We start from the raw sequence: 72,089 nt of genomic DNA, 5'->3' as shown, positions 1-72,089 counted from the left end.
TGATTGCTAAAATTAAGGCGCTGTTCAAATGTTCAGTGTTTGATAAAGTGCAGAGAAGATACAGTCCAGCCACAAGCCACTGGCAATATAAAATACAAACGTGGTAAGTAGTCAGCTGAAGGGCAAGTGGTAAGCCCAGGGCTGGGTATTGAGTGTTAACCTACACTTCCTCTCTGTGCCTGTGTAATAGGGGACTTCAAAACACTTGGCTGACTTGGAAGTTTTGATGCCTTGCCAATTGCCTTCAGGCTGCAAATCTTAGAAGATGAGTTTTTCCTGTGGCATTTGACTTTTCTGGCTGAAACCCAGAGAGCTCAGAGGAGCAGACAGAATGGAGGTGAGAGTAACCCATTAAAAATGATAATAAACTCACTGCACGTTCTGAGTAAAACTTGCATAGAATGAAAAAGAAAGGGAATTTTCTTATTCGTATTTCCTCCATAACCGTGTGACCATCACTGTCCTTTGCTCCTACATGTACTGCTCTCAAGTCTGAAAGACCAATAAATGCAAACCCTTCTTCAGGCTGCAATTACTTTCTCAATCTTGATGACTGAAAAGAAAGTCCTTCTCCTCATCCCTCTGCTTTAATAAAATTAAAGACTAATATTAATGCTAGTTCCTCCCTCCTGCCCTCAGCCAAATGCCACGGGTACCTTGAACTCCTGTCCACTATACCTTTAACAGCCAAGTCATAGTCTGGGGATAGGGAGAGCTAACATAACATGATGGCCAGGTTAGCAGAAGGTCTAATAAAGCTGTAGGAATTTGAGATGTTTTCAGTGTTGTGGCATGGTGCCTCTCCTAAGGGAACACTGCTACAAGTGTTCAGTGGATGGCAAGGATATTCAGCATTCGGGACAGGACCTCAGAGATCGGCAAGGATATCGTAGGTCAGGACAGAGACGCACCAGCAGAGTTTAGTGGGCAAGGTTTGCACAATGTACCATTTCTCCCTCCAGCCAGAGATACCAGCTGTCCATTACCATATGTGCAAGAGAACAACATATATGCACCAAAAGACTTAAATGAGAAATTCGTGTCTATGACCTCATACAAATACACAGACTTTGATTTTTTAGCAAAGGGGGTTAAACATGGTGGACACAGTAGAGCCTTACATAGATAAAAGCATGACAAGCACATTCTTTATACACTTTCAAATCAAATTGGGCTGAGATCAGAAATATCAGAAAAGTTGACCAGGGGTCTGACAGTGCTCCTTCTCAGGAAAAAAAGGAGCTCCCCAAACTCCTCCAAATTCTATCTGCTGTTTGTTATCCTTCTTTCACAAGTAGCTACCCCTTCTGTTCCCAGACCTACAGGGCTTGGAGACACACATTTCTCAAAGCAGGCAGGAAGACAATAACAATTAACAGAATTATTCAGTTCTGTTGAAGCCAGATAAAAACCACAATCAGCACAAGAATTCAAAATTATATCCCTAATGAAATGTAGTTTCTGGTCCCAGCTATTTTTTCCTAAAAAAAACCCCCAAAACCCCAAACAAACAAAAAAACCAACCCCCAAACCAAAACATCCCTGAACAAACCAAAACAAAAAACCAGCCCAAAGCAACTCTTAAGGATAAGCATGCAAGAGCTTCCCTTTCCTTTGCAGAGACCACACTGCAACCTACGTTAGTGCAAGCCAGCTGCACAAAGCCAGCCCCTCTTTTGTTACCAAACCAGTGAAAAAACATGAATCAAAGTGCAAATACTTCAGAGATTTCCCATTAAAGCTGCAAACTTGACAGAGAATCACATATGGTCAGTCGTACCACAAATGCGAAGCCACAGTCCTAAATCCAGCTGGTCTCCTTTATCACAACAGGATGTGTCTGTCTAGCAGTAGTCACCAAAAGAATGAAGTAATCTAGGGTCTGGAAGATAACAAGTTGGAAGGAGGCATGTTCGAGGATTTCAGCTTAATTAATAGCAATGGATTTTATTATCCTCTACCTCCAGTTTTCCTCTTAGTTCTTTTTCAGACTTGCTCTCCATTAATGAACAGAATATAATCGGGAAAACTAAGCATGAGAGAGTTCAATAATTTAAAAAACAAACAATCAAACCAACACAACACCAAACCATCATGTATTTGGGATTCTTACTATACAATATTCATGTCTCTATGTGTGTGTGTGTCATGATGGCACTAATCTGTTTAACACAAACAAGCACAAGTATCTGAAGATGAGCATCTCTATCTAAAGACATAGCTGACAAAACACACTCACATGTGCAAATAGGATGCTCAGGAATGAAGCTAAGCTCGGATTATTTGCACAAATAAGTTTGGGGTTTTTTTCTTCCCCAGCAGAGCTGACAATAAAAGTACTCCTGTCATCATCACAGCCTCCTGCAATGTTAACATTGAATTTTTCTCTGTGTGTGCATGTGTGCAGGCAGCTTTTGTTAGCGTTTGTCTACAAAATTACAATAGGTGTCTTTCCTTGTGCACTGGCTTGTGTGATAGCGGTTTAAAAGACAAAACCAAGCCCTGTCTTTAATATAGTGTTATCAGAGGCATCTCCCTTGGGGAGGTGTTACGGCCATCTAGCAGACACCTAGATGAGATACGCGCTTCTTTGGAGAGAGATTGCCACAAAGCTTTGAGAGAAAGAATGGATGCTTAGCTAATAGATGCGCATAATTACTAATCTGCGATGCTCCTTAATGGGAGATTTTGACAGGCAGTTTTGAGAGGTATCACAAAGACATGCAATAGTGCTGCTGAGTTTGCGACTCATTCCCCTGGAATCCTCCAAGCTTAATGTTTATTAGCTATCATTTTTTTTTCCCCACCTTCAACAAATATTTTGTGATCCCAGCCCAACGCTGCCTCCCCCCCGAAGAAGCATGTCAGAACAGAAATGCGCATCCAGATTTCCCTCGTCTGCAAGCGCTGGGCACAAGCGAGCAGAGGTGCTTCTAGCAGAGAGGAACGCCGTTCCTGTTGTGAGACAGGTTAACGTAAAGAGAGCGCTACAGAAATGAAATGGAGTTGCCCTTACGGAAAACCAATTTCTGCCTAAGGTGGAAAATTTAAGGGGAGATGGAGTGTTGCCACAGAAATACATCTTGGGAGGCCAATCACCCTAACTCAGACTGGAAGGATGGAGGACCATGTTTTGCTCTCAATATCGGAGCTGCAAAACCATACATTACACCAGTTGGGTGTAATAGAGAAGACCTGAAACTCCGAGGCAAGTAACTGGCCGTATTTCCCCGTGCTTTTCCTCCGCATCTCTGCACACCAGCACAGCTGAGGGCAAGATTTCTGATTCTTGCTATTCCTGTCCCAGAGAAGCAGGGTGGCCTGATTCACCGCTCAGCTGGTTTTGCTCCTGCGATTTCAGGGGATGGCCTAGATGCGCTGCAAGGAATTAACCCCTCGCCCTCCTTCCCGCGCTCGCCGTTTTGTAGCGAAGTGTAATATCGAAAGAAGCCACTACGACGACGCATCTTGCTGTGAGCAAGAGTGATCGGCACACAGCACAAAAAGTCCAAGCCCCACTTGCAGACCGTTTTGAGTATTTTAAAGCGGCATACATTTGGCTTTTGTCCCTGCCTTTCCTTTGCATTTCCATCATACCCGGCCACCCTTGCAGGAGGTGATCGTTCTTGCTAAAATCCCTTTTACCTCACTGTCCATCCCAACATCAACGCATTCCAATGCTTTGAACAAGCAACCCAGGAGCTCCCATCTTCGCTGAGCAAAAAGTGACTTTGACAAAGCTTGGGAGACCGTGCGTGTGACAGGTTAATGTGAACCATTTTTGAGGGTGAAATGGAGGCACTGAGATCTGAGGGCAGCAAGCGGCACGCTCCCAACCGCAGTTCATGATGGAAAAGGCCACTGAGTGTCTGCGGCGTATCGGGAGCCCTGTCATGCATTACAAACATATTTTGAAAGGTTTTATAAACAAATCCAAAGGTGGTTATTAAATTTGCCATTCTGTGCACAGAAGGCATGAAAAAATTGTTGTGAATCGGGTAAGTAAATAGAATTCTAAATGCAAATAGTAAAACTACATAAATAATACAAGAATAATGACTAGATTGCTGTATTTTGAGTGGATTTGAGGCAGATGTGAAACAGGTGGTAATTATTTGATACAGAGTAACTGCAATGTACTTGAATTAACTGCATAATACATTTTGGCCACAAATGCTCGTATTAACGCAATGTTTTCTGCACTTCTTTAGGGAAAAAAAAATTAGTAGTGTATCAAGTTGCATTTTACCGCAGCACTTGCATTTTTTTATCCTCAATAAAATACAAACGTTCAGGCAGACCTCTGAGGTCAGGCAAGCTGCCAGGGCGGCAAAGACCAGGAGCTCCAGGCAGAGAATGAGCGCTGGCTCCACGCAAGAGCTCCCTTCCCGCTGGTTTCACCCCAAACGCCAATGCGGAGGACCATGCCACGTCTCCTGCTGCTGCGCCCAGAAGTTTCACCCCAGGCACCTCCTTGGTCCACACGATGTGCTTGCAGGGTAACTCCTGCGGCTCTATTTCTCAGTCACGGACGTACCTACTACATCTCTCCTGGTTTCAGGCACGTAAACTAATTACAACGATGTTCCAGTGGAAACTTCCTCTTCGATTTGGCACGCTATTCTTTCAGCACACAATGATGAAAAATCTTAATTTGCTTCAGACGAGCCTGTTAGCTGTATTAATAAATTACAACGCTGAAAATAAGAATAGCAGCGCCTGAAACTCCACTAGCAAAAAACGCATTAAGCAAAAGGTATTAAAACTACCGTGCAAGGCATGTATTTGCTATATTTAGCTTTTTACCCTACAGGATGATAATCCTAAAGTGGAATGGAAAATGTGCTGAATCACTACATCTAAAAAAAATTTATTCTTCTTCAAGCAAAATGTACCAGCCATGTAAAACTGAATCTGAGTGCTTTTTGCCCTACATTAAAATACTTACTGAACTGAAAGAGATTAAGGAATACCTGAGACCTTCCCAAATGCACGGTTCAGAGGAGCGGGGAATTAAATCAGAATTCATGTACTCGGAAGTTGGTATTCAAATTGTTTTGCGAAAGGAGCGCTCTATCTGTTTTGATAACCCAACGCACCGTGACCGCTTCAGAATACATGCATTACATGAATATCGGATCCCATGCTGCCTACCTTATTCAGGAATAAGGGCAAGAGAGCTGACTTTGGCGACGCTATTCACACGTGTTAGGATTTAGTCCTGCAAATCCTTCATCCAGCGGTGACGCTGATAAAACTGTGGGGAAAAAATGCAGATCCTTGCCATAATTTGCAAAAGCCTTGTGTATGAAACTTGTCAAATGCACGGGCAATGTGCATAAACAGAGCAAGCCTCTAATAATGCAGAAAAACGCTAGATTTTTGAAGATGTATTTCAAAACAGGAGGCATATTCTGTAGCTAAAGAATTATTTTTAGAGAAACTAAACATATCAGGTTCCTACCTTGCTTGAATAAGCGGTGCTATGGTACCATATGGCAATTTCCACCAATGGTGGTAATAATATCTTTTTTTTAAATAATATCCTTTTTCCTCTCAACAAGCTTTACAGATGAGTATAGGAAAAAAACCACACTTGAATTAAGCAGATGCTTATGACATTCCTCCTGGCAATATAATGTGATTTATTGAGTTATACTGCAGTCTTTAGCTTTTTAACCAGATTAAGGCTGAAAAGAAGCCGGCAACTAAAACATTTTTCCATTTTTATTTATATTACATTTAGTTATGTTATATTTTTAGTTAAATAAACTTGTGGAAGAGTACAGAAGCTACAAGACCTAATGGCCCGGATATGTAATTAATCAGATTTGAAAAGCAAGGACCATTTATCTACATAAAACAAATAGAATCTATTCTATTAAGGTAACCCATTCAAATCACAAATCTGCCTGCTGCTAGTGAGAATATTTTGCTTGGCAAAGGTCCTAAAGGTTCTAAAATTATGTATGCTATTTTTATTTCCTCCTTGGATTGGATTAGTTACTAAGCAACTGAAGAGTTCAGTTCTGTTGGTTAACAGACATACTGTATTTCATAAAATCAGTTACTATATAGGACCTAAGTGCCCGTGAAGAAAAGATAGTACAGTGGTCTTTTGGAGGCTATTTGCTTGCGAACGGTTTTGTACAACCAACTGTCCTGGCTTACATTTTAAATGCACATAATGACTATCCGGCTTGCAATTTTTTAAAAAGTTTTTTCTCTAGGTTATATTTTTAAGACAAGAAGGATCTCTAAATCAGCGTCCTCCTTGACAAGCGAATTTGATCACTTTTCATTTTCTAAAGATGCTGCTAATGAATCGGAGCTATGTCATCAGTGTAATGCTTGCTCTTCGGTGCATCAAACAGAAATAGGACACAGTTTTAACCAAAAAAAGGTAAAATGTGGCAGGGAAGAGAAAGAAGATGCCCTGAAATAGCTCTCGCTCCTGAAAATGGACAAGAATTCTGGCATAAAGGCAGAACACCGATAACATCCTTTAAGTCACATCCAAAAGTCCTATCTTTATCGGATCTATTGCTATCATACTTGTAATTACGTATGTTCTTCGTATGGCCGTACTAGGGAGGAAAAAATACTTCAAGCCCCTCAGGACTGTGAAGCGTGCTGCCTACTGATACGGAAGCCCTATAAAAGCTCCACTGTGCGCCAAGCTGTTCGACTTCACAAACTATCTGCCAAGCCCACCTTAAATAGCGTAAAATGTGGAGCTGATGGGCAGTTTGATGGTTGTTTCCTTTGCCTTGGCTGTTTCTCGGTAACTTCAGACTCTGTCAGCTCAACTCAGCCTCCTCCTTTTGCAAACTCACTCCTGTTTGAAGAGGATGTTATTTCCAACACCTCTCTTTTGGTTTGGTTGTGGTTTGGTGGGGTTTTTTTTATTTTCTTTGTTTTAACCACAGATGAAACCTCTGACACCTAGGAGGAATGAAATATTCACTTTTACATAAGGTTACTCTAAAACAGTCCCTGGGAGAATGTGTACCACCAGACATAGCCTGGCACCTTTTCTGAAATAAAAGACCGTGCCTAGATAAGTTAGCCTCCTCTCTCTCTGAACCACCTGATTGCCACTTTTCTGCACCGATGGGGTGGTGTGGCTGTGCTTCACAAAGGTGCTGAGATGCTCCTCAGCTAGGCAGAGCCCAGGGATGCTTCTGGGCTGGATGTGAAGAGCACACACTTGTGTAACCAGCTGCCACATCAAGCATCTTCCCTGCTCACGTGCAGCTCGGTCAAGTGAACTGCCTTCCTCTCCAGCCTACAGGAAAAAAAACCCTGTTAAGGCTGGCAAGGAATTTCTGAGCTCAGGGTGCACCAAGTACCCAACTTTGCTTGCTTAGCTGTGATGCAGCGAGGAAAAGCCAAGCTGAAGCAAAGGGGTTGCCTGGCAGGGCTTCTCTTCCCTGCGAAAATCATTAGGAAATACCCGGTTAGCAGAGGGACAAAGAGAGATGCTGGAGTGCATATCAGTCCCGCAGCTGCCTGTGCCATCCGTGTCTTCTAGGCAATGTATTTAAGCTCGTACCCATAAATAGGCGCTACTGGATGATGATAGAAGTAATTGGAAATGCTTTAAGCAGCTACTCCATAAATCATTTGCATTCACTAGGTTCCACCTGGGTCCTCGCTGTACTCTCCTTCCCCTGCTCGCTTTGACAGGCAGCACACAAAATGGGTCACTTTCTGCTCCCTTGAATATTTTATCACTAAAAAGGGAAAAGCGAAAGGTCAGTGTTCAAAGGGATTCCTTGTCCACATCTCTGCGCAACTTCAGCAGTCTGGGTAATCTCAGGAGCAGACCTTTCAAGATGCACGCAAGACCTCTGACAAAATCGCTGCCCCGATATCACAGTGCTTCCTCCTGTGTGGCTCCTTGCTGTCTCAAGGCTAACATGCACACACACAAAAAAATCTACTTGCAGATGCTAAAGCTGACCCACATCATGTAGTTCACTCTTCTGGAAACTAGTTCAGGCAATTCAGCCCCTTCTTTCAACTGCAGCCTATTCTTTAAGCGTCACTCTTCTACAAGTTTGAAATAAAACAACACTTAAAGAACCATTAGTGATGCTTAAAGAATGCCTATGTTGGTACCAGGCCACCTGATGGCAAACCAAAGAGTCCTGCAAACTAAGCAGCAGCACATTTGCACTCAAACCTGCTCACTTAAGAACCACAACCTCTGCAAAAGCAAAGACTGTTACTTGAAATCTGACAAATGAGCTATTTCAAAAATCAAAGGGAAGGGAAAAAATCTGTAGCTGTGATGCCTCCCACCTCTGCACTCTGGCCAGTCGCAGGGAGAGTGACATTTCGATCACTTCTGTGGTCCCATTTAAGCCCAAAGCAGTCAGGGCTTTATCAGAGTAAGCCAACACTACAAATGCCATCAGGAGCACTGATGTCGTCTTTCAACAAGGTACCGCACCGCAAGATAGGCTGCTGTGTGACCCAAACCAGACACACAGCAAGGAAATGCACATTTAATTTAAATACTAGGAATGTCCTGGCTTTTCCACCAGGAATTCCTGTGGGGTCACCCTGAGTCAGCCGGGAGAGGGACAGCAGAGACAGAAGATCCTACAGGGTTGATGCTGGGGAAGATGGGGAAGGAGGGCGAGCAGTGTCTCAGCACCTGCTAAACCAGTGTATAGTCATTTTAAATGACGTTTAAATACCGATGTTGAATAGTGACATGAATGAAACGTACTGGAAAACATGAAGCATTTAAAAATCAATGGGGAAAGTATGAGATGCTGATCTGCAGTTCCAGTAAAGTCAGCATTGCTAGTAGACATGCTACGCTGTGAAACCTCAGGAGCAAGCCAGTACCCTAAAACAAAGCAAAGCACAAAGCCAGTCCTTAGCTAGCTTTTTTAGGGTCAGCTTGTCTTGCTTCACCAAACCCCGGCCTTAACGTGCACCAACATGGCAGTTCCACCGAGAGCATAATGGCCAAGCAAAGTTAACACAATTGCAGGTATAAGCACTGCTAGACCCAAGAAATAATACCAGAACCAACGTTTCAACACCAGAATTACCACTTTGCAAACTAACTGTCATACCATCTCTTATAGCCCCACAAGCACACCACAGGAAGGCCCTTCAGAGATCCCTCTTACCGGATGCAATCCTGCAAAATCTCTGAGCAAGGCTGACTAGGAGGTCTTCATTTTTGGCATATGCATGGTCCTCCTGACTTTAGCAGGACTGCTTCTGCCCAGGTCTACTTGATCTACAGCGGAGCTTTCAAAAACTTCTTAAGTTGAAGAAAAGAAATGAAGCAAGGAGGTTGAACCTTACAAAGGAAGGAATTCTAATAGAAATGCCTCACCAAGCGTGAACTCTTCTAGACCTTCAATTTATTTTCCAATACAAGTCTATACTTCTGCAGCCTGCTGCTGTGGGGTGCTATGCATCAGTGACTGACAGAACTTCCCAGCAGCAGGGTATCCTCATCTGTTTCCGTGTAGCAGCTTCACCCTTGCAGCTCTAGCTCTAACTGCCCAAAACTGTCATACTCATACTGCACTACATAGGAACTCAAACTGCATTTTTTGATTTTCAAGTTAATCCATTTCCAAAACCATGGCCATGCAAGCCAGGCTGCTGATTTAAACGGGAGTACTTGCAGGTTTGCAAAATCAGGTCACAGGGAAGAAAAAAAAAATAAAAAAAATCCTGTTTTGTAATGCCCGAAGAAGTACGTGTGGGAGAGATGGGGTTTCTTTTCTAGGAAAAGAAATGCGCAGTGAAACTCAAGGAAAGGAAAATGAAGCCTCGCTTCTGAGCTGAGACAAACTGCTGTCTTACTGGCACAACTATATTAAAGGTGAAGGCTTTGTCAGGAGCTGCGCTCTGCGGAAGACAGCTAGAGAAGAAGAATTTAAGATTTCTAGGACAGGAAGAGTCACAAGAGATGAACATTCTATGATTTAATTATCCAACTGGAGGGATAAATTAAGCTTTTGACTTGGAGCTGCATATAAAGAGAGCAATTAGACTTCTCTAAGAAAATTAGCATACGGTTTAAGAAGGGAGTAATAGTTTAAAATGCAAGTATGAAATTTTTAGTTATATGCAATGGTAATAGATCTGTATGCTATACAGCTTGAACTAGATGCTCCATTGTGTTATATCAGTATCCCTTTTCCAAAGCCAAAAGACCTTGTGCTGGTTTGCCCCATTAGAAGATCTGCCCCAACATTTTCAGCGTGGACGCAGCCTCCACCTTTCACTGAAGTTTTCTCCGTTTCCAAACCCACACTGCTGCTATGTATCTTGGATATGTATTATTCATAGATTATTAACCTCCTTAAAATCAGTATGTGCCGTGAATCTGCTCTTGAAATGGGCTCTGCATATACGTGTACACGCTTAGCTTGGGTTCAAGTTTTCGTGATAGATTTTTGTATAACAGTATACAGTATGAGTAATCCACTCTTCCTCTTATAAGGGAATTTAAAAAATAAAGTAATTAAAAAAAAAAAAATATATATGCCTTTACACTCCAAGCTCCATTAGCACTGTATTAAACAATTCCAATGAGATTAAGTGCTAAACTTTCAAAAGACCCCCAAAACATCTTCATCAAGCTTCACATTTTCTAAGAGGGTAAATCAGTATAAGTCCTTTGACCAAAATAAAGCCCTGCCAATCTATTCTAACTAGGGAACAAGCCCTAAATAATTAGAAAAATATTTAGTAACAGACTTAAGGTTTAAATTAAGTGATTTTCCAGATCAGGAGTGTATATAAGCTTATTCCCTACACTGTGCACCAACTTTCAATAAACTATGCCCTTTGTTTGGAAAGATACCAAAAATTACTGAGAGATCTCATCAGTACAGAGGTGAGCACTTTTGACCCTGTGTAAGATTTTGTCATGGTATCCTTATTTGAACAAGTGACAATTCTGAGGAAGTCGATGTTTGCTCTGCTATCGTATTTCTATCTAGCAGCACTTTCCAGAGTGAAGAAATTGCTCTATCATGCATGCAGAAGCACTTGGCTTGCACATAAAAAGTCCCCAGAGGGTTAAAAAAACCTCACACTTTTTAAAACCCTATCAACATGCACACAAATTGCACACCAAAGAACTGGCTAGTATAAATCTGAATGCATTTAATACCCAAGTGAGGAGCAAGACAGTAACTCTGGAGCAACAATCTCTGCTTTTTTGTGTAACTTGCTGTCCAACAAAGAGTAATCATTTTCTATTCATGATCTTTTACTATACATTTTTATGGTCAGACAATTAACTTCTCTAATGGAAAAAAGAAAAAAAAAAGAAAAAAATCAGTGCAGGTTTTAGTACATTAACATAAGCACACATTAGTTTAATTTTCCATTGAACAGATTCACACAGCTCTGTTTGAAGCCATGGGATCTCAATGGTAAAAACCTTAATGTGATTTGACCTCTTTTATACAGAAAATGGGCTGATGGAAAGAAGATATAACATCTGCAGCTTTATACATTTCTTATATTCGTTAAGTTTTTATTACTAGCAGTACTGGAGGGGAAAACATTAAGAGTAAACACACAGGTGAAAGGTATCACTGTATTGGTCACGAGTTAGGAGCTCGTTCTTGTACATAATTCTCATGATAATACAGCACCAACAATGACTAGGATGTATTTTAGAGTGGAAAATAGCAGCTCTCCCTGTTGTAAATCAGATAGCTTGACTTACTCCGAGCTGAATTTCAGCTATGAACGTTTTTGAAAGTATAACGGCAGTAAGCATCACAATGGCTACGGTCACTGTGGAAAAGCTTTCTCGGTGGTGGTGGACGTCAACTGCTGGGGCACCACTGACATCAACTGAATCACTGGCGTGGTCCTCACCTGCTCCCAGGGGACAGCCCAGGCAGGAGCAAACGCGTGCTGGGGCTGTGGCTCTCAGGGATACTCCCCAAAAGCCTGCTGCCATTGGGAACCGACCTCTTCACCCACACGCTGCACTGGAGCTCCCCCCAGAACAGACCACCCACTAACAGGCAGGAGCAGGTCTTTAGGACTAGGTATATTTGTGCTTTTTCATTTCTATGCTGACACTTACTGCGTGGATGTCTTGAATTAAACACTCAGGTTTGGTGTCGTCCCCCCCCCCCTTAATCTGTGCAAATCCTTGAAAATGCTGCTTTGTGCCTATTCAGAGCCACCATTTGGGAGCAGGTTTTTGTAACAGCTGCCCAAAATGACAGGTGAATATTTATCTCTCTGTGTGGTTTAGGTGTGTAACTGCCCTCATCTCCCACCCTGCAGGTCAAGTTCATATGGTCCAGGCAGCTCTTCCGATGAAGCTGTTAGAGAAACGCAGGGAGCGGGCTGTGGCTGCCAGATGGCTATTTATCTATCTATCTCCCACTCCCTGGTGCTACCCCATCACGCAGCGTTAACTGTGAGCTCCGGTGGGAAATTAATTCTCTCCCTTGCTTCTACTCAGGAAAGTTTCTACCCCACATTGTAAGTTTACAGCTATGCATCACCAAATAAGCCCCAAGAAGGGAGAAGACAGTCACGCTGATGTTAAGTGACTTGCTCAAGGTCAAATGGCAGCCAGTAGCAGAGGCAGGAATACGACCCCAGGTCCTGCATGGCGCAGGCTGGGAGCGGCAGCAGTGCACACAGGAATGGGAAGCTGGGGAGCAGGTTTGCACAGCCCACACCAAGGGTCAGTAACACCACATAACAAGACATTCCTGGCAGAGGTGGAGCTGTATTAGATTTGCTCTTTTGCAGCTACATTTGCTAGTTTAACGTTTTGCATATGCTTCTGAAAGTGAGTGCATGGTGAGGAATCACTTGAGTATTCAATGCCTTGGGTTTTTGCTGTCTAACACCACCAACAGCAGCCCGTACAGAAGCCTGTTCAGACCTAACTATTTGGAAAAGACAAAAGATCATGTTATTCCCAAGAGAAAACAAAATGAACTCCCCACCCCTTTCTATGTTCAGGACAACGGGCTGAGTACAAACTATCATGGATATAATTTAGCAAATACAGGTTTGTAAATACTTATTTAACGCAGTATTTTTATAATGCACTGGCCCAAGGCTTTTTTTTGGTACAACACTGTTGGATACCAAGGTCTTACAGGGGGACATGTTTCCCTGGCAATCCTCTACCTTCCTGTACGTACTGGTCATAAGGGAGAAACAGTATGCTGAATTACTGCTAGCATGGGCATGAAATATATCAATGCAGATCTTATAAAGGCTAGTTTTGGAGGCTTATAAAAACCTATATATTCTTTTGAACAATTAGTTCTGTCAGCAAGCCCTTTTTAATCCAATAAAGCCTCATTATGTCAATAACAGACCTCATGCAACATGCAAATCGTATAGCTCCTGTAAAGCAGCCTGCATGAGGGTGAATTAGCTGTCAAGAATGCAGGTCTGGGCTGAAATTATCCCCAGTGCAAAGGCAAGGGATTCACACCGAGTCAGATTTCTCTTACAACATCCACGGGCTCGGAGCTCACTGCAGAAAACAGGACACCCTCTCTGGACTTCGACAGGCCTCATGAAAAGCACCCTAAATGGGGCTTCTTTCCAGTCTCGGGCCACCCAGCCAAAGTTATTCACCATATCCCATTAATGGGCAAGGAAGAGCCTCTGCTGTTGCAACAACAGAAATGACTACATGGTGCAAGAATGATGACCTTGGAGTGGGTTTCCAACCAAAATGGCCTTAGGCAAGTAGTCTCCTGAGTTATAGGGGCTACACCCAGTGAACCATGAGAGTTGTGCAACTCTGGCTTCTTCATCAGACCTCTGGCCAGAGGTAAGAGAAAAATAAAGGCTACAAGAACACAAAACTTGTGAGCTCCAAAGCCCCACGTTTCAGAGGGATATAAGGGGACACGCTGTCCCCACTAAAAACAGCTCTGTGTGCAGAAATGAACCTAAGTCAACGCCTTGCCATCTCCCAAAAAAAATCAACTGCACAAACATGCAGAGAAACACTGTGCAGATTTTTTTTTTTTAATTGAAAAATAAAAAGGATACTGCTATTGTGCTTTGAAATTTTATGATCTGTTGACCTTAGCGGCAACTCCCTGCCTTGTCAATGTTAGTGAGAAGGGCTGAAGAGATATTTCCAGGGGTTCAGGGATTGCTTTGCTTCAAATGCATTTTTGTTTGCTTTGCTTTTTTTTTGGCAGCAGCCCCTAAAAGCCAAAGGGCCCCACGGCATTCCCAAAGCCCATTTGGACCATTTTTGCGTGATATCTGCTCCAGAGAGGTCAGAGCAGAGACCAGCACAGCAGCCACCACTTTTGGTCACCCCCTTGATTTCTAATGCACCTTACACCTAATGAACCCCCTTCACTTTTGTTTTCCAGCACATTCCCTCTTGCTCTGGTTCATGAGCCTCTCCCCTCATTGCACCAGATTCAGCCATGCAGAGGTAAAGACTCTGATTTGCTTTGCAGAAGCTAGAGCAAGATGCAGGGCTGGGGCGGGGGGAAGGCACAAAAGCACCAGTTATGGAGGAATTCAGTGTTTTTACTGCTATCCTCCCAGCTCCAGGCATCAGCTCCAGTCAATTCCACCCAGACAATAAAGTCATTTATCACTTGAGGACCTGCACAGGTTCGATACCTGATGTAAAGCAGATGATTGCTTCCATTGATTCAGATGAAATATCCGAGCAGAGCTGCGGCCAGCCGTGGTTAGAGCGCATGCATGATTTGTGATGGTTTAATAAATAAACCATTGATTACAAAATGGAGCCTGACAAATCCTGACGGGGCAGATCTGCAGCTGTACCTCTCCTCTGACTCCTATAATTAATGGCTTAGTACTGTGCTACTGTTAAGTGAGGACCAGCTCATCTAGAAGCAATGGCACGTTAGCAACATTTATGCAAACGTGCATGATTTCTGCACCCGGCATAACTGACAAGGTCACTCCTTGCTTTGGCTGAGATTTTCTCGGTGGAAACCGTCAGGGTTGGCTGGGGATGTCTTGCCACAAGACAGACCGTTTCTAACGCCAGAGCTTCAGCTGCCTGTGAGGGCGATACCGCAGCAGGGAGGCAGGAGACGAATCCCCCAGCACATGGGGAGATCAGCCCTCCAGTCAAGCAACCACGAAAAGATGCTGAATGAGAGATGCAGGGACTGACTGGGCTCTGGATGGTGTGCAGGCTGGGAAAGGGACCATCCCACTCCTGGTCACAGGTTTTGAGAAAAACTTAACATAAGACACCCCTTGACAAATAGCATCTCGCAAGCCCGAAAGAGAGATCTGAACAACTACAACCTCACACAGTGCCTTTCTCCTAAGCAACAAAACTACAGCCTTGTTGTGAACAGTTGTCTAAATGACCTATTTTTTTCTTGAAGAAGTGCTGGATTTAGAAGATCGCAACCAGCCCATGGGCCTTGCTGATACACGAGAAAGGAAACATGAGCCGAACCAAATGGCGTTCACCTGTCTGTGCAAGTACTCCTCCCGTAACCGTGATGCACAGCCCCGGAGCTCAGCTATTACTCAGAGATCTTCAGCCACAGTCCCCAGCATTGCCAGCTTTTGCTTATATCTGCATGGATGACATTAGGAGAGAAGTATCATGTCTTTCTGTAACTGATACATATGGTCTTCCAAGAACGTATTTACGTATCAAGCCAGGCTAATGCATGCCCAATTACCAGTGAAATTGCTTTACTGTTTACTAACCTATTAGACTCTCCAGTCAAAGGAAGGTGCCACGTATCAGAGATATCTAATACAATAGCCAACCATTTACATGAGACTCTGCATAGTATTGCATAGTATTTTAACAAGGTTGCTGATGACATTCTTTTATGGTTTCAAGGCAAAAAACCAGATGTTTAAAACATAAATATATTGCAGAAGAGAGTGGCAGAGAGAGGAGAGGAAGGAGAAAGGATTCATCTTAAATTTTTGACTCCCTCCAGGCTGACTGGAAACAGAAATAGACACATGATTTAAAAAAAACACTAGATTTTATCACGGTAAACTCTTGCAATTTAAAGAGGTGACTGCCCATTTCAATTTGAATGGAAAATTAGCTTTCTTTGGAAACATAATGCGTAGATCTACAAAATATGTTAAATAACATAGGGGTTATTACTGAGTAATGTCCATCAGAAAGTACTCATCTGAGTTAATTCTGTTTCCCAAATGAAATGAAGTGCAACAATAAATAATGGCTAATCTGTAATTCCATGTAAAATCGGGACCAATCTTTTCTTTCATTAAACTTGGTACAGTGTATGTGCTATGCATTTTTAATACCTTTAAACAATTTAGGAGAAATAGTGCAGACTAAGACTGACAGGAAATAGTCTGAGCTCCTAATTTTAGGAAACAGCCTATAAATGAAATTTCAGGAGGATATAACTTCTTGATTAAAGGCAAATTGTTGTTGTCACACCTAGAAAAAAAATGTAGTATTATATCTTATTACTCTAATTTATTACATTTATTACTCTAATTTAGGTGAGTACCACAAAGATGACAACCAAAGAATCACAGCCCAGGACCTCACCATACTACGTTCTGCCTAGCCACTGCAGAATAAACAACAACAATCTACAATTTGAGATATTAAAGCAAAAAATGGCTTCTTTTATAAGCATGCATCAGCTTCTGATTTTTGACAGGCAGCAAGAGCAAATGCATTTCTGACTCTTTCCATTTTCTTGCTGGATGGTTCGTCTCTCTCCCCCCTCCCCACCCGTCACTCCTGACCCTTATTTCCTGCACGCAGAATTTCTGTCCTTCCCAAGAATCTGATGTGCCTGATAAGACCGGGCATGCAGGATGCTGATTAGCCCTGTCAGCTTTAAAGTTTCCCTAACCCATTTCTCAGGTAATCTCATACAAATGCCTATCTACAGCCAGCACATGTAGCAGAGATGCAGGAGCTCACCTCATACTCCAGAAACACCTGCAATAAATCAGAGAAAAGCTCTTAGCCCAGATGTTGAAAGGCAGGGGCGTAAGAGCCTGGCTGAAGCTGGAGCTTGAACCCAAATCCCACCGTGTGCTTGTACTCTTCCCTGCAAGCTCATCGCGGTGAAGGCTGGTCGTGGATCCACGGAGGGAAAATAAAAGTCAGAGCATAATGCATGAGCTTACGCCGGCAAATAGTAATGCAAGTGAATAACTACTCACACAAGCAGTCTCTATAAATCCCAAATCATGTTTGTGTTCAAATACTTCCTCCCACGGCTGCAAAATGTGTGAGGAGGCTGAGAAAGAGTCATCTGCAAGTACAAGGATTCACACCACTTAAAGCCGTCCTTATTAAAAACAAACTACGTATTTACCAAAGGAGTATACAAGCAACCTTGTCCGTCTCCCTTCCTTCAGTCAACACAAGGAGAGACCAAGCTGCTCCAGAGCAGACCAAAAAGGACACGCTTTTTCAGTCAAGAGAGCTAAAACAGCTTCCACTTCCACTTGGGGGATTCGCTGCAGAAAATACCTAGTTTAAATCACATTTTATAGCTTGTGTCACACTGACTAAATAATTTAATAGCCCCTCCTGGCTTTAAAAATCTCTTCGTTTGGGAAACCTACCTATTGCACAACAGGTGGTAAATCCCTCTACCAAAAGAAGAGTAAACTTGGCCTTGAAAAACAGGTTTTTTTAAAAACCAATCAACCAAAGCCCCGTGTAAGCCAGTGGGTAAGAGGTTTATGCCATTATGAAAGAGATCAGATGAGTTATGGTAAAAATCTTCGAGCCTGGAACTTTTGATCAGTTTGTACTAAGCTCTAAAAGACTACGTAAAATAACATCTCTTGCCCTAAAACACCAGTGTATTTGAAATCATACATAAAGAGGAAGAGATTATAGTAGGAATCCAATTTAACTTTGCTAAAAGCTAGAAATACCTAATCTATCACAGCATTTCAGAAACTGAACCCTAAACATGAAAAATCCAGCCATTACACAGCGTCCTGGGCTAGAGAGACCATATCAGGTTCAGCGGGGGGGGGGAGAAAAGCTGTGGCAGCCTGTTCCTCTCAACCCAAAGGGGACTAGGATCTTTTTAAAAGGCGTAAGTGCACTTAAACTCTGCGTAGGGGACTTACACAGCAACTAGATATCAATGAGTCATGGATTTTATGGGTTCCAACTCCACAACGTACTTAAGCAGGATTACTTGTGTGCACAAAGTTAGGAATTTATCTATCTGTAGTTTACATGCAAAATCAGCGCCCTATATATTATTCTCCCCCAAACTGGCATTTGCACATGACATCCCTCCTGAGAAGCAGATGTCTTTGAAGGTGAACTGCTGAGCCACAGTCTCACATTTCACAGCTGAAACAGCAGCTCTGAAGCCCCTTGGACTTTTCCCTCGAAGACAAGCAGCATGAGGCAGGTTTCCCGCACAGAAATGGTCACAAGACTCAGAGATATCACCGAGAAAAACGCCCCATGATCTTTAAGGACCTGTGTGATGCTGGGATGCTCGGCGCTTGGTCCTGGTTAGGTCCCAAGTACAGCACTTCCAACGGTGCACGGGCAGTTAGCCCAGGGCCTCCTTAGGAAGGCACAAACTTGCTTGGTTTTTTTGAGTGTTAGGTAGCGCCCTTGATATTCGCAATGATTTCATTGATCAATTAATCCGCAAAGTCCGCAGCAGCTTCAGCACGAGGCGGTATGATCGAGCCCACAGGAGGAGGGCTCTACGGCACCACGATGCCAGATGCAATGCTGCTGGTGCTTCCACCCCGACGGGCACGTCTTAGGTCAGGAGAGTCCTCTGCCCGAGGGACGGTGGCTGCTGCACCGCTATGCTGCTGCGTGAGGGTACGCACCTCTTCAAAGCACTTGTATCTTGATAAAGTTTTCTCTGCCTGACTGCTCCTGTCCTTAAAAAAGAGAGACCAAGGGAAACTACTTCTGGCCTTAGGGGAAAAAGCCACAGTGTTTCCTCTTTAAAAGCAAACCGAGGATAGGAAATTCAGTAAAGCGTAGAACAACTGAGCAAATGAGCTATTTAAAGAGCATTTTTTTCTTTCTGCTATATAGTACAGACACAAATGCATACACGTTATATATACCTTCCCTCCAATTTTCAAATAGGGAACACAAGTCTATTTTTCTGCTGCGCACACAACACCTCTCCAGATCTTGCTCTAATGCTCTGAATTTCTCATCAGTTTCAAACCTAATTAAAAAAAAAAAAATCTACTTAGCAGGAAGATGTTTTCCTCTTTTTTACTGCCAAATCTTTCTACCTCGTTACTGGTTTCAGATGCAAAGTGTGCAACACCCAGGGAACCAGTGACAGATTTAAGGGCTAGCCCCTGATGCCCATGCAGTGTTTCAGACTAGCACTTTGGGACCAATATAACTAACCGGGAGGTTCACAGTTTTCCAAATGAACACAGAATAACGTCTTCTCCTTTTTCATCCGGACCCAGCAGCAGAAGGCATCCAACTTCTGGGGAAAGGTAATATAAGTGCTCCCAATCAGTAATAGCAGAGCTTTCTAAACAGCTTTTCTATAAAGCCACATACAACAGAGCTAAATAAATCCTTTTTTTAGTCCTCACTTGAAGTGACCTGCATAACTTAAAATGCAGCTTGATTATCTAATAAAACCTTCCATCGCACTGAATCGCCCTGTGTGTTCATGCACACAGAGATAAAACGTGTGTGTGTGTGCACATGGGCGCGCACAGACGCAGCCCTATCACATATCCTTGTGTTTCACCATCTGGCATCGTTCTAGGGATTAATAAAAACAAAGTTAGGTTTAAAATACCACATACACGCCTAGGGAAGGAGAATTCTTACAGGAGGTTTTAAAACAACCTACGTGGAGGTGCTACAAGAAATACAAGGCAAGCCAGCTAAGATGCAGAGTGTGCGTTAGGAACAGAAAACGCATGTTTATCAAATCAGTGGACCCAAAAGTTACAACTATATGCATTTTATGTAGCATAAGTAAGTTGCAAACCAGTACGATTGATTAAAGCTTGCTCAAGACTAGAGGAATCGAAATATGACAAATGCTAATGCGACAGAGAAATGTCAAAATAGATGAGGAATTACACATGCCAGTGACTGAACAAAAACTAGCTGAGATTAAGTCAGAGACAAAGATGAAATGCCAGATTGCCTAAAGCTAATTATCTGGACAATTAATGGAATGCCTGCAACTCGTTTTGATTATTAAGAGCACAGTCTATTGGAGAAAGGACAAAGCTATTTGCAAAAGTCCGCACTGATTTCCTCGGAAGAGGATGCTGGCAATGAAGTGGAAGAAATTCTTACCCTGGAGATCACTAAGCCAGCTGCTAAACTATGGTACGGCCATGTCACCTGCTACCAAAATCATACCGATCCCTTCCTTGGGCTGTCACTGGTGTCAAAATCCAATGCACATCTCATTTCCCAAGCTGATAATTTGACAGGGATCCTAGATAAGGAAAAATATTAGTGTGTCTTGGATGCTACAAAGCAAGACACATACAAGTATTTCTATACCTTGACCTGCCAGAAATTAAATTGAACTTCCTCCTGTTCTTCCTTAATTTTACCATGCACCAGTTTTCAGGAAATTCCTACATTCTTTTGTATTTATACACTTGAGAGCTAAATGTGGTTCCCAGATAAATTCTTTATGTGATGACACTTCTTAAACTGGCCACAGACCAACCAGATGTGAACACCTACCCACTCAGTTAATATGAGGAAATATAAAGATGTTTAATAAAAATATTTCACTTCTTTAAAAAAAAAGAAAAAAAAAGTAAAAAAAGGAAGAAAAAAGAAAAAAGGCTAATCCCAAATACATAGATGCTATCTATGGAGAGTTATCTGAGCCTTTTTCTACGTTACTGGTACAGGACTACATTAGTATCTGGAATGAGAAATACCCATCAAGTTTCCCTTCTAAATGCACATTTGTGACAGTAACAAGCATGGGGGCCACGTTCTTTTGAAGAAACAGTACTACATTTTAGATTCCCCCCCAGTGACATCCTAGGAAACATGTATGCATTCACCAGTGCCATTAAGCATCGCATCCATCAACCACAAGCCACTTTACCCGAGACAGCAAAGGATAGAAATAGATGTGACCCAACCCTCGTGTTTCTCCAAACGGTTTCCGCCCAGACAGTCCCTTCAAATACCAGATGTAAATCAGAGCACCTATCTCGACTGAGCAAAGGCCCGTAGTGCAAATGCCCAAGCACAAGCTCTGCTAGAAGTGGGAGGGCAAGCAGCATGGTCACGGCAAGCTCTGCGCATCAGCCAGCTCAGACCCTCCAGGAAAACTCCTGGGGCTGGATTTATTCCTTTGGGCTCTGGCATGGACTGATGTAGTTATGCTGCTTTCAGCACTTAACTAACACCTTTGCACTGAATGTATATTCATTTTGGATGTTTTTACATCACTTAACAGCTCAAGATGTAGGAATTTCCAGAGTTGCCTTGATCCCCAAATGAGGATGTGTTTCAGCACAGGGATGAAAAAGCCAAGCTGTTCCTGCTTCTTGTTTAAATTCAGCATTGTCCCCCTAAAAGCGAGAGCCTACAAGACAGCACTCGCTACAGAACGGATGGCAATCCACTGTGCTTCTTGCGACAGACCCTTTGCCAGGCTGACATCAGTTTAACACGCCGTGTGCAGATTAAAACTGGTTTTACAAACACAATTCCCGAACAAGCGCTGGATTTTAGCCGAGGGGAAGGCAGCCAGCTTTGCAGCAGGGAAACCAACTTCAAACAGGCATACTAGGAGGAAACCCATGCCTTCAAAACATATTTTATCCATCCTTGGATGACAAAGATAAGACGACACATTGGGGAAGCTGCACTTCCTATTTTACTCTCTGCACAAGAAGGGCTGGAAAAGGGACCCACATTTAGGGTTTTAGAGCTGATGTACCACCTCAGCAAAAACCTGTTTGGTGAGCAAACACAGCTTTGCTGACATGGCACCGGGCACCAATCTAAATTCCGGACCAGAGTAATTTTAGTAAAACCCCAATGAGTTTTACAAACATGACGAATATGTTGCACGTTATCTGAGAGCGACAGCCTTATGCCCCTGCTCCCCGTGAAACCCCAACTCCCAAATGCTGTGGTCACAGCAGTTCAGAGAGGGATTGCAAGCAGGATGCATGGTCACCTTGTTTCATCTCAAACTGTTGCTAGAACTCAGGCCACACTCGATTACAACCTCCAGGTAGCGTTACAAGCAGAAAATACTTGTGATCCACAGGCTTAAAAGGTATTTTTTTCACCGACATGAAAAGTACCCTAAATGCCTTTGGTCATTTGTTAAATATTAGGACACTTTTCAAAATATTTTATCTTGCTAAAAGTTAAGCGTTTTCAGGCCCTTAGGGAAAAAATATTAATATTTCATCTTTCAGATGGGCCAAATCTTTCTTTTTTGCCATTTTAACTCATTTCCAGCTTCTGCGATGGCGATTAACATCTTGGTCAGAGACATAAGCATAAACAAAAACTCTTAGCATATCAGGTCATACCAGTATTTGAAAAATGTGCTTATTCTGTTTTCAGCTTTTACTTTGGTTTGCCAAAACAAAGAAATCAGCTGTTTCCCAGGGAAGAGTTGACAGACAGAGTGATTTTCAAAACACAAATGAGATGGAGGCTGGTGCAAAACCATACATACACAACAAAGCCACAGTGCTCTGTCCTGCAGGCTGAAGTCAAGGCAAGGAAGTGGGGAACAAAGTGCACCACAGTGTTTTAAGGAGAAAAAAAAAAAAAGCTGATAGGTCTAGCTCAGCTGCTGGAATAATATTTTCTGATCTTTGCTCACAAAAGATGATTTAAGGCTCTGAAAGATTCCAGCCCCCCCCCCCAACAGCGTGTCAGAAGAATGCATGCTTCTGCTGACCCCATGGGAGGCATGGGAATCATGCCAATCCATCACGCTGATGCCACTGGTCCACCCAGTATCTACCATGTCTGTGCTTTTAAAAGGTTGAAAAACCTCTTGATTTTGTGAAAGGATATTTTTTCCTTTATCTCAGTCTTACAAATACTGGGAAATTTATACAATCTGTATCCATACTTGGAGAGGCAATGCAGGGGGAAGCATCATTGCTGGACTCCAAATTTCTTTATAGGCTTGACAAAAACCAAGCCATTGCAAAACATGAGTGAGGACAAGCTGATAGTTGCCTTATGCTTTGATTCCCCTCATACCAAACAGAGATTAAAAGACTACTGAAAGATGCATTGTAGGCTTCCGCACTACAATACGTCCATCTCAAGCACAGATATGAAAGATCATAAAATCATAGAATCATTTAGGTTGCACAAGACCTTTAAGATCATTGAGTCCAACCATTAACCTAGCACTCTTAAGTCCACCACTAAACCATGTCCCTAAGCACCACATCCAAACGTCTTTTAAATACCTCCAGGGATGGTGACTCAACCACTTCCCTTGGAAGCCTGTTCCAATGCTTGACAACCCTTTTGGTGAAGAAATTTTTCCTAATATCCAACCCTAAACCTCTCCTGATACAACTTAAGGCCATTTCCTCTCATCCTATGGCTTGTTATTTGGGAGAAGAGACTGACCCCCACCTCTCTACAACCTCCTTTCAGGTAGTTACAGAGAGCAATAAGGTCTCCCCTGAGCCTCCACTTCTCCAGGCTAAACAACCCCAGTTCCCTCAGCCGCTCCTCATAAGCCTTGTGATCCAGACTCTTCACCAGCTTCATTGCCCTTCTCTGGACACGCTCCAGCACCTCAATGTCTCTCTTGTAGTGAGGGGCCCAAAACTGAACACAGTATTCGAGGTGCGGCCTCACCAGTGCTGAGTGCAGGGGGACAATCACTTCCCTAGTTCTGCTGGCCACACTACTCCTGATACAAGCCAGGATGCTGTTGGCTTTCTTGGCCACCTGGGCACGCTGCTGGCTCATATTCAGCCGGCTGTTGACCAACACCCCCAGGTCCTTTTCTGCTGGGCAGCTTTCCAGCCACTCTTCCCCAAGCCTGTAGTGTTGCATGGGGTTGTTGCGGCCCAAGTGCAGGACCCGACACTTAGCCTTAAACCTCATACAATTGACCTCGGCCCATCGGTCCAGCCTGTCCAGGTCCCTCTGCAGAGCCTTCCTCCCCTCAAGCAGATCAACACTCCCGCCCAACTTGGTGTCAGCTGCAAACTTACTGAGGGTGGGTGCACTCAATCCCCTCATCCAGATCATTGATAAAGATACAGAACTGGCCCCAAAACTGAGCCCTGGGGAACACCGCTTGTGACTGGCCGCCAACTGGAGTAAACTCCATTCACCACCACTCTTTGGGCTCAGCCACCCAGCCAGTTCTTTACCCAGTGAAGAGTACACCCGTCCAAGCCATGCGCAGCCAGTTTCTCCAGGAGAATGCTGTGGGAGACAGTGTCAAAGGCTTTACTAAAGTCTAGGTAGACAACATCCACAGCCTCTCCCTCATCCACTAAGCGGGTCACCTTGCCATAGAAGGAGATCAGGTTGGTCAAGCAGGACCTGCCTTTCATAAACACATGCTGACGGGGCCTGATCCCCTGGTTGTCCTGTACGTGCCACGTGATGGCACTCAAGATGATCTGCTCCATAACCTTCCCCAGCACCAAGGTGAGGCCTGTAGTTCCTCAGATCCTCCTTCCGGCCCTTCTTGTAGACGGGCGTCACATTTGCTAGCTTCTAGTCAACTGGGACCTCCCCGGAATCTTGCAAGACTGAGGCTTTGGTAAAGCAACAATTCTGTATTTAAATGATGATTTGTTTGTACAAGGTTTTCAGGAGGAATCCTGCACGGCAGCTGTTCCCAGCGAGCTCAGCACGAGCCAGAGCACTCATTTTATTCTACCTTTTCATGGCCTTAAAAAAATGGCAGCTCTCTCTAATTAGCTACTCTTTTGACATCTCAGATGAGTATTTTCCATTACGAAGAATAACCCGTATTCTCCTAAGCCTCATAGATCTTAACCAGGGGAAGAGATGATACACAAGGGGAGCTTCCTCCTTTTCTAAAAATTCTGTTAGGGTAGACTTCAGAAAACATTAATGTTTTTAGACAGGGAACATTTTAAACTTCCAAATAAGGGGAGTACAAGAAAGACTAAAAAAAATACATGCATGCACATATTTGATTTAAATTATGAAATCCTACTCATGAAAATAAATAAGGTATATACACAAGAGGTGGCCCAAATGATAGCCCTGTTGTCCCATTAATCATATTTATTGCAAAAGTCTAATAATGTTATCTTTGGTCCCAGCTTCAGCAGCCTATAATTTAACACGAGCACCTTTTTTCGGCATGCGAATCAGGTACTAACGCTGCCTCTTTCAACCTCTTTTGTGCTTCTAAATTAGAAAACCCAAATGTCGTTTTTCTTCAGATATGAAACACAGTCAAGGTCACTGTAAAATAAAAGAGCAATTAACTTCACAAGCAAACTGCTGTACAGGAGTGAAATACAGTACTTGAAAAAGTGGCTAAAAACTAAAACTATTCCTACAAGTGACATCCCTTGTTCAGCTAAAAATGACAGAACACAGCTCCAGAGATTCCTGTCAAATTAAAAAAAAACCAAAACAACAAAAAACCAAACATGAAGATATTACCCCCCACCCACTAATTTGTTCGCTGTGCTTTCATCGCTGCAGGGTAGGAAGGCTTGCTCTTTCGATAGCTCTGATACTGGAAAGCTGTCTCTGTCTCCCCCCATCTACCCTCCCCTAAATAAGCCCTAAACAGCTAATAAACATTAGCGCAGAATTTCTCATTGTGTTTCCTCTATCAGTTAAATGACAAAAGTTTTATGAATTCTCTGAGTAAGATTCAGGATGGAGTTGCCCTATCTGAAAAGACAAAGAGAAAGCTAACATTAAGGGTTGGGAGTTGATAAGTATTTTAAAATACAAAATTATCTCAGCTCTGACCCTTCTCTAAAATCAGCCAAGATTTTGTAACTCAGTAAAATTAAATGCGTTATCAACACACAACTGACTGTGCAACCCAGCAAAGATAAATTATCTCATTATTACCATAGAAATCAGATGAGGCGTGCATAGTAAGTGACATATTAAATGCAATTATAAACCCTACTGAAGTGATGTTAGTGACCTGACACATAACAAAAAAACCCCAATGAGGCAATGCAGAATCGAGGCTGGAAGATGCGCTGATATTATTCCTACGCAGCGTACATCAGATACACAAATACTACTTAGCCATCAGTACAAATGCCATAATGGAAAGCATTGCAAAAATTTAAGAAATTATTAACATGCAAAGAAGGGGATATCTTCAAGAGAAGCAGAGCTGCCCCTAATGCAGGGATCTGCAATTGCCAGGATGGGGTGAGCAGGTTACGAGAGCTACCTTCCCGCATCGCCTGCCTCTGTCCCCGTGTGCACATAGTGCCGATCAGTTGCCACAGACACAGGCATGTTCCCACTTCTCATGCCTGCAGTGATAATTTTCCCCCATTAACCGTCATAAAAATAAGGAAGGAGGGAACCATATGGCTCAAAGAGACTGCAAGGAGCCCCCCACCCATCCCCTTGCCCTGTTGGCAATACCAGTGACCTAGACCTCTCCTGACCAGCATTTATCCAGCTCTCCTTGAACCCCCTTGGTGCTGACGACCTCAGGACTGTCACAAGCAGGCTCTTGGGTGCTTCTCTCTCTTCTCTGTTGCAGGCTATTTTCTTAAAATCTAACCTACATTTTCCTTGCTGCAACTTACTGCTCTTTATCCAGCTCACAGCAGACAGATCACAGGCTACTCCCCTCTCTCCAGCAGGCTTTTACACCTTCCAGGGTCAGACAGCTCAGGCAAGAGACCTGATGACAGCTTGCATTATTTCAACTTGCTGTCCTACATCCTATTTTCTAAATTCATCATTCTTGTTGTTAACCTTTGCCCTCCCTTATATTTTTCTTGAAGTCCTGTGCCCCAAAGTGGACACACAAATGCTCTAGCTGAGTCCTTATCGGTACCAGCTACCTCAAAAGGATTAATCCACGCGTGTTGTGAATTAACGCATTAGTTGTGACTCATGCAACGCTCTGCAGATCCAGCAAGTCGTCGTCTTGCAACAGGACCTCACTGTCGACTTGTGTCTAGTTTGACATTTTCTAACTTTCAGACTATAGAAGAGACACCCCTTAGAAGTCATCCTCTGCTCTGGCAGTGAATTGTCCCTGCCTAAACACCACCCTTTCCACTTGTCCCGTGGAACTGCACCCTGCATGAGAGCACGGTCCCCAGTGAAAGCCGAGTACTGATGGCCAAAGCAACTGCTCCCCACCGAACCGCTTGGCACCTCCCCAGGAACCAGAAAATGACAGACCTACATGATTTGGTCTCTACTTGAGGTGGAAGCTCTGCGGAGCGGAGAGGGATGGCTCTTCTTGAAACCCTGACGGCTGGCAAAAATTATTTTATTTTTTTCCCCCTTCTGACTTGCATCCAACTTTTACAGTGAACGTGGAAAGCAAACCCTTCTTCAGGCCACAGTGCTGAGGGAGCCTATAGCAAAATAGTTCTCTGCTATATCTCATACCCGAAACACCATTGCTGAACGGGACTTAAATAATATGAAGTCTTAGCAAAAGTAATCAAAAACTCTGTTTAGTTTGATAAAATGAGGTTGAATCAACATACACTCGTACCCGATTCAAACACATCATTTTTACACTTTTGGGGAATATTTTGTTACTGGTTGAGAGCCTCATTTTTATAGGGAAGACGACAAGAGGCTCCCGCACCTGCAGTAGGCAGTGGTCCGAATGAGACTGGGCAGTGCTATGGAGCTCCCTGCCATCTTCCTCCACGCACCAACCCCGTCGCCTAAAAGAGGTGTAGAAAAGAGGCGAAGGTGTGGAAAAACCCTTGTGCTCCTACTTCACATTGCTAGCAAAGGAGAAACACAAACACATACTTTTTACGTGCCGTTGTCAGGGGATCCAGGGATTTTGTTCACTTATTGAAATGAGTCAGCTTGAAATGCTTTCCCTCCTCTTAATGCAACTTTCAGCTGCCATCAGGGCCCTTGTGAGTGGCACTGGTAGGTGTCAGATGTGGAAACAACCATGCCAGGGAGACAGAGAGCGCACAACCATTTTCTGAGCACGTTGTTTCATTCCGCAATAAAGTAAGTTGCGCTGTTCACAGAGAATTACTCTTTATCCATCACTTTACTCAGCAAGACAGGCCAATACAATTTCTGCTCTTTTTCTTTCTCTGTACAGTTCATTTTTGTTCCTCCTGGAGGTTAGGAAACAAATTACAAATTGACTGGTTTGAACCTTCAGCACGCAGACAGGTAATATTGTTTAACTGCAGGAACATTGCTGGGATGAGGTTCTCAATTTTAATACATTCACTTTAACGGTAAAATTAATTACTTGGTGACAGTAGTAAACAGAAATAAGCAATAGAGATAACTGCATTTTCATTTAAGTGTATGTTAACGTGCAAAAATGACATACAGTAAAAAGATTTGAGCATGTTCAGTTCTGTTTGTAGGCAGTGTCCAAATCCTTGGTTTTTAACTTTGAAAGGATAAAAAGTTTAATTAGATTAATTTGGTGGTCTACTTACATTATCCAGTAGGGATATTTTGAGCCATTACAGAATGTCTCTTGTGTTGCTCGAGATACAAGCCAATGAAATCGAGATGAGGGTTTGTTATTGTCTGGAACCAATTATTTCTGCTGGGAGAAAAGATCAATTTGTGATAAGAATTAGAATGAAATAACAGGGTAAGAATTTGAGAAGTTTTGACCTTACAGTAAGTTAAAGTTTTCCTTGGAAAAATTTAGATACAGCCTTTATTTTATACTCTTTTATATAGGAAGCCAATGTAAGAACAAAAAGATGATTTTCAGTGTCCAGGTTGTTTGTCCTTTCTTGCAGAACAGAAAACACCAACAAATTAATTCTCCCTGTTCCACATGCCACATATTAAATCTTTCAAGTCTGAATGTCAGCTACCAGAGCTACTATACGCCAGCAAGAACTACTCACAGCCTATTCATTGATGGAAAGGGAAAACTGCCAAAAAATATTAGTAAAGAAGTCTTGAAACAGAAGGGGTTGAACTTATCTGCCTGTTTGTCCATAGGAATGTCAAATACCCTTTCCTCAGAGTTTACGTGGAGCCTCACATCTCGCAGACCCCGCTGGACGCAAGCTCCTGCGGAAGCGCTGCCTTGCTGAGAGTGCTGCCCATCTACTCCCCGACTCTCCCATAACCTTATGGCTGTCGCCTTTAATTACCCTGGGGAAACGATGCAGTTTTAATATCGGCCTCTGACTGATCAACTTTTTCACCCAAAGGATGTCCCTTACTGGCTTCTACTTTTTCCCTGCTTTTGTTCCACGCAGAGAGAACATCATCTTTTCTTAAAAAAATAACGTCTAGGTGCTTGTTAGGTGACACTTGGAGCTGTTTTTAGCAAAGACTGCTAACTTCTCAGGTTCACAACCCTCCTGCACAGTGTGATTCCTGCATGCAAAGACAGCAAACGACGTTCAGTTTCACACATAGCTCGGATCCAACCCTCGAACCCAAAGACAATGTCTGTTACTTCCCACGAGACCCCCCCGACTCAGCACATGTAGCATTTCCTCAGCTCAATCACCCTCAAATCACAAATCAAGTTTCTAACAAGATTTTAGCTTTTATTTCCCTTCAGTCTGCAAGAAGTTAGTTTGATCTTTGCTATCACATTCATTTTGCAGCGATTCTGCTCTGTTTTCCAGGCTATCGAGTTTCATTCCCTTCTTGCTCGCCCCCTTTTATCTTCTCTGTCCTCTTGGGAATGGCTCCGCTGCAGAGGCTCCTCCACCAAGGACTGGGACAAACCCCACACTGTCTCGCCCCATGCTAAACTGGAGGACAGATAACAGTTTACGGGTGGTCACAGGGTTGGGTCAAGCCCTCACCTCTGCAGCTGTAGAAATTTTAATACTAATACATCCCTTCTGACTGCAAGCTAAGATAACAGAAGATGAGAACTGGGTGTGAAGGGGCACTTCATCTCCAGCTGCATTTCAGCTTTGGAGAGTGATGGCAGAGTGGGATACCGTTTGCAATATCCCTGTTGGATTTAAGATAGCAACTTTATTATAATTTTAAACATCTTTTAATTAGCAAATTCTTTTGCAAGCCACCGTCAGCCGTGGTTTCCATGGATGCTGCTATCGGATATTGCAGAGCACAAAGCAGAGCTGCAGCAGCAGGAGGAGGGGGAGGCCACGCACCGTGCTGATGGGGAGAGGGACCACCGCTGCTGACGGGACCCTGGCCGAAGGGGCAGAGTTAAGGCTGCTTTCACAGCCCTCTCCCCTCGGCAGGGATCACCTCCCAGGAAGGCATCAGGAGAGTGGCAGTGGATGGAAGTGTGCCTCCTCCACCCACCCACTGCCAGTCCCACCGGGTCCTCCTGTAGCTCTGCTGGCACGAGATCAGGTCTGCACCTCCCACGGGGAGGACAGCCACGTTCAGCCCCGCTCTACACCCAAGGAATATCCCAATAGCTCTTTCGTACCACAATGGGTATGGGCTTTAATTTGTTCATCTCCAATGTTCAATCAAACAATCTACAGTAGGTCGACTTTCTGATGGGAACTAAAGGCGATTCTTTAATTAGATTTAAGAACTGCAACACTTGAAGTTAAATCATGCTTAGAAAGATGAAAATTGAAAAATGATAACTAATGGGATTTACAGATGATTTCCTTTAAAAGTCAGAAATTATTATTACACAGATGTACCCCAAGGACCTTTCCATAGCTGTTAAAAATATTCCTCTTAACAGCAGACAATGAGAATATATCCACTTATATGGAAAGATGAACAACAAAGCTAAGACATTTTTTAATAAAAGTAAAGATTCCCAATTATAGACTAGAGCCTGCAGTCCCTTCCGCCTCCTCCTCCATTTCAGATTCTGTATTTCTTTTGCAACTGAAAATGATGTCACGGCTAGGTAACGTGGGGGCCACATGCCTGGGTTCTGACCTAAGCGACATTGATGAAGCGAGCTGTAAAAGAGGACATTGAATCCTAGCTCGGCGGCATGTAAGTGAAAACACATTTTCAAATATCTGTCCTATTGCAAAGTAGTATTTCAACCCAAATTTAATACTGTTTAAAAAACTTAGGACCTTAACACATATTACAGAAAAGCCAGGTAGCATATTTTTAGCTAACCTTCACATTGTTGTGGATTTCTTCAACAATGCTAACAATTCACAGAAATTACTGCTTGTGGTTTAACATTACACCAAAAGGGGTAATGATAATTTCAGGGTTCTTCCCCTGTAAATCCAAACACTCTCTTTTGCATCACTTCATCTCTTCTGACACAGCCCCAAGGTCAACTGAAAAATCCCTACTGACCTCAAAAGGAGCAGACACAGACCCCAAATCTGCTTCATGAAAAAGATCTGTTTCCTTAATTAATGTATAAAAATTGAACCTGTGAAGATCTTCTGGCTGTAATGCAAACACTGCCCAGTGCACAAAGCTTTTTGTGCTTGTGTGTCTTTGCTCAGGTAAGTTAACCACTGTAAGATCCCGCTCGTTTCCCACCTCTGGTTCGTGGAAGTCCACTGCCGCTGCAAGGGCTGAACTACACAGTCAAAGGTATCAAGTGCCAGCATCTATACCGGTGCCAGAACTCGCAAACACACCTCTCTCTGTACGCTTTGCTTAACTACAGGGCTCGTCCTTCTGCAAGTGTTGTGGAAACTGCTGTGGATACGATTAAATCGGGTAGGAATCCTTCACTAAAGTACTTTATCACATGCCAATAATTCGAGTAACGTTTTTGTACCTTTGAACAAATTACTATGTCTCTTACAGGGATCCCAAAAGTGTTCTGAAGGCAAGTATTTTGTTTTCCTTCAAATATTCATTGATAACAACATTTACCATGAATTTTGTGGTCCTACTTGCTCACTAAAGGAATTAGGAACAAATCTAAAAGGAGACAGAATTCTGTTCTGAATCCACAGACCAAAATGAAAATGAGGAGCATGTTCGATGACAGAAATATAGCATGGTACGATATAATAAGTATACTGGGACAAGACAGAAGGAAGACAAATAGCTATCGCTTTTGACACAGATTGCATTAAGAAATGTCTTACAGAACTCGTAAAAATAAAAACTGTGATGACAACTTAGCATCTTTTACCTAGCAAAGTACAATTCTTGCACTTTGCGAGAAACCAGAAGTCACTGGTGCCTGGCAGCTGTTTGGTGGGTCATCGTATGCAGCAGGATGATTACTGTTCTTGCAGGGAATGGGTGCCCCTGCCCCTAAAACTGCTGGCAACCTTGGCAGACAAGCCAAAGCCTGCTTGTTTCAAGACAAAATCCTTGTCCCTTCAATCTCTTTAGACCACGACAGACTAGAAGCAGCCAGCACAGATTCCCTGTCCCCTTGAGAGAGGAAGATACCAACATCCTACCACCGCTCTCTGGCAGGCACCTTTTTCCAGTGCTGCATTTATTTCCAAGAAGCAGCTAAGGGTTTGATGTTGCAGCCCCAGAACAAATGCAGCTGGGGTTTGTCAGGCAGGAAGGGTTAGGTATTTCACCAGCTCAATGTTCCTGAGTCAACTGGTAGAGGGAAAACTGCCTGCTCCGGAGCTGCAAAACCCTGTCACAGCTTTCCTTTTACACACATGAATGTGCTGAATCATTAAAAACAGGTCTTGCTTGAGTAGGTAAGGCAGTATTTGAAGGCTCTGGAGAAGAGATTATTTAGAAGTTAGAATACATATAATAATTAGAGGTAGCGTTGTGATGCACAATGTGATTTACAAACTGATTTCACGCTAATGCCACTTCAGCCCCAGGAAGAATGCCTTTGTGGCTATCTGGCTATGAGAAAAGCTTATCCATTTACTCTCCTGAAAACCCAATAATCTGCTGTGTAGCAGGGACTCTCTTGGAGTGCATTCTCTTCATTCATAGACTCTGATAGGGATGCTCTATCAGTATTTTTATGTTTATCCCAAATTATGAATGCTTTCAAATAATGAACAGCATTAAAAAGCTTTCTGGCTTTTTCTGGCAGCCTGCAGTGCAAAAATGTTAACTCAGGAGTTTATTCTACAATGGATTATAAATGACACTTAGTGACATGATGGATACATCCTGGCTTTACAGTATAGAGATGATCTCAGAGTGCAAGCCTTATTCCTTGTTTCACTAATATGCTGCACACGGATCAGTGTTGTCAGCAGTCTGTCTTCAGTATTTTGATTAATAATGTTAACATGGTTTTCTAAATTGAGCTATTGTTCATGTTTCTGAGCCTATTTATGCTAATAGTGTTTTGGTTTTTTTTATACATTTATAAACATTTATAAAAGCATTAGTTTGTGACCAACAGGCTTAGTTTCATAGGTTATATTGTTCCAAAATGAAGGCAAGATTACATGCATCAAAAATTACAGCTTGCTTTCATTTTTAACTGAGCAAGTATCTTCTGGAGGTTATTTTAAATCTCACCCTATTCTCCAGTTCACATGCCTGTAGCGAGATTTTTCTCAGAACATACAAATAAGAAGTCATTGAACTCTCCTGTTGACATGAGGTCAGAGAAGGTTTCCCAACCATGAACTGGTCTAATTTTGGAGGTTTTTTGCAATATGCTTCAAATGAAGCCCTTTCAGACTAAGGACATCTAATGAACAAGGAGCATGCCTTTTGGCTAACGTGTTTTCATTCCATACCCGAAATGTGGTATATGCAGACAGATGGAGCAGTAACTTGCAGCCCTTGTGAATAAACAGGACTAAAGGCACAAGTCAAGACAGGCTTCCCAGAAGTTCAATATGGAGACTAACATAAGAAAACACTATAAATGTGCTTGAGATTGACAGTTAAGGTGAGATCAGCCTGAGAAGCCCTAAAAAGACCACACTGGTGATATCTACACCCCCCATTAAGCAAAGATCCGATTCCTTTCCAATCCAAGAGCTGACTCGTGACATCAGACTGCAGTCTTCATACCGCCATGGTGAGGGCAAAATTACTTTTTATGCTCACTAAATGCAGATATTGCTCTCCAGCTTCAGGCATCCGAAGGGCACGATCCTCAGCGTCAGCAGGAAATGACGGGGCTGTGCAGCAGAAGGAAGGGTGACGAAGTCTCAGAGTAAGAGGACTGAACGCCATGGGGATGACTCGACTGTGAGTTTCTGGCACATCAAAGACAAACCATGCTTTTATACATACGGACAGGAAAAGGAAGTTCCACCCCTCACCAACCGACACCTAGAATTGTCAATTATCTCAGTTGTCTCACTGAGAAAGAAAGAGAAAAATGTATTTTGGAGCTGATTTTAATTAATAGTTTTGCAAATCTATACTTCTTTTTTTCTATAGCCCTTAAGAACAGAACAAGTTTTCTGGAAGGCTCCAGACCCAGGATGAACCATGTGTGAAAAACCTGACACTTTTCTTCAAACAAACCAAAAAAAAGGAATGTAGAAATTGTATGAAACACAGTCCTACTTTCTTCTCCCACTGAGCAGCAACCAACCACTCAAATCACTAAAGAAAACAATCTGCAATTTTCCTCTAGATGAAGAGCATAGTGGTTTTTGATACATATGCATGTAACTGCAGCTTTCCATGAGTACAATTAATCTCTCTAACACAGCTAACAAAAGAAAACCTTTTTAAAAATATAAAGCTGAAAAAAGGGATCTAAAGCTGAGCAAGTGGAGAAAGGAACAAAACGCAAAAGCAGCTCCAATGCTTAAGGCAACCTACATACACATCATCTATAGATGAGTCTCTTGCTAGGAAATGCATTTATATGGATCATTATCTTCACACGATACCTATGCATTCCAGAAGCATTCAAGTGACCACATTATGCATGGCTCAGCAAACCACTTACATATGCACGTGGGTAGCTTTAAAGAATCCTGAAATTATGTCAACAAGATGGGGAAATGAGGGCTTCCTGTCTAGGGAGAAAAAGAATAGCAGAGAGCGCGTACAGAGGGCTGGGCCCGTCCCATCCATTGTGTCGGACATAAAAAGCAAGACTTGCAGATGAAGTTAAAAATATCATTTTGACTCAATAGAGGACAGATGTAGAAAACATCAACCCTGCCCGTATGCAAAAGATTTCATAACCACCTTCACTGTGCAGCTCAGTTCGTATAGGGAAAAGCTGGGAGAAGGCAGCAAGAAGAAAACAATAAAAGACTTTAGCGTAGGTGTGGGAAGGGGGAGACAGATGTATGAGCAAATTGCTGTGAAAAATGGGCCGGTGATGGGTTGGGGCTGAAACAGGAATTTCTGTGTGTGAGCTCTGCAGAGCGGCAAAGCTTGGGAACCACGGCAGATCCCTGAAGAAAAGAAGACAGATGGACTTCACTAGAAGTCTCCCAGTTATGCCCCCGTACAGCTCCCTGATGTTTAACATGAGCAGCACAGCATGCCCAACTGGTCCAAGAGCTGGCTGGACCACCTCGCCACTGCCACCCCTTGTCGCTGACTCGCAGCCTGGAGAACAGGGCTACCAACAGCAGCCCTGGGGTCCTCTCTGAAAGGGCTCCAGGTACCCCCAGATAGCCCCGCTGAAGTACTAGGCACTGTGTCACGGTCAGATGGGGCACTTTGCCACTTCAGCAAATTAGGAAATCCTGGAATTAAGCCCAAAAAGCACTCCTGAATCCTATGTTACCAAGCCCTGCCTCTCCGGTATTTTAAAACTGTATTTAATGGAAATCCTTTAGATGGGCTCCTCAAGCCTGTGCCTGCACGGCACACATCTGGGGATGGGGACCAGCTCCGTGCTGTCACAGGGAACTGGTTCCTGCTTCCTGCTGATAAGGAAACACACTATACATTAATCTCCTTTTACAATATCATATAAAACCTTAATTACAACCTCATGCCTCCACAACAAACGCATCACACATTTAATTCATGCACAAATGTCAGCCCTCAACAATTTTTTTTAATGTGGCCGAGTTTGTAATTAAGGGTTTGCATTATTCGGCAAGTGAAGTATTAGGGCATGACCACAGAGCCCAGCTCTACTGCTATTTCCTGCAGGATTTTCTCAGATATAAGCAAAACCAGGACAACTGACCAGATACATTAAGGAGATCATCTGCATGGTCAGAGGTTTTACAGAGCTACAGCTGGAACATAAAACCCTTTGTGATCCCCAATCAATGGAAATAAGCAGAAAAGCACTTCATTTTAACACCTAGCAGATGTTCCAGTCCAGGTGACCATTAATCCATGTGCTTCTCCCTCTTTCTTCATGTCATTTTAAAGATAGACCTATCTTTCTTCTTTTTACAGATACTTAAAAAAACTAAACAAACAATTAAGCAGGGTCCTTGGTAGCAGTGCTTAAAACCGAGATTATTTTTTTTTTTTAATTGGATAACAGAGGCATACAGTACAGGGTTTACACCTCTCAGTCCCTCAGCCAACAGCAGCCTTTCATTATCCAAACACAGGTCAGTCCTGAAAATAGGAACTCAAAAAACTTCTCCAAAATTCACAAGAGCCTTCTCTGCTGGGTTTGTGGTCACTTCTAGGTGCTCTTATCTCTCAGACAATCCCACACATGAACTTTGCTGTTATCTAATGATCTTTGCTAGGAACACACTGAAACAGAGCTGCATGCAAAATTCTTTTTTGATTTAAGCTCAAGTGATGAACACACCATGTCTACCTAACAGCACACAACTAAACTAAAGGCTGCTGATCTACTACAATGTTAAACAATGGTAAAAACTTCCTATTTTTGGTTCTTGCTTTGCTATCCTGAAGTCAAGGGAATGTAGTTCAAACAAATTTCCAGGCATTAGCAAATAATAACAATCCTTCCAGCTGTTCCAAACTTTACAGCAATCAGCTTTTATCAAGCTGAAAGGAAACCTGGATTCACCAAAACACAGGTAATCTGGGCTGCTATAAATATGTACGACAGCCTCACAATTTTGTGGTGGAGAGAAGACGCTTACATTGGAACATGAAATAAATTCACTGACTAGGCAGGAAAAACATTTCAAATAAAGTAGGACACACAGAATCGGTTATTTGCTCCTTCTCACCTGAACATAACCATTAAACAATTTTTAAATTACAAAGTTATCATAGTAAACGGTCTTCCAGAAGATCACGCGACAACAATGCATTGACTCTGCATCACATGCAAGGAGACTAAATGTGACTATTACTCTTGGATAATTAGCCTCAGAGCTGCAACATATTAGATGAACGTAGGTAGTGTCATTGGATAGGCACTCAACAAGACATACTGCCTTGGTTAATCACATGCGATTTCACCCTGTCATATCCAAAGCACTAAGGATAAGGAGGCTTTGGAATGTTTATGTAGAAAATATTAAACTATGAATAAAACACTTTGCCATCAGCAATGGCAGTGAAGCAGACAATGTTCAATGTCAGAATTTAAGATCACAAAAGCCATAAAGCGCAAAAAAGCCCCATTTTCAAAACCAAGTCATTGGATTAAACCAAATCTGTAGTAAATATCTCTTTTACAGATTTTATCTCATGTAATCATCAGAATGACAGACAAGAATCTCTGATTTTTAGGAGTGACAGACTTATCATAGGCTTAATCTCAGCAAGCCTATTGGAAGCAGGAATATATAGGAAAAATAATTAGTGCGTAAATGTTCTTTTTGTAGAAAATATATCAAGCAAGAAAATGTATTTAAGATCTAGATATGAAGCTAAGTTAGCATATGTATGGCTGGGTACACTGGAAGAAGCTGGATACGTGCTGTATTGCAGTACAGGTTCTGTACAGACACCTGCATTCCTTCGAGTTACTTAGGAGATATTGGATAAAAGTCCAATCAATGATTGAAAGATGGGAAACAAAAGGGAAGCACAGGCCAATTTAATTAGGTTCCTACCCAGGCTTATGACATATATTACAGCAGAATTTATCGGCCAAACTGGCCAAGGCTCCATTGTCCAGGGAACAGACTGAGAAAGTACAAGCCTATACCTCAAGGGCCTTCAAAGCTAAGACTTAGCAGGTGAAGAGAACAAAATAATAAGACAGCGGATATGGTTATTTCTAGTCAATCGGAAGAGACAATGACAGTACTCCATCTGCTTAGCTACAATCCATGTTGCACTTCCGACATGACAAACAAACCAGAAATTCTGCACTGAATCTTTCAGGAAGTGGTACCCCAATCATAGTGATCTACCAAGATGAGAAGTTAGTTAAACTATCTTTTTCATGATTAGAATTATTCTGCATCTATCTTCTGCATGATTATAAATATAGGTAAAAATCATTAAAAGAGAACAAGTTTCACCAAAACTATGAGATTTTCCCCTCAATAAAAAGACTGCCTACAGTCATTGGCTCTTGATTAGGGGACACTTTCCGAGATTGCCTTCATAGACTGTTGGGAATGAAGCCTGCCAGTACACCAGCTCAAAGAATAGTACTGGCCTATACTATTGAGGCTGACTCCAAGATCTAAAGCAGGGCTTAGTGAATGCTTGCATAGCACTTTGCAGAGAAGATCACTATCTACATCTGGTATTAGCCTGGGAGTCAGAGAACTACATGGGACAAAGGATGTAGGCGGTGGCAAGAACTGCCCCTCTCTATATGCCAAGTACTTGAAACTGGTGTAGCTTTCAAAGGGTAACAGAATTGAAAACACGTAGTCCACTGCTGAGGAGAAAGAAGAAAGGATGCTGCACTGTTGATGCTCTTCTACCATATGCTCGGACCACTGAAGCCATTGTTTCATAGGCTTTACCATTAACATTAGCAGTCTTTTTCTTCTTCCTTCCCTTAGTAAACATTACTGATACCTAATCAAGAACAGTTTTTCAAGAAATCTTTTAATTCTGAATAGCTTAACAGAAATCCATGGGTTTCAGTTGACAGAAAAGCTATCACTGCATATTGTCAGTGCAGGAACCCTACCGAGCGGCAGCAAGTCTGACCATCCACACCCCTGCAACCAGAGAGAAGGGACACGTCACGCTTGCCAGAAATATGTTGGTCTATGAGCATTATGCCACAGCAACAATTGAAAAAGCCATGATCAACGTTCTCCCTAAAAATAAGGCAATTCAGAAATGTCACTTCCGCTGTCACAGTTTATGTCACTGAAGTGTCACTTGGAATTAATATTAGCCTAATCAAGCCAATTATAGAGTACTTACAGTATTTAATAAGCTCTTGGATTTGACTTTTGATACGAAAATCTGAATATTCCTAGATGTTTTATGAATTTAAAATGGTTAAAAGTTCAACTCCAACAGAGCAAGGACCTTGCAAGATGTTCTCAGAAAAACCCCTCTGCTGTTCAAGCAGAAAATGATGTGTCGCCTTGCCAGCCGCAGGGGGCTTTTAGCATGGCTTTTGGCAGTGACTCAACACGAGTGCAAGACCTGAGCCCCCTCTCACCACACCCTGAGCGCTTCCAGCCCCTCCACTGGGGGCCATGGTCTCATGAAGGATCGGGCTCTGCTGCTTGATTTCGGAGGTAGCAAAGGGTCACAGACAAAGCAATGCAGATGCATGGAGATGCTCAGGCCCAGAGACACCTCCTTCACTCGAGAGGTACCCCAGCTCCTGGTTCGGCCATGCAACCAGGACCACCTGCAGTTGCACGCTGCGGTCCCTGTTCATCTAGCACTGGAGATGAGGTTTGCCTGAAAAGCTGCACGCTGCTGCTCCGGAGTCAGAAGAGGTACTTCAACACTCCCACTCGTCTGCTGCAGAAGCAAAACTGGGCAGAAATTTTTCTGTGACATCTATTTTCTCCTTTCTTTAGTACGGAGGCTAATGAAGAGTTTCATGTACACGTAATTGTCATGCACAGTAGTTTAATCTCCCTATGCGGTGTTCATGGTCTAAACACACAAAGAAGATACGTTGATTCTCACAGAAATTAAGTGCTAGGGCACAAAACAAGCAGGAGGGAGGGACAGAGATGTTATTTCCTCGAGGAAGAAAACCATACCTTTGGGATAACAGGTGCCCTTGAGGGAAGGTCGGAGCAAAGCTGTGTCAGGAAGTGACTTTGCCTTTTAATAAAACACAATCTACTAAATGCAGACATGGAAGGCAAGTTGGTACAAAGTCACATTTTTCTTAACTCCTTCCACCCCAAAAGGCAGCACTCCCCCTCCCATCAGAGCAGCAAGAGAGGCGGCCTTGGAAGGGATGGAGATGAGGGGCTGTATGCAAAGCATAGTCGCCAGCCCTTTCCCACGCACGGCCCAGCGCTCACCTCTCCGGCAGAGGCAAAGGCTGTGCCCCGCGGCCAGCATGAGGGTCCCTGCCTCCCCCTCCTTCAGGTCAGGCTACTTACAACATGCCAATCACCTTCAAACCTCTTGCCAGCAACGAACAGGCATGATCTGCAGAGGGGGAAATTCACCATTTCAGCAAAGAGAAAGAAAAAACCCACTGCCTTGGCAGGTTTTATTTATTTTAAAAGGGATGGGTGTTTGGAATATTTGCAGCAGTCCTCAGGGAGACAAATGAATGGTATGTCCACGGATAAAGTGGAAAGGGGTGTATGATACAGACATTTATCACATGCACGTTTATAAGCTACGTGTGGTTTATAGCATAATTAATCAGTAGGTGTCTCCTATTCTGTACCCAAATGCAGCCTCCCATCTTTCCAGGCACATTTGACAAATAACTAATTTATATCCTTCTGCGATCCAAATAATCTTCTCCCTGATGGAAGATTCTGAGAGAAGTAATTCAAATTCCCGCACACGGGAACTGAAAGGGTATTGAAGCGCTGTCCCTGCACATCCGTGGTACCTGCCTGCTGAATCCCTGCAGGCTCCGAGGAACATTCGCAGCCACATGCACAAAGCCACACAGAAACAGAAATATATGTACGATTGTGTATATCTGACTTGAACAGAACAGAGAGATGGGGAAAATTACATCGTTAGAGGATCACTGCTGCTCTTCAGCTCTCACCCACCAATGCTACATGTTTTTGTACTCGATCCTGACTCTTATGAGTATGAAACCAGAGTCACAATCCGGAGAAGAATGGGCCCCTCCTTTTGAGGTCAGTTAATCAGAAATCAGGAGACACAGAAACATACATTTATGAAAAGTAAATACAACACAAATTGGAGGATTTTTCCCCTGCAAATAATCTCACTTGTGTCATATACAGAAAAAAGTATTCAGCTCGATGTAGGTCCCCTCTTTGTAATTATAACTTGCCACATTTTCATGATTTCTTACTCTATATTTACTATTCTGTTTTGCTGCTGTACAGAGTTTCCTCTATTGCAATCAGTGTGGGTGTCTGGAGTGTGAGCTGTTAGATTTCTGCTCCTCCCCTCACATCAACATGCTGGAGGTTATCATAAGCAGCTACAGTAAGGATGCTGCTTGGAGGTTTGCAAGATCGCACACAAAAACATAAGTCACTAGAAGGAAGAATTTTTTTCCCCTTAACAGAAACTTCAAGGAACACGTACATATGATTTCATGGGAATAAAAAAAATAAATAATGTGCAAATTATTTGTGGGTTTGTAAGCCCTATGTAAGCAAGACACAATGTAGTGAAGCATCCACTGAAACACCGTTTTTTAAGATTCAATTAGAGGAGAACTCGCTGGACTTGGAAAAAGCCAAGAGTTAAGTGTCATGCAGAAGGGCTACACCTACCTAAAGAAAAGGAAAAAAGTATTCCTCACATTTTGGACATATCCTTTCCCTCAACATGTAAATAAAAAGGAAAAAAGACATTTTAAAAGAAGATGATCTATGTATTTACATATATTTTTATATACTGCTCTATGTCAACCCACAATTGATCCTGCTTTGTAGACAATCACGTAAAAAAGGTTAACTTTTCAAAAAATTAAAGACTGCTCAGAGAAAATTACAATGATATATTTTCAGAAGAGGCCAAATCACAGCTTTTCCTATAAAGCAGCCCCATATCACTTTCTACTTTGCTCCCTTCTCATGGATGCCTCACAAAGCATTTCCATTTTACACAAGGGCGCACCCAAAGTTCAGATAAAAAGGAACCCTGCAATTGTTCTTCTTTATTTAGAAGGCATTAAACACACACAACACAGGATAAAAATCCTGTTGTTCTTTAAGGAGCATTAAGGAGGAGCAATGCCTGCAGCTTATGTCTTTTTGTGTGTATTTTATCTGCAAAATACCAGCACACAGGCATTCCTCAAAGAACCTATGTAAATTTTATCAGGGGATCATTTCTAATCCCTCCAACATTTCATCTCTGCCTTCAGCAGCTAATGAGTTAAAGATGATAAATACCATTAACAAAGGAAAGAGGATCTTTCCTTTGTTTCCCAAAGAATGCGGAAGCCTGACTTCTAGTAATGTATTTTTATATTCAGCAAAGTTCCCTAAGTGGACAATTTTGCTTCCAGCTTTGTTTATTATTCTACCTTAAAAAATGTTTTGATCATCCAGAAGACAATCATAGTATAAAAGTCATTAAAATTACTGTTTCCTATTGCTCATTGTATCTGCATGTGTATTTTCCCCTTATGGGAAAATAAGGGGAAAATGTACACTAAGGACACCCAACACCACAAAATCCATATAGTCTTTCTTCATTTCACAGAGAAACTCTTACCGGGGCTAAGAAGAATTATATATAATCTCAACCATAATTAGTCATTAAATATTAAACCACCAAATATTATGTGCCTGAGCTGCATTTCGGATGTAAAATTTGCCATTGATAATCCAAAAGGGGCCCAAATAAGCGACTGATGCCACAAAAAAAAATGGTTTCAGGTTTGTTAGTTTTGTTTTGACAAACAATGGGTAAACCACAAAATATACAGCTTGGTCCCACAATCTCTCCTTATACTGGTTAATGTTTAGGTCTTCAATTAATTCTGAAGGGATTATTTTATAGAGCCAGGAAAAAAGGAATCATTAAGCACTAACAGCAGTCGTAGCTTCACGCACCGATTTCGTAAAAGAGGGCTGAATGATACAAATATTGCATAAATTCATGACAGAGTTTACCAAACAGATTATAAGTTTGCAAAATACCAACAAAACACATTGACTCAAGTATATAATTAAAAATATATGGTATTTTATTGTTCTTTTGAACCCATCAGTTATGAGCCTTATTGACCTCTTCTGTAATGAGGGGCAAATGTTCTGTATTATTTGGCAAACAAAATTCCCAGAAGTAACAGACAGCAAGTTTTCCCAAGAAAAATGGCTCTATTAAAAAGTTATTCACAAATGTACTCATTTTAAAGTTACACAGATTTAATTACTTCATTTAGATGTTTTGTAAAATCTACGCATTTATATTTGAAGTCTCACAGATACTAGCATTACTCTGGAATTCTATCAGAAAGATAAGAGGAACAATCAATGCATTAAAAAATACGACTATCTGCAAGTATAGCCTGGATCTAATAAAAGAGAAAATAATGCAAAGTTTTATATAAAAGTGCAGTTTGGCTTTTAAGTCTTTTTTCCCCCTCCAGGTTTTACATACAATTTTTTTATTATTTATTTTTTGTCTTTTGGATTGGGACACTATTAGCGAAAGAAAACATTTGAGGAACAAATGTTAGAAATATTTATGCTTTTAAAATATGCCAGGTAGTCAAGTTATTAACATGTCCATTCACACCCCAAATTAATACAGGTCTGGCAACAATCTGTACCATTTTAAGTGAAGCGCCTGGTATATCGGGGAGCGTTCACAAGGACGGGCAAGCTAATACACAGTGTCTCAGTATATAGAAAGAAGACATAGTGCAGTACAGCAAGGGTTTTTAAGCATGTGGTAAGTCAGAGGCAAATTTTATTTTAAGTTTTCAATGAATCTGGGGAAGAGTAAGGTCCATCCACCCTATTCCAAAGGCTGCCTGCTGAAATCCCATAGACTGGCTTACGCAGCACTTCCAAAAAGAGCCCTGCTCATGCCCCTGTTGTTTCCTTCAGAAAGGTAGAGATACATCAGGTAGAAAAGACAGACGCAACCTGATTCTCAGCTGAGGGTATTACTGTAGGATATACAGCAGAAATTATGCTTCCTTGCATAATACAGTATTCCTCGCAGTGAGAGACTAATGGTCATTCGCACACATAGTAATGGAAGAATAAAAGGGGTGGAGAAATAACTGTTCCTTTCCAAGGAGTTACATTACCTTTCTGCACATTTCTAAACTTTTAACCATAATACACAGCTGGTGTAACCAGATGAAAAGGATCTGTAGCCGATACCAGAATTGTTTTCCCCCTCCTACCTGTGACAAGCTAGCAAAAGTGCATACCTCTACATTTAAACGCATACAGCCAGACTATATTGCAATACAAGTGCATACAAGGACAGACATTCACGTCTTGCATTTGTCTGAAGGCAATCCTAAACCTGTATGATGCGAAAATATCTCATATGGTACTGATTATAAAGACTTTTTGCCATATGCTATGACCACTAATATTTTATCACTACTTTTGCAGAGTAAGCTGCAATTAAAGAAATAGCATAAAACCGAAATATTTTAAGTCCTTCTGTATACCCCACCCTCTCCGAGTTAAATGCAGACAGCTATAGAAAGAACATGCAGTGCTATCTATTCAGAGGCAGTACCATGAATATATTCAATTTAAAACTGAGAAGCATAATCTTGAAAAAGGGGATACGGCAACTACATTTCCCACCAGGGGCTAGACCTCACCTCAAACGATACACTACACGCTCTTGCAAGCTGAAATATTTCTTCCTTCCCATTAAAAAAAAAAAATAAAGAAAATCTGCGGCTGCAAGGAGGAGGAAACGCTTACCTTAATTTTTTTGCAAAGAAAAAACCCAACAAAAGAGCCCAGCTCCACCACCTCGAACAGAAAACGCATCTGAAGACAGTGCGGAGAGCGAGCGAGGCGGCAGGCAGCGCTGAGGCAGGGGCGACTGCTCGCGCCCCTTTTTCCAGCAGCAGGCATGACAATGCGCGAACACCCCCTCCACATCACAGCAGGCAACTGTAGCCAGGAGACAGAGGTGCTTAAATTAGAAAACCGCTGCCAGAGGAAATAAACGGGAACCACAGCGACCCCCTCGACCCCAGCAGCTATCAAATCCGGGAAGATATAGTGCACATCTGTTTTACGAGGCCCCCAGGGAGCTCCAACTCCAGCTACTTACCCTGTCTGCATTATTAATAGATGTTAATGGCTCCATTATATCAAAAAGAAGCCTCTTCCTCTTTATAATATGGAAATTCCAAGTTTAAAAAAAAAAAGGGCAAAAAACCCTACACACTGTAAGGCAGCAAAACAGCTTCTTGGTCCTGCTAACTGCAGAACTGCACCCCCCCTCCACCCTGCCTTCCCCAGCCATCCTCAATGTACTCATTTGGTAGCCAAAATCGATTCAAGGCAGTAAACAACTGCAATAAAGCAAACAGGCAGACAAAGACTTCCTGCCATAAGGCAATTCCTGAATACACGATTTCCTTTTTAATAAGGTTCTGAAAAATTTCAGCTAGAGCATATACATATATATTTTAATGCAAATGATGCAGTGTAAAGAACAGAATAAACCCACACCATTCGGATGTTTCTTGCTTATCTAAATACATGGTTTTATTTCTTCAGCAGAAGTTATCTGTCACCTCAAAAAGTATTATTTAGACTGACTCGATGACAAAGTATCCTCTGTCAAGCCTTTGATTTAGTTGATGAATAAAGGAATGTGATCCTAAAGTATCCCTAGGCTGTGTTTTTGTTAATGCATGGATTTCCTCCGGGTCCATTCATCCTCAAGGTAGGTGTACTGCAGTCATGCACCAAAGTGTCAAAAGACCTTCCACAAAAGATATTGACCTATTTTAATCTGATCCATGTATAAATGCTATGGAGCTACCACTGGGAATAAAGTGAACCAAGGATGTATTTTTAACCCCTTTATAGCACTGTATGCGGGAAGAACAAATTCGCATCAGTAACAAACGTATCCTCAAAGACCGTACAACAACATAGTTTGCTTTAACTGGATCTCTTCCACTGATGTTAAGAGTCATGTGAAAAGCTACGGCTTACTCAAAGAACCAGGCTCATCTTCTCTGCAGTTTAGTATTGCTATCCGATAATTTTGACCAGCTTTTTAAAAATCAAGAAAAGCCAAAATGGTAGGCTTCACCTCATCAGCTTTCACTCCACTATACAAGATACCGATTTTAAATCAAATATAAAGCCACCGCAAGGTCTCGAACTACAAAGAAAAAAAAAGCTGTCCTTAAGGATGGCAATACCCCAGCATTAATTGCGTGATGAAATTTTTGCATATGGGGGGGTGGGGGGGGGCAGGCAGGGAGAGCGAACGTGTCAAGAATCACCTTCTCGTGTTGCAGATGCATGCTGCAGCTGTTTGCTGGCTTTCGACAAATGAATGAGAAGTGCCACTAATTCTTCCAAGACAAATGTAACCGATTGGCTTTGTTGCCTGCTTGCCTCTGCGGCTTTTGAGACCACGCAAGTACGCTGCAGACGCGAAATCACAGGGTCTGGCTGTATTAACTGAATTACAGACAGCACTGATGTGATCATCTTCATCTCTCTCTCGTGCTCTCTAATTATTTATCCAGATCAAGCCTGACTGCTGGAAAATTAGCTCTCTACAGGAGGTAACCGAGCTGAAAGGTTCTTTTTACCAAGAAATGATGGGCTGGCCTCTAGCAGTGCATACGCCAGCGTGCAGTTGTAAGGAAATGTCACAAGATGTAAATTTGCAAGTAGATTTCTCTTCCTCCCAGAAAAAGTAAGACATTTTTAGAAGATACGAAAACATACATATATTTACACAGACACACAAAATAAGTAACTGTCCAAATTCCTGACCCTGAACTTAAAAGAATTTACTTCGAATGAGGAGACGTATATTGGTCATATCCTCTTTTCGTTGCTTTATACGTTCATTCCCACTTGCTTTTCTACAAACAAGTTGATAGTATTTCACTTACGCAAGGATTTCACTTCTTGCCAGCAACTGCAGAGACCAAGTTTTAGTTCTGATGCTTAGGGGAAAAAAAGACACCAACATTTTAGTCACTTAATCAAACCAACTTACAGCAGAATGAACAAAGCATAAAAAAAGGAGTATCTTTTTAAGCTCAAGATACTGCTTTAGCCTGTAGCAATCTAAAAGCAACTGCGAATGTATTTTTATTTTCTATTTATTTAATCTTTTAAAAAGTTATTAAACCTTCCAGACAAACAAGGGTAGGTTAAAAGGAATAGCTTTGAAATTATATTCTGATTAGCAAGACTGTTATTATGAGTCAATTGCTTTACTGCATGTGTATATGGATGTACACATTTTTTAATATACACTTTAATGCACACTTTGGTCCAATTCTAGTCGCATGTAGGCCAGTATAAATTTTAGTGCTAGAGAGCTTTAACTTACCATTTGAAGCATTAAACACACAAAACATTGATATTAAAACAATGCAGCTAAATGAAACATAAATATGCTGAATTTGATACCGACAAGCTTTGGAACTTAATTGTTGAAGGAAAAAAAAAAACCACCCACAGCAGATTCTAGGCTAAATCTCTTTGCTTGCTGCATTTGCAGCAGTTTCAGTATGTCAAGCCTTCCCCGATCTTTTAATTGCATTGGGTGTTATGCATGCCAGGGATGGGTGAGAATAGTTGTCAACCCACCTGACTGCAGAACAAAGAGCATTTTTTCTTCCAGCATTTGTAACTGATGCTCGAGCCACACCCTGTCGTCCTTACAGAACGCACTCTTTCTCACATTTTCCTTTTTCCTACTCACACAGAGGGATGATTTCTTCCCAATAATAAAATATTAGCCATTCTCTAGAATCACTGTCAGGTTTCACCTTTTATGGAATCCTCTGCAGGTTTATTTTTAAGGGAGGGAGAAAGGCTGCAGGCACAGCTGCGCTTCCCACAGCATGGGGAGTCCCCAAGCTGGGATGCCTCGACACCCCACAGCCCGGCTCCCCTTGCCCCCCGTGGGATGCTGCCAGCAGACGAGGAGCCTCACCCTGCTCACTCGGTCACGGGAGAGGGCACAGCCTCCAGAGCACAGTTTTAGACCAGGCTGATCAATCTTGGGATGTGAGGACAGATAAGAAAAGGAAGATAGACAAATGCAAAAACAAGAGGGGAAGCCCTGTCTGGCTCCTCTTCCCACCAGCCCCAGGCACCTGCCTGCGGGATCAAAATGCTCTGGGCAGCAGTAACCCATAATGCAGATTTACCAAATCACATGCTCCCCATCTTGCCCCTCAAATCCTCTGACAGCTCAGAGTTTGCAAGGTTAAACTCCTCTCGGTCTGGGTGAGAGCCATGGAAAGGTTGTTCCCCCGCTGCTCTGCGCAAAGGCCCTTCTGCCTTTCGTTTCTCGCCTACGCTCCCATTAGCACTGCAGATCACACACAGTGCCTGGCCCCTCCAGAAACAGATACAAGAACAAAAACCCTTGTAGGTTAGCTACACAACACCCAGAAGCATACTGTAGTTTTTTGCAGATTTGTATAAACGAGGCATATTCCTGATTTGATCTATTTTTAACATAAGCAAGCAACGTAAAGCAAGATGCACACAATGCGAGAACTGGTACCTGCAAAGCAACCCACGTCCCTTTTTCTGCCTGTCAGAAACATCTCCTGCATCACCTCAATTTTCTATTCCCAAAAGTCTAGAGGCAATCAAACACCACAGCTTCTAGCGCTGCCCTCACCAACTTTTTCATGGGGTTGTAGCAACAACTTGGCTGCATTTTTCATCGCTCCATAACAGCAGGTAAGCCGTAGGCATCCTTACAGCCAACAAGGCAGCCCTTTCCCTCTGCATTTCCCGAGGCATCAAAGTTATACCTTCTGACCTAACGAAAGTAACAGAAAAGGTGTTCTTCCCCAAGTTTCAGGACAGGTGGAATGAAGGAACAGTTTGACTTAGCCTGGATTATTTTTGCAAGCAGGAGTAGAGGGTTTACTCAGTCTTTTCTGTTTCCCTGACAGAGCACATGCATCTAATGTGCTTTCCAATCTTAGCCCAACAGGGCAACGAGCAATGCTACGGCCTCTGTGAGGTGTGGCAGAGGGCTTTTTTTGTTTGTTTTAAAAAGAGCTTTTGTTCAGCTGTTCCTTGGTATTTGATATGTTATCATCCACCAGCCACGCACCACCGAAGGGAAGCCGCGCTGCTCTCGGGCTACGGCTAGATTCTGCGTCAAACAGCACAAAGAAACTGTTGCCGCTTTAACCTTTGAGATGCAGAAAAATAAAACCCCTTTACCTTTTGATCACATGATTCTTGAATAACCAGCAAAGCCAGCTTTAAAAAAAAAATTAAATCTGTATATCCCAGGACACATTAGACTACCAACTGCTGAATGTTCTCGTTACTATTTTGAAATGGAGTGTGGGTGGAGATACCTACTGAAGCTTTCTACTGCTGCTGCCATTGCTGCTCATCGGGTCTGTGTTTTCAGAAATCCCTGCTCCTAAGGAGCCTGAACTTGTATCTGCACCTCTTCTGGGACGCATTGAAGGCACGAGTTCTTGCACCATCTGTTATTTGCAGCACCACTGCACGGGGATGCCAGCCTGTGACAGCACCCAGATCTGCTGCAGGCACAGCAGCAGCCAGGGAAGAACAACAAGGTGAGCCATGAGGGGAAGTCATCAAGACTGAGATGGCAACTGAGAAACACACAGGCAGCAGATTATGTGACACTGATGTGACTAGGCAGAAGCTGACAGTCAGTAGGAAAAACCCCAAGCACTTTCCATGAGACAGCAGATTAGTGGCTTTTAAGGCACCTTGGTAGTGAAGGCAGCGCAGTACGGGAGGAGGGACTCGCACCCCAACTCCGCAGGCTCGCTCCACTGCAGATCGCCACACATTTCCGCCAAGCCTCGCAAGGATTTAATGCACGATGGACACACATAGCACAAAGCCAGCAGCTGCTCTCCTGCAACTGCTGGCAGTGACTGGAGGTCCTGCATGTATCACTGGGGCAGTACACGTACCAGATAGCAGCAGAGGCTTTCACTCGTGCAACACACTGCACCCTGCTAGATGTCCCTTTGCGCTCTGGTTTCTGACGGAAGGGTTTGCTGAATTTGCTTGTGGCCTCCAACCTGTTTTCCCAACACTGTTGGATTACCTTTTAAACTGATCAACCCTGCTCAAGGTTTAGGCAAATGGGCTTTATACAGTCACTTTAATGTTGCTGAAAATGCACCTGCAGGAAAACTAGGAGGTCTCCAGAGCACTGACATTGCATGAGTAGACAAGCCCTAAAATAAAACAAAGCAGTACAGGGCACCACAGCTCTCAGTGTAAACAGGTACACGAGTGCTCAACACCTTTCTAAGAGAGGCTAATGGTGAGCCTGTGCAGTTTATCCACTGTGAGGTGACTTTCTTCCAGTGTAGTAGGTGTACCTGCTGAAACCAAAAGCAGAAAGCCAGCAGATTTTAATGGGAATAGAACTGAGCCAGGAAGCACCAGGATTTGTTAGTTTTTAGATCACAAATATGCTGTTAATCCCATTACTATTGAACCTTTGCAACAAACAGGCTGTTTGCTGTCCAGCTGGACACCAGCCTCTTGGCACAGTGATGGTGAGAAGCGTGCTCCCAGATCCCCTGCACCCAACACACTCGCAAGCCCCAGTGAGCCCCCTGCAGCACCCAGGTGACCCACCCATTCCCTCTTCTGATATATGCTGCACCTTTCCTCCCAGAAAACTCCGCTCACTTCCCTTTGGCTTTCCCTGGCAGGAATCTTAATGCTGTGACCTCTCTGAAGACATGCCCTCCTGCTTTTTTTTTTTTAAAAAAAATTCCTATCTCTAATTGTGCTCAGGCACATTTATTTATACCACTTTTCATTCTTCATGCAAAACTTCAACTCTCTGTGTGAGTGTAAAGTTGTTGCTGTAGCTCTTTGGGGGTTGTTCCCTCCCTCCCAACCTCCTTTTCTTCCTTTGAAGTCACTTTCCTACTTAAAAAAGCCTGCCAACCCTGCAAGCTGTTTCTCGACCATAGCCAATCCTCCCGTTCCTTTGTCAGGAGCACTGGACTGTCTTTTACAGTCAGAGACGGTGATGATAAATGACAGCCTCCATAATCCAGCAAGTGATGCTGTCCAGGGGCAAAAGCCGCAGGCAGATGTGGAGCCTTCCCGCTGAGCGCACTGCAGAGGGAAGAGGGCACATCACTCACAGCAGTAAATCCCATCCACGCTCTGGTTGCTCAGCTCCAAGCAGCATCAAAGCCCCCTTTGCAGGCTACGGAGCACACAGCGCTTCCCAGTCACTTCTCTGGCCAGCAGACATTGCTTTCACTTAAAACACAAAACAAGGAAAAAACCCTTTGTTCCCCCAAAAGGAGGCTGCATGCAGCCCCATACATGCTTTATTTCAGCAGGCTCCGATATTGACAGCCAGCTGGATAATGGATTCAAATGCTCTGGGGATCAACCTCTTCACCCAGGAAAGCCGTCCCTGGTTTTTGGAGGAGCCCATGGTGAGCAGGTTTGGAGGAGTGGAGATTCAAACCACGCTTCCCAGATCACCCCTACAAAGGGGGTTATGAAGCAGGAGTGCCAGCCAGGAGCACACTGCACTTCTTCCCAAAGGGTCACCAACAGCTTTACAAACATTAGACCTCACAGCACACTCGCAAGAAGTCGATAAACATCATTTCCACCACCTCACCCAATTCTTCGCCTGAAAAGCAATGCTGGAGGGAAGCTTATCTATGTGTCCAAGGTCAGGCTTGGCATCTGTGACAGATTGAGCTGTCCTAAGTCCCTGCACATCCAGCCTTCAATCCTAGAGTTAGTCACCAGGCAGTGCCTCTAACTTTTAAAGAGGAAGCTTTGAAGGAAAGTGTTGGTTGGGGTTTTTTTTTGTTGGTTTTTATTTATTTATTTTTTATTTACACAGCCTAGCTAGAGAACCACTGGAAGATGCGATGAGGCTGTACTTCTCAAATCAGCTGCAACATCATCCTGTCCTTTGGGAGCAAGCTTTGCCCTGCCAGTGCCAGCTCCAAGCTCCTCAGGCTGTGCCCATCCTCAATGGCTCTCAGGACCAGTAACATACCAGGACCAGGGCGGGGGAAAGCAGGGCATAACTCACACTAGAAGTGCCTGGGTTTTGTCCAGTTTTCCATTTGGTCCTTCCTTGGCCCACTTGGACCTGGTGATCGGTCAACAGCAGAGATTTAAGATACAGCCACCAGCACCTTCACCAATACAATACCTACCACAGCATGCCAAGAGTGTTTCCACTGGCTTCCAGTAGACCTGCAAGTCCTCAAGGGTGACTTGCATCTCCTCTCTGTTCCTAAGCTCTAGTACCTGCTCTGGCACAGTGAGGCTGCCGAGTGCCTCCAAGCAGCTGTGCGACATGAGTCACTAACTGCTAGGCAGGTATTTTTCTTTCTTTAGGCCAGAGTAACCCTGTTCTGGTAAGTTATCTAACTCTGAATTGGAAAGTAGGCGGTAAGAGACTTTCATGGTGCCTTTTGCAGACCCTCCTCTCTGGGGAGGACACTGTGCAAGGGGAAGGGGATGCACAGCCGCTACATGACTGCCAGCGGGGCATGCCTCAGCTCAACTGCAGTCAATAGCACTGCTCCCCCAGCTGCAGTGATGCCAGAGCTTTTTGTCTCAACCTTGTGAATATTTGTTTTAAGAGGTCTTGATGAGTCAAGTGGCTCAGGATGAAAGTCCATAGCATGCTGGCAAGGTGAGTGAAAACAGTGAGCTTGTGCTAACAGAGCTGTTCAAGGATGCAAGAAGTACAAGGTGCATGTCAAAGCAAAGGCCGCTCAGCTTAGCTAATGGGACCACAAACCAGCACGGATGAAGGACCAGGGCAGAGCTCGTGCTGCTGTAAGCACAGCCAAGACAACTGGAGACAGCCATTTTCCTCCAATACACTCCAAAACTGCCCGTGGCATCATTACCTTGACAGTTAACCAAATGACTTTTCTTTCAGTTGCAGTCTAAATCTAGACTAGATCTGTCTTCAGAAGCATTCTCATTTAAGCTCACACTTTAGTAAATCCTTAAAATAATTTGTTTCTTATTCGTCAACCTGCAAGACGAACACTGGTTTTCACCAGAACAAAGAGCAGCCAAAAACTCAACCAGACCTATCCATCACCAGGTGGGGTCCACAGGGGGAAGGTGTGACCCATCAGGACAGCAAGGAACTTGGGTGCAGCTTTGCACCTTCCTGTACATAAAGCCTGTATCATCCTCCAAGACTTGCATCCCTTCGTATGCTACCCCTTAGTAGCAAAGATGGAGAAATTAAATCTATTCAGCAGGGAAAGCAGTCTTTGCCAATGAGAAAAAAAATACCATTTTTTCTCATCTCTGCCTTCCTTGTTCATGTTTTTCCCTCTTACACTTTAAGAAAAATTAAATTCCAAACTTACACAAAAATTAATAGTATGTTGCTGCATTACTATGGACCACATTCACTACAGAGGATGAACAGCACAATTCCACAAGAGCAACTGCTGCTTTACATCAGCTAAAGAGGTCACCATTTATTTTTTTATCTTGAAATCGATGGTTTTGCTCTTTAAGTATAAAAATATTAAAATGGGATCAGGCCCTTCAGCTGAAATAAAACAACAAAATCCAAGTCTCTTGGCTTGTTAAAAAGGCCAAACTTCTTCCAAAACACCCCTTAATTTTAATTGATTTATATGCGAGACAAGCAGTTAAACAGAAAAAAAGAACAGACTCCCAGCTATTTTTCCACACAGTAAGACCCGCTGGGCAAACAAAACCGTATTCATTATTTACCTTGGGGCAGGACCCAGAGTCCTTAACCAGGTTAAGGACCCTATTGTGTTAATCTTTACATTAGTCCAATGTAACATGCACCATATTTAAACAAAATAATGTCAATTCCTCTTTAGTAAGGGGGCTGGGCAGGGAACGACACACCAACCCCCTCCTCCCTACATACACATTGCAGTATAATCTGCCACCTTCTATAAATGCTGCCATTTGTCTTTTCTTTAGATGCATTGCAGGAATATTTCCATATAAGTCCTATTATAATAAAAACGACAGTGTGACAAACAGCTTTGCAAATAGGTCTGCTGCTCCGACAAAGCACAGACAACACACTGATTTGCGGAAACACCCTGTATAATTCACAAGCGCTACTAGTTGATTTGAAATCCAGTAAATTTAGGTGGTCGCTTTATCTTCTCCATCACGATACCTACTTCCCCATACAGAGCTGAAGAAGTAGAGCATGTGCTCTACTCCTGCAACCGTTCCCCCAATCCCTTCCTTCTCCTCCCCTCCAATTTACACTGATTACAGGTTTCAAAGTCTTAGAGATTAATTTTTAAGTTCTATTTAAAATGCTGATTTTTACTTGTTTCCTTTTCATCTAGATCAATACTGCACAGATGATAAATATGTACCATTTACCATTTATACTTTTTCATCTTAGCATTGAATATCCTACAGTAAGCTTAAGAAAAAGCAGTTCCTGGATAGCACTTACATTCCCCCTCTTTAGCCTATTCCCTGTTTTATCTATAATACAATACATAAGCCTGAGTGTGTTCTGTTAACGCAGACACCCATTATAACATTCAGATATTAAGTGCAGCTGAAAGGAACTGCATCTCAAAATGTTCACTGCTCATTTTCAAGTTTGTCTAATTTTATGATGATACTTCAGCGTATACATTATTCTTTGCAAAACAGTGCCCCAGTGTTAAGGCATCACCGCACCAGTTTTCTATTCAGTCTTCACCGAGAGATGAGAAGCCACCATTTTCTTTTCGATACATGCAAATTAAATTGTTTGTCTCTACAGAAAGCGTAAACCACAGAGAATTCTGCATTTCAGTGGTGATAGTGTCACCTAGCATTAAAAACAAGTATTAATTTGTAAATGAACCTCCTCAATCATGTTCAAAGGAAGTAATTAAGCATTTAATGGACTAACAAACCAGCACAAATATTAGTTTTATTATTTCCAAGGTACCTCACAACCATATAAAATTCCCCTCACACTGATGATCATCTGCATCAGAACAATCAGACTCTTGTACAACGCAGTTTTCAATAGATTCAGGCTTACCAGAGTCTTGCACAAGCTATGCAATTTATACTGTTTCAAATTTAGCAAAACATAAATAGCTGTTTACACATATCTGAGATTATTAGACTTGATTTTACATTCTAGAGCCTTAAAAAGAAATAACAGCGTCTTGCAAGTATCCTGCTTACGAAATGCTACAAAGTCTTTAATAATCATGCAGTATTTTCAGCATTTTAAAAAGCTCAAATTCATTTTTCTAGCAAGAGCATGTAAGAATGCCTTGTCTCATTACAACAAGGTTTTTAAACAATGCCTACATTTAACTTACATAATGCCCTAGGTTTGCTGTAATTATCTAGTAATTCCAACTATTCAGTAATACAGGAGACTTAAAGCGCAGCTTAGGAACAGCAAGATTTGTATTTTCCAGCAACCCCGTGAAACTCCGGTGAAGTTAATTCATTGCACTGACAAGAAAAGAAACCTTAAAAACAGCCAGGCAAAGGAGTTTAGCAGCTGTGTACAGGGCTTTCCTCTCGCTCGAGGCTTTAATAATTTCAACAGGCACTATTTCACAAATAATCTTTCCAACTCTGAATAGCCATGCTGCGACAGGAACCAAAGCAGCAAGAGTCGTGCCTCTCCAGTAACGCACAAAAATCCCGACATACCGGGCGGCGACTGAAAGATACATTCATTAACTTTGTTTTCCTGGCTTTAAAAAGGTCAAGTGGGACGCTGATTGCCAGACAATCACTTTGTTTCAGACATTTTTATTAGACAAAAGGCTTACAGTGAGCACTGCATTGTGCCCCACCCAGCTGCCTGAGGATTGTCATCTTCTCACTCCATTAGGCTGGAGGGCTGTATTACCATTTTCTAATTAAGCATCCCCTCCCATACATGCGTCTACCTTAAAAACACGCTCTCTTCTCTCCCTCCCCTCCCAAATAATCTTTCGGAAGGTCAGACACGAGGAGGAAAAACCCCCATGAATGAAACAATGAAGGAACAGGATAGTACTGACCTTTTCTGTAATAACGCCTTGCATCTCTCCCTCCCTTGCTGGTTTCTTAAACTAGGAAACCAATTCTTAAAATGAAGAATTACCAGAAGAAAAAAAAATTAAAATAACCCTTCTCCAAAGCACCCACTTCTCCCCCAAAACAGGCAAGCCTATACCGGTCAACTATTTTTCCTAAAAATATTTTGAGAACAAGGATTTTTCCACACACACGCCCTGCATCAACCTCACTCTATCTGCATATGACATTAAACGTAATGGTTAAAATACAATGAAGCAAATACTGTTTCCTCCCCTTGCACCATGCATATGTATTGACACTACTACACGAATGCACAGTATGTAAAAAGAATGTTTAAAACTTTATACTTATGAAACCCAAGTTATAAGATTTTCAACAACCACATGAATTTAACCACCTAATTAATAAGAAGAGTAAATGACAAGTTTCTCATGAAAGAATGTCACGTTTCTTTAATCACTATTTCTGCGACTGATTTGAGGCAGCCGTACCTTCACTTTAAATACCAAGTACACGCTATCAGAAAATACTGAAGACACTGGTAGAGTACAGAGACTATTTCCTGTTTTCAAAACAATTTTAAGTAATATCATGTTCTCCTAGGTCTCTCTATGTACACTCAGTTTAATTAAAAAGAGCTTGTAGCCCTCATCTATCTTTTAAAATGCAAGCCTAAGACTACCCAACAATAATATTATGTTAACACAAATCAAAATGGAGCATGATTTAGCATGATGTATTAAAGGGAAAATAATCAGGTAGGACACAGTTTTCACGGGAAGGCCCAATTCCCCCCTCCCTTCTATTTCTAAAATTGATCTTATGAGCATGCATTATTTCTCCCCTCCACAGCATCTTTTTAAAACCTATTTTACATCTTCAGACAGCCATCATGCATCTATGCAGTACTAAGTTTTCAGAAATGTGGACTTCTTTTCAAGGTAACATGCGGACATATTAAGAAGAATCATTACTTCTTACACTAATATTTCCCAGCATGTATTTGACAGAATCCTATTAACCCACAATTACTTAACCTGTGGTGAAATGCGGCCAACTCTTCCCTTCTGAACAGGCATTTAATCCGTAGATGTTTCATGCTGGTAAGACAGTTTATATTCTTATTACATTAAAAACACTATTTTCACATGAAATAAGTTGTATTTGTTACCATACCTTAGTTTTGCTTTGTGGTTTTCATCTATTCATTGACTGTTGAGTGGTACGAATGCAATCCTTGGGGTACCTACCTTCCGACACTTCAATGGCTCAAGAAAGGCCATAACATTGCCACAAATTAATTGAAATATATCTTATTCTTTCACAGGGAACAGGTGCTGGTGATGCAAGCACTGGAAATACAGGCAAATTCTTTCCTAGTTACTATTTTTTTTTTTTGTAGGAAAAGCAGAGCCTTTCAGATATTACCCATGATGCCTCCCAACCAAAAACATCTGCAATATGCTACGTTCCCCGTTTGTCGCAATCAACCCACCTATTTAAAGAGGGGAGGAAAAGAACATTAATCTACCAAAACCCACACACACAAACATTGGTAGGAACACCTCTTGTACTTACACGTTGGACTGAGCCGCATGCAGGAAGGTAGCTGTGGCAGTGCCAACCATGTTGAAGACCTGCAAGACCCAGGTATTTGTGAAGATGTTATTTGTTGGCTTTGTGACTTTCAACCATAAAACATCCCCTGCTTTCCCTGAACTACCTACAATTTTGCTAGTGATACTCTAATTTTAAATACAGTTTGTGAAAAACAGGATAAGGAGAAACGTTCTAGGTATTTCAGCCTCTTGATACTACTGCTGAAATGCAAGAATGCTTAAGAAACACCTGAAATGCATGTTCACGAATAATTATTTCCTTCCTGCTAAAGCAGCAAGGGAAAAAAAACCCGCAAGCCCTTATGCCATGCGTTTCACACCTTCAGGAGGTAATAACTCTGCTTGGTTAGGACAAATGGTAGGACACGCAAGGTGATGTTTGAAATCAAGGTCTCCTCAAACATACTTTTTCTTCTTCTCCCTCCAAGTAGGTCGCCCCTCTCAGCTGATTGTGTATAATTTGTCTAGTTTGTCAGAAAGCAAAAAGAACCTGCCCGGCTGCATAAAGCACGTTAATGCCGATGCTACAAAGAGAGCTAGTGCTCTACTGCAGGAGAGGGCTTGTTAAAAGGGAGCATCACCAACTACTGCCGTTTTAAACTTCTTTCTGGTTGTAGCAACCTGGATTTCTCAAAACCACTTCAGTAGAAGTAGCACAGCAAAGGCATTTTCTGGTGGTTCCCTGCTAATGACCGCAGCGAGCTACAGCTTGGTCACCGAACGACGACTGCACGAGGGAAGGCGAGCTCTCCTCCTCCTCCTCACCACACGCACCCAGCGCAGAAACTTTACGTTGCCATCCCCGCTGGGTTACAGCGAGATGTGCTGTATCGGTGTGGAAGCCTGACTGCTCATTCCCCTTGCGGGGTCCCTAGTGAGAGGTGGGTGCTGCGGGGTGCTCCCGCAGAGCGGGCAGTGCCCGCCTTGCCAGGGAACGGGCGGTGCCGCTGTTCTGGAACCTTCCTGCGCACGCCAGCGCAGTGCCTGCATCCCAAAACCTGCCCGGCAAAGGTGTGCTGCTGGAGAGCAGCTGCTCTTCCCAACACATCGACAATCGGAATTGGTTTTCTCATATACCAGCTTTTCCCAACAACATTTAAAAAAAAAATGGATTGTGCTTTCGCTTGATCCTCGTGAGGTAAATAGCAGCTAGAACGCGATGCTTGCAGAAGTCTGGGGGGGGATTTTAACTGAAAAAACAAAACCCCAAACCACACACCCCAACAACCGAAGCATTGCAAAACCATTTTCTCCGCAGCTGTTCGCAGGGAGGCGAGTCTTTGCCAGCCTGCGCCGCGCAGATCCGAACGCGCCGTGCCCGGCACGGGCGGCTAACTCGGCGTCCGCAACACTCGCCCGCAAAGCTGCCGGCAGGCTGAGGCAGGGCCACGCGCGTTTCCTGTGGCAGCGCGCACCCACGCCGGCCTGTGGGAGGGCAGGTGGCCAAGAGGAACCTCCAGGCGAGCATCCTTACCGGGCCGCGGCGGCACGGGAACCCGGTCCCCGGGCGCTTGACTTTTCTGCAGGCGGCTCCCCGTTTTAAGGAGTTCTAGAAACTTTCCGGGAAGAGCCCGGGGCGGGGGCCGCGCCCGCGGGCTGCCGTACTGCAGGTGCCGCCGGGCGCAGGCTGCCCCCGCCGCCCCGCCGCTGCCCGGCCCGGGCAGCCACCCGCGCTCCTCCGCGCCGGCACCGCGGCCCCCGGGCGGGCAGGGCGAAGCCGCTCCGCTCCCCTGCGGCGGAGCCGGGCGGCCGGCCGGACCTCCGGGGGTCCGCGGGGCTCTACCCACGGGCGCGGCGCGCCCCCGCCCCGAAGGCGCGGGCAGCCACTGGCCGCCGCCACCCCGAACTCCGCACCCCCGCCACCGCCGCTGCCCACGCCCCCAGCCCCGCAACAGGTACGGCCCGGGCGAGCCCCCCGCGACCGCCGCCCCCCGGCACCTTCCCACGGCGGCGGCGCCGCTCCCCCGCCCCCCACCGGGAGGGGAGGAGGGGGGGGCCGGAGCCCCGCGCCCGCCGCCCGCGCACTCACCCCGTGGCAGCCCCGGTGCGGTGCGGCTCGCCCACCTGCCGGGGCCTGGCGTGGCGGCGGCGGCGGCGGCTCGTAGCCTCCCCTGCTGCAGGAGGCAGGCAGGGGCGGGGGCGGCGGGGCCGTATATACCGGGCACCCCCGCCCCCGCGCGCGCTCGCGGGGCGGGGGGGAGGAGGGGGCGGTGCGGTGCGGTGCGGTGCGCGCGCCCGCCCGCCCGCGCGCGCGCTCGGCGATGATCAGGTGACGGGGCAGCCCCCTACACTGCGGAGCCGGGCGGGCCCCGCCGGGCGGCGGCCGCGGGGGGGAGTGCCACGCCACGCCACGCCACGCCGCGCCGCGCCGCGCCGCGCCGCGCGCTGGACGGGCGGGGTTCCCGAACGCCGCGGGGGGGGAGGGGGGGGCGGATCGGGAACGGGTCCGTTCTAGAACGCGGGGTCTGTGAGCACCACCCCCCCCCTCCCCCGCGTCCTCCCCCCCACGCACGCCCGGCGCTGCCGCCCCGGCGCGGGCAGCTCCCGCACGCCTGCCCGGCCACCCGCCCGCGGGGGACCCCGTGCAGCAGGCGCCAGACCTGCGGGCCAGCCTGCCCCCCGCACCTTCGGAGGTGCCGCCCTCGGGGGGGGCCTGCCCCGCCCTGCCCCGCCCCGCCCTGCCCTGCCGCCCCCCGGGGGTCGGTACCGCGGTGGGTTCCCCGGTGGCCGGAGGTTTCCGCGGCTCGGGCGTGTGGCGGGCTGGGGAAATAAAAAACCGTGTGACAAGGCCTTTTTCAGGTGGGCAGGTGGGTCCCGCGGGGATGTGACCGGCGCGGCGGGGAGCGGGGGGGCCTGGGGGCACGCCGGGAGGAGCCGCCTCTGCACCCGCGCGTTTTGCTGGCGGAGGGAAGGTGCCTGTACTTCGCGCCTGTAGAGGAATGAGTTTAATTAAAAATATTGACCCCGGTGTTATCTCTTCTTAAACAGCAGGAGCAAGGGGGCTGCGAGATCCCATTAAAACGGATTGGCAGCCTGCTGTAAGGATGAGCTGAAAGCTCGTTTTTACCGAGTGATGCTGGTGCACCTCCGTTGCTGAAGATCAATATTTGGTGCAGCCTCCTAACGGGGGGGGGGGGGGGGTGAGCCCGCCCTGCCAGGAGCCTTGCCCCCCGCCTGCTGCCTGCACCGGAGGGGCTGCAGGCTTGGCCGATGTGTGGCCCCCACTGCTCCCCACCTTTGAAATCCGGTGCCTGAGATAACTTCAGTTACCTAATTCAGGCTCCTGTACTCCCCTTCTGGGCAATAGGCTTGCTGCGCTTTAATGTAGCACCCCTCCCCGGGAGAATGCGTCCCCACATTCCCCCTTGCTGGGACCGTGCCTACAGCAACACTGATCCCTTGATTTTGGTCAAACCAGAGCTAGGATGAACTTTTGGGAGCACCCACCTGCATCAGCGGGGCACCAAGGCACACACCAGGGCTCAGCAAGCGGCTGCGGGCTGAGCCATGCCCTTGCAACCCTCTGCTCCCACTGGCAATTGTTAGTTTAAAACAAATCCCCATGACTCCCCAAACTGCCCCTCGACCCCAAACCCATCCAAACACCTGATTTGCTCCCGTTTGCCAGACCAGCCAGTGGGCATCCCTGCCTGCTGGCGTTTTGTCCCAGGCTTTTTTGGGGTCTGCTGATGCCGGGGGAGCAGTGGCCAGGCACCAAGTGAAGCTCTGGCTCTGCATTTGCCTGTCCCACGCCGAGTGCTCCCGGCCTCCAGCGCCTGCCCCGCTCCCCTGGTACTTCTGGCTGGCCTGCACAGCACAGCAGGGCTGGTGGGCAGCCCCTCGCCCCGGGCAGGCCCACCCTAGCCCCTCTGCTGCCATTTCCGAGCCTCTGGAATTACTGTCAGCTGTAGAGCTTTATGTGCTCCCCATCCCTGCAGGGTTTGTGTGCCGTCTGGCTCCCCTGTGCAAATGGCGTGTTTTTAGGTAGTTCTTGTGGAGGGAAGAATGCTGGCGCAGGGCTGCTGCTACCGGGTAGGCTTATAGCTCCCTTGGGATCAGGGCCCCTTTGGTGGCATAAAGTATGGCCAGACTGGTGTGCAATCTTCCCTCAAAAATCCTTAGGTCAAAATGTATGTAATTCCATGGATGTTTCAAATGTTCATGGAAATATTTTCTTATTATTCAACCTTTACTCATTGGTGTAGTCTCTGATGAAGAGGTACCAGAGGCATATGCTGGGCTGGGCCCTTTCCCCTGATGGAATAGGTACCCTTCACTTTAGTGCATTAACATTTTTTCTCCTGGAAAATTCTTAAAATTCTTTAACCTTGTAACTTATTGCCATGTAATCGTAAAGCTGTGTTTTTCCTGCTAGAAATTTCTCATAGGAACTTGTCTCCCTGACATGATCCACTTACTGTTTTTTCCTTGTCAAGCGCAGGCTTGTTTTTCAATAAAAATAAAAGCAAAGAGCTAATTCTGAAATCCTGAGTCAGACAAAGCTTGCACTGAAATCAAGGGAAGTCTTGTCTCGGTGTAAAGATTGCAGGTTCAGGATCAAAATCATTATAATAAAACATTGTCACAGGAGCAACATCTCCCACTTTGAAAATAAACATCTTTGCTCCAGTTAGGTATTTATGTAGCAACAGGAGACTATTGATTTAGGAAAGCTTTCTGGTGCACAGATACTCTAAACCGTTAGTGCTACTAAGAGGCAGCAAAGCTCAGGAGGAACAGGTTACAAAAGGAGGATAATGCAAACCTCTGCTCTCTTCTGCTCCTGGCAGTACTCGGGTAAAGCCTCTGGCTCACCTTCACCTGAAACACCCCTCTGCCAGCTCTTCTCCCTCTCCCTGGGCCAGATGTTCCCAGCCAGGCTGCACATCTGCCCGTGGTGGGGACACAGGGTTTTGTAGCCTGGCAAAGGCACTGAAGAGCAAGGGCTGCATCCCTGCTTGAGTATGGTACCTCTGTATCTTCTCCCTTCTTACCTAAGGGATTCTTACAAAGGGGACAACAGAAGTTTTCGTAATTGTACCAAAAGAAGAACCAATCTACTAATTCATCAGTAGCATGGATCAATACAGGGAGGGGGGAGAGAGAGAGAGAAAGCATACACAAGCAGCCTGAATCAAACAGAGGAAGATTTGTCGTCTTATTTGTATAAATTTCCAGAATTTCTGTAGTAATGTAATCATACTTATGGTAGAAGAATACTTGCAGAGTTATTTTTGAACAAAAGCTTCCAAGTGGTTAAATTACATAAAACAGAAAACTGAAAATCTTTAAACAGTGCTAGAAAGTGTTTCCAAAGAGTCTGACTCTAATCCCAATAAATTGAAAGCTGCGAGTAACATAAGGAGTTGATTACTTTTGTGTCTTGCAACTTATGGTACGTAAAGAAGTACTAGTGCCTGATGGGGTACATTTCTAGGAATTAGGCTGGTGACTTCAGTGGGAAAAGAGCTGGGCCGAAAATGTGTTAGAATTATTTTTATGGGAGATGACAAAGTCTTTCCCACTGCTTCTGCCATAGAGGTCTCCTTACAAGGTGTGTAAAGGATTAAGTGTTTTAATAAGTAATGGTCACCGGGAACCAGCGTGTTCGGTTCCTCACCAGAAGACATTTCTACTCTAACAAGAAATAGATAAACTTGAGTCCACGAGCGAATTTTTATCCCAGGGGAATGCGAGTATGGTATTTCCTCACTAATGCAAACAAATTTTAATGTAAAAGAAGCTGAAACAACACATCACTCAAAGAAAATCTAAGTTGCTCAGCCTTTAATCTAGTTAACATAAATAACTGCCATAACTGTGGTGAATAGGGCAGTTGATCAGAAGTCCCAGTATGGAGGCTTGGAAGTCATGGTATGAAATCTATTCATCTTACATCCCACATCCCAAAAAATGGCAATATCCGTGCCTGATGTTCTGAGAAGTGCCAATACGGCATAACTGTTTAGTGGCCCGTTTACGTAGAGACTAGTTCTCTGCTGAAGTGTAAAATACTGTTTTGTCATAGTTGGAAGATACAAAAATAAGTTGCATGCACTGGATCTGTACAGTTTTTGATGTACATCAGGCAGATGCGGTAGTTCAGGACATGTTCAGAGCTGCCTTCTGATTACCCAGGCACTTCAAGCTCCTCTCCAAAAAGCAGCAGGTGAACTCTGATTTATTCGCTGTACATCAGAAGAGGGTAAGTGCCGTATTACCCCAGTTAGAAGCCGGTAAACCTCACTTACCCATTATAGTACTGTGGACTCTTTCTCCCATCTGTGAGCAGAGGAGCTTGACTTGAAAAGCCTTACAAAGAGGAAGGGTGAGCTTGTGGTTGTGTTGGGGGCAAGACTTTGTCAATTCAGTTTTAGTTCCTATCCTGAGCTGTGGATACCATTGCCTTGCTGTCCTGCCAGCCGTGAGCCCTTTGTCCCTGCAATACAGATATAATATTGCCTTGCTCTGCCACGTCTATTGAAGTCCTAGACACTTGTGACCGCAAACTAAGCATATACAAAAAGGGGCCCTAAGCTTGGCTGAGAGGTCAAGGCGTAACACAAGTGATTTCCCCGTCTAGTATCCATGTGGGGCCACGTGCTCGGAGTAAGAGCAGTGCTAGAAGCAGCAGACTGCAGCTCAGACCTTCAGAGGCTTGCTAGTTGCTGCTGCCCCTCTGCCCAGAGAGCCTGGGGAGGAGACAGCCCCCCGCTTCCCTCCCTCAATCCCAGCAAGGACCTTTTTTTGGACCCTGTTGCAGCAGATGTGGGTCCAGCAACCCTCTGTGGGGCAGGAAACCCGGGGAGATGTACCAATCCATGTGTGACCACATAGCTGCAGGGTGGCCCAGGGGACATCCCCTGTCATGTCCTTTGCCCTCCATCAGGAAATGATGGAGCTGGGGCTATTGCCCATAGCAAAGGGTCTACGAAAATGTAATTTATTGTTTCTATAGGATGGCTGAGTTGAATTGGCTGAATCTAAGGCATTGGTACTCATCCTTTCCAATGTGACTGCCCATTCATTTAGCAGTGGAAAAGGTCCAGGGAGGGACCATGACTCCCACCACCTGCTTGTAACCTTTCAACCTTGAAACCTAGACATAGACTGCTTCTCCGGCTTTCCCATGCTGTACAGTGCGTGTTGTAAGAAAGAGCCCTTTGTATGCTACCTGCCCTCCAAAATGCAAATCCCTCACTTAAAATGAGAGCAGCGGGCAGCCTGCAGACTGTGGGTGACACACACCAGAGTTTGAGAGCTCCCGATATCATAAAATGGAGTACAAGCTGGCAATGTTTGGATCTAAATCGAGCTCTCTGAACAAACATTTTGGAATTGTTCATAAACAACAGGTTCCAGTAAAGATGTGACTAATGCCATTAGTCATCAGAATCGGACCTTCTGCATCTCCACAGACATCGGTGGCAAAGTTCCCGTTGACTTCAGCAGGAGCAGGTTATGTTTCTAACAGATTTACTGCCCTTACCTAACATGTCAAAAACATCAAGGTCCATCAGAAGACCACGGTATGTGAATTGTTATCATATTAATAGCAGAAGAAAAGGCCGTTTTGGAACACGAGGAAGCTGACATGAGAGCGGTAATAAAAGAGTGCATTAAATGATGATGCCTCTTTTGAAAGGAAATTCACAGGCATCTGGGGCCATTACCTTTCATATCCTGGCAATCAGGAAATTAACCTTTAAACCTTCTCTGTTGACCTCCTCTCCTTTCTCTTTTTCTGTCATTCATTCTTTTTTCCTAATGACTGGAGAAGATAGATACAGCCTCTGATTTATGCTTCTGAAAGCTACAGTCTGCCTCCTTCCTATACCTTCTCAAGTGCTGCAACGTCTGTGTTCACTCAACTCTTTCTAGAGTTAAAGCTTCACTCAGATTTACTTCCACCTCCTCCTTTCCAACACCTGAGGTCAATTGTTTATACTTCATTTATTCCAAATCCTGTGCTATTTAATTATGCCTGACCTAGGTATAAATGTTACTCCCGTCTTCTACTGTCACCTAGAGGTAGGCAAAGCACTGGAGGTGTTGGGCGCATTGCGTGCCCTCTGCTTCAAGGAGAGGTTGGACCCTTTGGACTTGCGTAGGGTGATGCTGCACGGCTGGTACATGGAAATGCACCGTGGCCACGTTACAAAATTGACATCAGGAGCAAGAGTCACCTTTAACATCTATACCTGAGGGAGGGGGGTGTGGGAATGACTGTCCCACCTCCTGATCCCAGGGAGATCTGGCAGATACAGCACCAGATCAGCAGGTTTCAAAGAGAGTGCGAAAACATTGTTTTAAGCACAGAAAAGGTGACTATAAAGTCAGCAATCAATGGTTACAACTCTTTTCAGGGCTATGATGATTGTGTACACAATGCTGTGAATTTCTGAAATGCTGTGACTTAGCGATATTAGTTTTATCAGGACAAGAGCTAGGAGAGCAAGACATGGCCTCTTGTCATGAAAAATGGAAATTCTGCCTGAGTGAGGTCTGAGCAGCCTTTGCCCGCAGAGAAACTGAAAGTCCTGAGTCATCACGCTGAATTGCAAGCTGCTGGCTGCAAATCCAGGCACTGAATTCCCACCTATGTTCACTGCACATATTGCAAATGAAACTTTGCTGACATAGCTGTATTTCACCACATGCCAAAACGTGAGTTTCTCCTATGGTTTTCTTTTCCTTGAAGGCTTCCCCTCTCTGCCTTGGGTCATGCCTATAGTGTGCACCAAGAGCTAAGTCTGGCATAACTAGTCCTCCGGCCATGATGCTCAGGGGACACATGGTGACTTGATTCTTGCCTACACACCTGGTTTTCGGACTTTTTTCCCTGCAGAAACCAAAGGTGGTGGTGGGGGGGAATATAGTTGAGCTCTAGGTCTCATCCTTTGGTGAGATGTGGCTGGGGCATGTACCTGGCAGCTCAAAAGCATTGCTCGGTCCTTCCCTTTAACCCTTGTTAAGGTCACTCTGGTACCGCTCAGCATCTCTGGAGTCCCCCTGAAGCTTTGTGCTATGGCTTGAGCAATGGCTTTTCCTCCAAAACCATCTAAGCCGTGCTTGTCCAGACAAATGAAGACTGCGTGGGCACCACCTGCAGTCCCTGAGGGCTGGTCCAGCTTTGCAGGTAACATATACGCAGGGAAGAGGCGATTTTTTCAGGTTATTGAATAGAGGTGTGCTCAGCATGATGGAGCATAGGAATCTGCTTTCTCATCAGAGCTGCCCCATCAGTGCTTGTACCCTCCTCTCGTGAAGACCCTGTCAGCTTGCAGGCACCATTCAATTTATTTCCTCCGGGCTCTCAGAGGATTTGCTGCTGTTTGCAGAGAGCCGCTCTGAAGCATTTGGGGAGCTGTAGTTTTACCCGGCGTATTTGCCAGCTGCTCAAGGCGACTGTTTCCTCCCCTGGCTGCGGCAGCCCCAGCACACCAGGGGTGGTGGGCTTTGCTTTTTGATCAGTGCTCCCATCCCTACGTGGACTGCAGCAGTGGCACATATGCGTGGGACGAAAGCGTGCCCTTTGTCTGGCCTCCCGCTCCGTCTGCGACCGGGAGTGCTCGAGGGACAGCGTGTCAAGGAGCTGGTAATAGAAATAAATGAAGGCAAACCCCCCTCCTATTGTCCACAGAGGCTATTTTTGGTGGAACTATTTTAAGGGTTGTTCTCCTGGCATTCCACATCCTGACATTTCAGCACATTTGCCTCACCTACTGTCTGCGTTAATGGGTTTTCAGCTACAGATCATCCCTATCAAGCCACTGCAGCGATTCTTTACGCCCTATCTGTGTTGTACACACAGTGTCATCAGCACCTTTTATTTATAAAACAATAACTCCAGGAATAAAAGGGGCATTTCCGCTCTCCCCCTGCCCCCAGCGCTTAAGAGCTACAGCATCATTTTAGTATTCACTGTACAATGCCTCAGTCGAGCAAAACACACTTTGTGCAGAAGCTGTTTAATAAATAAAATAAAAACATGCTCCAAAGTGACCCACATGGCAGGGGTAATTTAGTATGCTGCTCTTCATGCTTTCTCTCTTACTTCTGCTGTTTACAGATATTTTTTTTCTCATCTGTTTGCACAGGGAATAGATGCTGACGTTGTCCTTTTCATGAATAAATCTCTTTTTAGCATGTTGACCAGCACAATAAAAAAATTATCAAACAAATTAGAGCCTGAACCTGCAACCTTTTCTCATGAAAGGAAAACCTGTTCCTGGGCCAGCTCCCTGGCTTGCAAGGGGCTTTTTCTGTAGGAAGAGCTGCTCGTGTGGGCTACACATACAAGGTCTCGGGATTTTTGTGCTGCAGAACTTGACTGTCAGCCAAAGCTGGAGGTGGCTCAGCAAAGGGAATAAAGGTGGGTGTCAGAGACCAGTCTCAATTTCCTTTTCCTCTGCCACCTGGTGCTGGCACTTGCTGGAGGGGCCAAAGGTTGCTGTAATTTGTTCCATGGCTTAAGGTCTTGGTGGTATGGTTTGCCTCCAAAAGCAAGAATTATGTCTGTGGTAGCTCTTCCAGCAGGAGAATTAGGGGGCACCGACTGAAACCTTGAGGAGGAGATTCAATGCAAAGAGGGGAAAATGCTTCTCATGCAGCCCACAGGTGCGCTGAGGAACCTGTTATCTCAGGACACGGTGCCTCCAAAATCACATGGATTGCAAAGTAGATTGATGGGAAGAGGTCCCCACAAAGGCTCTTAAATATGAAGGCAGCACCTCAACCTCAGGTACCCTCTGAGCTGTCGGTGTCTGGAGGCTGAGCGTGTCTAACAGAGAAGTGCCACCCTATGTTGCTCCTCTGCCATTAGCCCTGTGGACCTTCCTCTGACCTGTTGTGGCTGTCCTCATGTTCAGAGGACAAATCATCAACGATTTCCAACTCCAAGTTACAGTATTTTCGCTTGGCTACATCCCAGTAAGCAAATGACAAGAAATGGTCAGGACGTGGCCCATATTGCCCTGACTGCTGCACACTAAGCTTCCCTCTTCCCTCCTGCCTTTTGTGGGAGAGGAGTCGTACCCATCCTTGTGCAGGTGTTGAGGGACCAGCACAACACTGATGCTCATGACCTGCATCTTCAGCTGGAAGCGGATGCCCTGGCCAGACCAACCAGCCTGGCTCAGAAATACCACGCAGCTTCAGCCAGGGGATTTTATGTATAGATCAGGAGGTTGTATGGGACAACGACAGAGAGGCAGCAGAGGACTGCAGCTGAGGTTGTCCACAGCACATGCCTGCTGCCGGGCAGTGCAGGGGGTCCCCAGGCAGGCTCACAGTAAGTGCAAAGCATCCTTCCCTGTGAAGGAGAGGTGCCTTCTCTGGGGTTTCAGCCCAGAGAGCATCCATGGGATGTCTGCTGCCTTGCACCCCGGCCCTGCCTTTTGCCAGGTTCCTCCCCAGCATGGTGAGGAACAGCTTCAGCTTTCTCAGCCTTTTGGAAGGGGAAAATTGTGTTCCCAGATGCAGTTCCCAGTTCACAGGGTTGTGGACACTGGCTGCCCAAAGGTGGAAATAATAAGATAGAAAATGTGTGTACAGAGAACTATTTTTGTCAATGGCTGAAGTGTATTAAGTGTAATAATAAAGAATTAAAAATTAATATGACTAACCCAGGCTCTCAGCATCCCTGGCTCCCACTGTGCTGCAAATGGTATCAGCGTAAGTCTTTTATGTGCTGGAGCCTACAAGGTAAGCAAAACTGTCCTTGGTATCTTCCTTCACTCAAGCAAGAATAGTCAATAAGGCCTTTGTGTTGTGCTTGGCGAGGAAACGACAAAAACAACTGCATCTTCAGCCAAGAAAAGCCTTGCAAGGGTAAAGATGATAGGATTTCAACTAAACAGCAGAAATGCACTTTGGTATGAATAACTTTATAGGCTAATGTGGTAAGGTATGCAGCAAACGTGGTGCTGCCAGCTAGTGTTTGTTGAGTGCATCCAACAGCAGCAAGCAGCGTGTGGACACCAGTTTTGACATGTATTGGTGGTTAGTAGAGTTTTAAAGGGTAACCAAATAAACACCAGCAGAAACCCTACAAAATAATGCTAGTTTTACAGAGCCAGAGATACAAGGTGGATTATTTAATAGAAAAAAGGGAAAACCCACAAGGCAATAATTCAGTCGCAGCTGACTGGATGTATGTTAGAAGGGGAGGCTAACTGGATAGACATTTCTGCAAATACCCAAAATGCAAACAAATAGAAGAGTCTCCTGCCTTCTGCATTGCTGCCAAAGGTCTTCAAGCACTGAATTAAGTCCGGGAGCAGAGTCAGCAGAGTCCCCTTGTATAGGACAGAAACAGGCCCCCAGGACTGACTTGCCATCCAGAAAAATCTGTCTTCTTCCTCTGAGGGGGCAACCAGGGCCCCTAAGAGCATGAAGGAGGTTAGTCTTGGTGGTTGTGTCCAAGGCCAGAAAGCTACTCTCATTTCTTCTGGCTTCCTCTGCCCCTCTGTGTAACACACTTGTCTCTGTATGAAGCGCAGGATGTTCATGTTTGCCTGAAGCATATCTTTCAGAAAGACTTTAATAATTCATTGAAATAATTAAGGGTGAGGCTATCCATAACTTTCTGTGGCAGTTTGCTCCCAGTGCCCATCAACTCTCATGCTAAAAATGTGTGCCACGTTTCCGATTTGAACTGGTCTGAGCTTACCAGCCGGTCTTTGATACTTGCTGTCCCTTTCCTCCATGAGATTAAAAGAGCTCTGTAATACCCAATATTTTTCCTCCCTTAGAGTGCTTATCTGCTGTCTATCAAATCATGCCTCGATCTTCTTTCTGATGGGCTAAACAGATTGAACTCCCAGCCTTTCACCAGAGAATAACTCTCTGCCTGTCCAATTGGTTTGGGGCTCTCTTCTTTATGTGCTTGCTGACTTTTCCCAAATACCTCTGGTAACATGGATGTCAGACGTACACTCACTATTCCCAGTTTGGTTTCACCAGTGCTGCATACAGATGTGCTTAGTTACTTTATTTTTAATAAAATAGCCCTTTCTTCCTTAGCCATTAGGGTCCCTGGATTTCTCTGAAGGACCCATTCCAGGCTGCAGACCTCTCTTTTCTAGAAGCTACCAGCATTTGCTGCTTCTAGATGTGTTGTATGTTCCGGAAAGGGACCCTCCAGTCCAAGCCATCTGGACTGCCCCATGCGTACCCGCATGTTATTTGTCCCCCTGACCATTTTAGTGTCATCGGTGAAGTGTGGTGTACATGAGGGCAGCCTGGGGAAACGTGGCTGGGGTGGTACACTCAGCGTGGGACTTCGGCAAGGGGGGTCACAAGGGTTAAGCGTGCCTCTGTCTGATCCCATGATCAAGGGATCCTAAGTATCCCAAGGGGCTTGCGTTCAGTCTAGGGGTGGTCAGCGTCTCCACAGCCAAAATCCATGAAATAGCCAGAGCTGCTTTTTGAAAGAAAGATGTGGTTGCAGGTTATTTTTGGCTTGCTGTCTGGTTTTGAGCTGCCTACATCAATACTCTGCCCTGATTGGCTAGGAGGCTGACCCGAACCGTTTTGATAAAAGAGCACTTAATAGGAATAACACTTCTGCTCAAGTTTTGGCCCTCTGAAGCCAGGATATGGACATGCAAGCCTCAAGGAGGGCCTCTCCTCAGCCATCCCGTACTTACCCAGAGGATGTGTCAGCCCTGTCACCCATCCGATCTCACTGCACCTTACCTTGCGCTGCTTGTCCCCACAGCCACCACATCTTTTTCAGATCCCTCCTCCTCAGATTTTGGGGCTGGTTCACCCAGTGTTTGCTGTGAGGCCAGTTCAGTGAGTTGTCCTGGCCCTTACTGAATCTTGGCCAGATTTTTTTTTAGTGTCTGTTATATTGTGAAAGTGAGGGGTTACTGGGGGGGGGATAGATATAACAGCTTTTTTTAAATTCCCTTTCTCCTACACATGAGACTAGCCAGCATACACAAAGTGCATGAATAGCCAGAGCAGAACTGAGCACAGAGAACATCGCACCATGTCCACGTCACCCAGGGAAGGATCTCTTTGAACAAACATGGTTTCCTGGAAGTCTTAGAGGGACCTTGCGGGACTGGTGGATTCAGAGACAGTTTAGGTCTTTAGGTCTCAGGGAAATAATTGGGAGTGTGGCTTGGGATCACAGCTGGAGAGTGCAGCTCTTTTCAGGAAAAGAGGAATAGTTTGCTTTGTGGATAACCACAAGAGACAATGAGGGAACAAGTTTTGAGAAATTTTGTGCTG

The 72,089-nt window shown here is 44.3% G+C and overlaps 1 long non-coding RNA gene across 1 annotated transcript; it reads right to left on the bottom strand.

Moving 5' to 3' along the window:
* Positions 1 to 27,729: 27,729 nt before the first annotated feature.
* LOC140647080 (uncharacterized) lies at positions 27,730 to 60,116 on the bottom strand. The gene is made up of 4 exons (XR_012040661.1): positions 59,875 to 60,116; positions 57,805 to 57,863; positions 28,630 to 28,739; positions 27,730 to 28,293 (listed from the first exon to the last, which is right to left on the bottom strand). It is a non-coding gene; the product is annotated as an uncharacterized lncRNA (long non-coding RNA).
* Positions 60,117 to 72,089: the final 11,973 nt, after the last annotated feature.

This window comes from Ciconia boyciana, chromosome 2, assembly GCF_034638445.1.
Source record: "Ciconia boyciana chromosome 2, ASM3463844v1, whole genome shotgun sequence".
Taxonomy (NCBI): Eukaryota; Metazoa; Chordata; class Aves; order Ciconiiformes; family Ciconiidae; genus Ciconia; species Ciconia boyciana.
Note: the sequence above shows the minus strand (reverse complement) of the source record. Positions and strands in the feature narration are given on the sequence as shown.